The sequence below is a fragment of the Megascapheus bottae genome, chromosome 23 (genome assembly GCF_031878675.1).
Source record: "Megascapheus bottae isolate mThoBot1 chromosome 23, mThoBot2.hap1, whole genome shotgun sequence".
Taxonomy (NCBI): Eukaryota; Metazoa; Chordata; class Mammalia; order Rodentia; family Geomyidae; genus Megascapheus; species Megascapheus bottae.
The window spans coordinates 12,627,904-12,699,992 of record NC_143531.1 but is presented as its reverse complement, the minus strand read 5'-3'; the positions used below and the strand labels follow the sequence as shown (position 1 = coordinate 12,699,992).

Genomic DNA, 72,089 nt, shown 5'->3' with positions numbered 1-72,089 from the left:
AGAGTTAGGATTATTAGGTCCTACCATTTTTAAAAGCTTTTATTTGGGCCTGTGTCTTGACAGCTCTTGTGGTCCTTAGGTGGTATGCTGTTTAGGTGCCATTTCTTTCCCTATATTGCATTTATTTTGGTTTTCTATGTATAGAACATCTTTCAGAATTCTCTGTAGTGTTGGTTTTGTTGCGACATATTGTTGCAGCTTTTCCCTAGAATGGAATGTTTTTATTGTTCCCTCAGTTATGAATGAGAGCTTAGCTGGGTACAGTATTCTTGGTTGGTAGTTATTTGACTTAAGGGCATGACATATATGCTTCCAGTCACTTCTTGCTTGCATGGTCTCTGGTGAGAAGTCTGGGGTTATTCTGATTGGTTTTCCTTTATAGGTTACTGAACCCTTTTCCCTGGCTGCCTTTAGGATCCTTTTTTTGGTTTCTATTGATCCAGTTCGGATTATGATGTGGCGGTGGGATGTTCTTTTCTGGTCAGGTCTGTTTGGGGTTCTAAAAGCTTCTTGTATCTGGATGGGTCTGCCCTTCTGGATATTTGGGAAATTCTCTGAGATGATTGCCTGAAGTGTATTTCCAATACCATTGACCTCTTTCTCCACGCCCTCCTCAATACCAATTAGCCTTAAATTAGGTTTCCTAATTGTATCTTGGACCTCCTGAAGCGCTCTCTCATTTTTCCTAGATTTGGATTGACTCATTTTCTGTTCTTTCTCTATAATAACTAAATTATCTTCAGCCCCGGAAATTCTCTCCTCTGCATTGTCTAACCTGCTATCAAAGCTATCTACTTTATTTTTCATCTCCCTTGCTACTAATTGCTCATTTTTGATGCCTTTCATCTCTTCTTTTAGATTATGTATGGATTTCTTTAGCTCCTTGATTTCCATTTGAGTGGTTAGCTCAGTAGCTTTATTTTCTTTGAACATTTGCTGGAGTTCGGTCACCTTTTTATTTGTGGATTCTATGAATTCATCCATCTTTCTTTGAAAAACCTTTATAATGGCCTCCTTTATGGCTTCTTCTTTTTCACTTATCACCTTGTTTATGGTTTCCTCTTGTTCAGCTATGGCTTCCTCCCTCATCTCTTTCTTTATATTTTCACATTTTTCATTAATGATGTTTATCAATTGCATTTGTATCAGGAAGCCTACAGAGTGGGAGAAGATCTTCACCAACCAAACAACGGACAAAGGCCTCATATCTAAAATATATCAACAACTCAAAAAATTGAATCACTCCAAAACTAACCTCCAAAGTAACAACCATCCCATTAAAAAATGGGCCAAAGACTTAAAGAGAGTCTTTTCTGAAGAAGAAACAAAAATGGCCTATAGACACATGAAGAAATGCTCAACATCTCTGGTCATAAAAGAAATGCAAATCAAAACTCTAAAATTCCACCTCACTCCAGTTAGAATGGCCAGGATCAGGAAAACGAATAACAACAGATGCTGGAGGGGATGTGGCCAGGAGGGATCACTACTACACTGTTGGTGGGAGTGCAAACTCGTTCAACCACTATGGAAAGCAGTGTGGCAGTGCCTCAAAAGGCTAAACATAGAACTCCCTTATGACCCAGCAATTCCACTATTTGGCATTTACCCAACCATCCAGAAACAAGGACATACTAAATCCACTAGCACAACAATGTTCATTGCAGCACTATTCACCATAGCAAAGATATGGAACCAACCCAGATGTCCCTCAGTTGATGAGTGGATCAACAAGTTGTGGTATTTGTACACAATGGAATTCTATGCTGCTGTCAGAAAGAATGACATCTCCCCATTTGTTAGGAAATGGAAAGACTTAGAAAAAATCATATTAAGTGAAGTAAGCCAGACTCAAAGGAACTTAGGCTCAATGGTTTCCCTCATTCGTCATAATCAGTAGAAACCTTGGGCTCTACTAGCAGAGATCTGCAATAGAGCAAAATCTTGATACATAAGGCCATATAATGTGAAGCTAATTGAAAGGACCTCCAGGATATTGAAACAAAAGCCATATAATGAATAATTGTTGTCCTTAATGTACTATGTTGTTTCTCATCTCCTTTGCTATCCCTTGGTTATCTCATATTGGTATAGTATCTCACTTTGTTATCTGATATATTGAATTTATTTGTATTTGGATATTTGAAATTTGATAGGGAAGGGGGGAAACCAACACGGGAGGGGGGTGTGGGGGGGGAGGGAAATGGGTACCAAGACATGTGAAAGGGTATCAATGTATGTGAATTAATGCACCTTCTATCTGGCAAATATCATGTAACCCTTTTACTAATTACAATAAAAAAAAATAAATAAAATAATAATAACAAAAAAAAGAAAACACTGGTGACACCTACAGGTGAGAACTCCGGAGACTCCAGAGTGAGGACTCCAGTGCTGGCGTCCTGCCCCTTGCTGTTAGTGTAATGAGGGGACTCAAGTCAGTGACTGTGGCAGCCAGCAGGAGTCACTTCGGATCTTGTACCATTGTGCTCATTTTCCTGAACTGTGGTCTAGAAATAGGATCGTTTCCTATAATGTTGTACATAATGAAAAAGTAAGAAATCACTCTTTGCTCATGAAAAGCCTTGAATACTGAATACTTAATTTTATTTTATTCTTTTGCTTTAGCCAAGCCTGCTCAGAAAGCATTCTTCCTGTAGGAGCACTACCAAATCCCTTCTTTGCAAGGGGAATGCTGAGAGCACAAAAGAAGACCAAGGCCTCAATCTGTCCCAGACGCCAGAGACTCGAAATACTACTCAGTCATCCCCAGGCAAAGAGGGAGGCTGGCAGCCAGAACACTGTAGCACACGTTAAAAGCCTCTGTAGAAATGCCTTTATTGTAAACACATGGACAAAGAAAAGAGGACTCTGAGAAAATGTATTTGCAAAGAGAAATAAATGAGAATCTTGGTGTAACAAGAGCATTTCTAGCCCTGGTCAGCTTCGAAGCCATCAGAAAAAGTTGATATAAGCTGGGTGCTGGTGGCTCATGCCTATAATCTTAACTACTCAGGAGGCTGAAGATTGTGGTTCAAAGCCAGCTCAGGCAGAAAAGTCTGTGAGACTCTTATTTCTTATTAACCACCAGAAAACTGGAAGCGGGAGCTGTAGCTCAAAGTCATAGAGCATTAACCTTGAGCTAATAAGCTCAGGAACAGAGACCAGACTCTGAGTTCAAGATCCACAAATGACAAGAAAGAAAGAAGGAAAGGAAGAAAGGTAGAAAGGAAGGAAGGAAGGAAGGAAGGAAGGAAGGAAGGAAGGAAGGAAGGAAGGAAGGAAAGAAGGAAGGAAGGAAGGAAGGAAGGAAGGAAAAAAGAAAGAAAAAAAAGAAAGAGAAAGAAAATCATTTGTCAACATTGCTGTGAGGAAATCCAAGATACTTTGAGAGGCTCTAACCAATGAATCAGGCATAGCCCTAAAATCTAGAAAGGTTAGAAGAGTGACTCTTTCACTAAGTTCAAAAGAATGAAGAATTATTTATCCAAGAGAAGGGAAAATAATCTAAATATTAGGAATGTAAACAGACTGAGATGGGAAGGAAAAAAACACATCTTGCAAGCCTCCATTGGAAGAAAGGTTGAGTTCCTGGAGCTTAGAAAGGAGAAGAAACTGCAGGCTCAAAGCCTCTCCTACATCACATTCGGGGATTCATTCTAAGGGTGATCAGAAGCCATTGATGATACCACATGGAATCCCATGAACTATCTGTGGATGTGTGTGGCACTTTAGGCCTGCACAGACTGAAGCAAAAACTAAAACTAAAATGACCACCACCATAAGATAGGCAATTCAAGAGAGAGAGAAATCAAATGAACCAAGCAGAAGTATACCACCTAGTCAGGTGTCTCAGAGATTCCTCTAAGTACTGTGGTATGCATTCCTATTGTATTTAAACAATGTTCTTTGACACGCATGTTCATAGTATTAACAAGATATCAAGAAGTCCTGTAAATCTTTCACGAACTGATGAGCACACCTCATGAGAGCCCAAAGAAATTGAGTCAAAGCAATCTATAAGAGCTGCAATTTGGGGGAAAAAAAAGAAACAGATTCAAAGGATGGGGAGAATGAGGAAAGGAGTGACATTGATGAAGGTGAATTGTATTCACTTTTTTGAATGACAAATCCATTGTACAACTACTTCAAGATAATAGAAAGAGAAAAACGTAACTGGAAAAAAAAGAAAAGAAACCGAATCAGATTTGTCAAAGTTCCAAGGCTGCACAGCTATAAAGTGTTAAGAGTTTGATAAAATTGCGTGGCCTAAGAATTTATGCGATATTGTCTTATAGAATTTCACTGTCTACACTGTATAATTAAAGCACAATATAACCTACAACATCATACCAGAACTTGACACAGTATGTTTAGGTCTATAAAATTTTCCATTAGTAGTATTGTGCCTCCCAGGAATACATACAGGAGATGCCTTCAAGTATTCAGAGTTATTCACATAATGCACTGTTTGGCCTGTATAAAATCTTTCTGAGGTGTTCCTATTGCTCATAAAATTAAGTCATCAGTTGCTGTCTTGGTTTATGAGATAATTTTTCCATCCTGCCTCTACTTCCCACTAAGATTCCTAAGGTCTCCTGATGATATAGCACAGCAATTTCCTTGCCTGCCTTCTCCTGAAGACTAAAGATTGGCTGGTCACCATGAAAATTATTTCTTAAAGGCAATCTGTCAGAAATTTTCACTACTTCTATTAGGTTTCACTATTTTGTATGTGCGTGTGTGTGTTTATGTATGCATGTGTGTTTATGTATGTGTGTGAGGTGGTAGGGTTTGAACTAAGGGCCTTAAACTTCTTACACAGGTGCTTTACTGTTGAGTTTATATCCAAAATACTTCCTGCTAACATAAGTCCTTAGCAGGGCATTTATGGCTCATGCTTTTAATCCTAGCCACTAAGAAGTCTAAGATCTGAGGACTGCATCATGAAGCCAGCCTAGGCAAACAAATTTGTGAAACTTTTGTCTTCAGTGAACCAGTGAGAACCTCTAAGTAGAGATGTGGTACAGTTATAGAATGGACAACTGAGTTGTCCAAGAAAATAAATTAGCCGAAAGCTTCTATTCAATCAATGATAAGATTCTGTTTACCATGTGAGAAAGTCATCCTTATGACTAGCATAAAATGGGTGATGAATGAAATTTTCTAATCATCGGAGAATCAATATAATGTAACGTACAGAAGTTGGAAGTTAAACAGACCTGTCATGAATCCTGACATGCTTCTTGAGAAGCTAGGTGAACTTGAACATGTTCTTGTTATTAAGTACAATATAGATTCCTTGAATTAATTTAGAGTAATTATAAATTTTCCAAAATGTAGATTAGGTAGTTTATATTAAACTCACCATAGAACTTGGTAACCAGTAAATTCTACCTATTATTAATAAAACTATGAAGAAATTGAATTTAAAATTCTCCTTTGTACATCATATCAATGGGTCATAAACCAAGGGCCAGCACAGAAACTTCCAAAATGAAGATAAATGTATTATCTTAGAGCTGGGAGCATGGCCTAGTGGTAGAGTGTTCACCCAGAATGCATGCTAGGTACCATATACACAGAAAAAGCGGGACCTGGTGCTGTGGCTCAAGTGGCAGAGTGCTAGCCTTAAGCAAAAAGTATCCAAGGACAGTGCTCAGGTCCTGAGTTCATGCTCCAAGACTGGCAAAAAAAAAAAATGTATTACCTTAATCACTCTGCTGCTCATTCTCTAAAATATACCTTGGAATGTATGTTTTGGCTGAGATAACCAGGTACAAAAGGGTTAACTACATTACTGCTTGACATCTCTGAAAATAAAGGAATAAAATAATTTCTCATTTCAAGTAAGAATTTAAATACAACGGGATGTACTTTCTGATGATGATAAAATGGGAAAAGTAAGATTTATATTTTTTTAGTCAGCTCTGAGAAAATGATATAGAAATGTCTATCACTTTAAATGTAATATAAAAAGCATCTAATATCAAAAAACATTCCTTTTTAACATACCCATCCATGACAATGGTCAACTACAAAAATTTGAAAGGCATGCATGTATAATACATAATAGTACATAATAAGCGATCAGGTAAATGATAGCGTTGTGTATGATATTCTGGTGACATTATAGTTATGTCCAAATAGTACAAAATTTGTATAAAGTATTAATTATATGATTAAAACAATGTTCCTGGAAACATTTTTTCGGTAATAAGACATGCAAAATGCTTGTCTTTTTGAAAGCTTAGAAATATCACTTATAACTAGTAAATTTGGAGGTTCATTTTTAATTAATATAAGTATCCTATTTGAGCTCTCCATAGAGATTTTTATGTTTCCATTAATTCATTTGTAACCATTTGCATAACACTCAATATTGTAAGTTTAGAGATACATTCTGTCTGCCACAAATAAAGGAATGCAGTCAAGAATTCATTGTATATATCACAAAATTAAGAAAAGTTCAGGAAGGTGTAGATCAAGATGGGGTGAGGTGAGGATATTGGAGGAGGTGACAATGATCAAGAATAAATTGAAAACATGAGACGGGGTATCAAGTTTCAAGAAGTAATGTACCTACTACCTGACAAATGTAACTGTAAATGTAACCCCTCTATACATTATCCTGACAAAATACAATTAAAAAATAAACTTTATTCATAAACCACTTTGTTATGCACATCTCCTTTTTATAACTACTAAAAGACAATAAAAAACTTAAAATCATTCTTTTTCTTTGATAGAAAGAGCTAACAACTAAGTAATAGTATTGAACAATTGTGAGACAAGCTTCTATCCTTATTACAATTTAGCAGTTAGGTTTTAGGGTACTTAGGTATATTAATTATAAATAGTATTTTTTTAGAAAGACCAAGGTCCAGGTCCAATAAAATCAGCACCAGGGAAAATAAGAAAATGTTGTGATTTAGAGATTCCCAGTGGAAAATTTTGGAGTGACTACAAGTTAGGGAAAAACTCATAGTATTGAACATGAACTATCTATTGATTTACTGATATCATCTCCCAAAACTTTCATAACACATAACTGCAGGAGACTGTTTACTTCTTCAATGTAGGTAATAATGGTAAACAAAATTCTTTTGAGCACAGATCTAGGAAGGTCAACAAAGACAAATATCCAGCGTAAAAGGCAAATACCCAGCTGTACCAACAGCATAAAGTGGTAGTTTAGCTAGTCTGTTAGCTGTGTATTAGAATACTGTATTTCTGTAATAATTTCCAAACAGGAAGTTTTCAGAATGAATTAAGATTTCAAAGCTGAAGGACAAAAGGGCTTAGGGTCAATTTTTAATTTTTCTTTGTGTATTAGTCTATTGGGGAGAAAGCCATGTCATTAGAATGAGTAAGCTAGCTTTATCTCTGAAGAACAAAATTCCAGTGGTAAATTTAGGAGGCACAACAATGAATGGACAGAAGGCATCATGGCTATTTATTTCCAACATTTTATACCTAACAACACAAAAGTGAAATAACCTGCCTTGTCCTCACCTTGGACATTAAAGTGCATCGAGTTGCTAAGCAGGGGCCTTTCCTACATGGACAGCTTATTTTCCAAGGTAAAATCCACAAATCACAAGGATGATGTTAATAAGAAAAATAAAGGGAAAATCATATTTTGGGTTTGTACGAAGAAAAAAATTAGAAGGAAGGTGAGGAGGAGGAAGGAAGAGGAGAGGGGGGAGAGGATAAAGGAAGAGGAGGGAGGGGGAGAGTTCAGAGGAGGAATAGGAGGAGGACAAAAACTAGACAAGAGAAATGGTAAATGAGATTTGGTGGCTTAGAATTATCAAATGAGCTATAAAAAATATTTTCAAATAGAGAACCTCCTCTGTTCCTGTTCTTATCAGGTTTCTACACTGAGATCTCTGTAGAGTTTAGTGACTCTAAAAGCATTTCAATTCTCTTCCCTTGATTAGATGATCTCCTTTAAAAAAAATTAAAAATTAAAAAATTCTCCCTTTCTAGTTTTCACTGGTGAATGTGGAAAAGGAAGGTTTGTTGAAGCCACCCAGGCGGTTAGAAAATCTGTAAAAGGCCCAAGCAAACAAACTGTTAAAAGTGCAAGCAACCATACACCATACATCTCTCTTTACATGGGACTCCAGACGCATTTTCCTGAACTGTCTATGAGAGAGCTATGTAAAGCTCAGGGATTGAGGGAGTTGAAGTGCGAAGGCACAAGATTGTAATGCTTCCAGAGTGTGGAGCTCAGCAGCATTCTCCCAAAGCTCCCGGCCCTCCCCCCTCTCCGCTGTCCTCTAATGAGAACACATTAAGCCTTTTTCAATGGCCTGATGTGCTCTTACTAGGCGGAATCCTTGCATTGCAATGCACAATGCAGTCTGAGGACTTCTAACATTATAAAGAGAGAGAGAGGGAGAAATGCTTTTTAGACAGCTCATCCAACCCCTCCCCAGAGCTCAGCAGGGATTTAAGTATGTCTACTTCTCCAGAAAGTAAATGCATGCTTTTGCCCCCACTAAAAGGGACTTTTCCCTGTTTCTCACTCACAAAAGCGTCTGTCTGTATTCCCCTAGTTTTACCCTTACACTGTGGTCATGGTTGGAATTTGCCTTGTGGACCACACACGTATAGTTTATGATCTTGCTTCCTAATACCTTCACATTTTATTTCCTCACCCATATTGCCAATTATTTTTAAGCTATTTATGAAGATAAAGGAAATCTTTAACCCCGCTAGGAAGGCTGAAAGTCCAAATTAGTTTCCAAAATAATCCCACCACTTAATTTCTATTTCTACTGACTAGTCTCTTAACCCAGTAAGAATCAGGTATTACCTGAGAAAAAGAGAAAAAGAAAGTATCTCTTCAAAATTGCACTACTCTGCTTCTTTTGACTTCAGTTGAAGATTTCATATAAGTAATTAACATGAAAGTGCTTTCTCCTAAAGGATTCACAGATTATATGGTATAATCGGTGCTCTTGCTCTGCTCTCTCTCTCTCTCTCTCTCTCTCTCTCTCTCTCTCTCTCTCTCTCTCTCTCTCTCTCTCTCTCTCACACACACACACACACACACACACACACACACTGAATTTTCTCCCCATGGGAAACATGTTTTCAACAGACCTACATTCTGCTGTTGTTCAGCCCCAGGATAGTTTCTGTGTCTGTCACAGAACAGCACTGCAAATGATGGACAGCAGAAAGCCTCTGGATGAACTAGGGATTGGATGCCAGTAAGGAACTCAGCTAGTTCCAGGACTCATGCTATTGTTCAGGATTCCTCCCTGGCTAGCAGTGTTAGCAATGCTTAAGATACCTTGACCTGAACTGGGTAGCCTTAAAACTAGAAGGAAACTTCACTTCTTTGGTGACTGGAACTTCAATCCTTTACAGATGGTCCTTTGGTTGTTAGGAATTCAAAAATGACCTCAGCCTCCAGTCATTGGCAGACAACCAACCATCCATACCTGCCCTTTCCTTCCTTAGCTTCTTTTGGGGAGGAAAAATATGCCCTTCTACCCCCAGTCAAAAACGAACAGACACAAAGTGTCTGCCTGACAGCAATCTAGAGTCAGTTGGTATAAAGCAATCGGAGTATTGGGCAACTGAAGACAGAAATGCTCAATGAATGATTTGCTATGGTTTGCCTTCATTGCTTTTTTTTTTTGCCAATCATTTTTGGTCCCTGTCCCACCGGTCTAATTTTCTATTTAATATGATTTATTCAAGCCAACCAATATTATTGACTCACATCCATATACAAGGAAATTAAATGTGCTGACAACCAGCAAAGAGGGTAAGATCATAAGGTCAAGTTCACATTGGATTGTTGGGGTTTTTTTTTTTGGTTGATTGAGGGCTTGGTCACTGTCCTTGAGCTCTACCACTTTAAGCCACAACACCACTTCTGGTTTTTGAGTGGCTAGTTGGAAATTAGAATCTCATTGGGATTTTTCTGCCCCTGCTGGCTTCCAACCATTATCCTCAGATCTCACTCTCTTGAGTAGCTAGGTTTACAGGCTAGGTTGCTTTATATCCAGTGTGTGATAGAGCTTTGGTCCTAAACAGTCTTCCAGCCTTTTTCAAAGGCTCACACACCATCCTGGCTACATCCTTGGGTATTCCAGGATATTGTTAGGCTTCCACAGAGAGATGGCCAACATTTCTTTTGCAAACCAAAACGTAGCTGCTCAAAGAGCACAAAGATAAGCACAGGCCCTCAAGTTCATAACATGCACCCTTACCAAGAAAGGGAGTCGATACTTTGGGGATAGCCAGGGAAATGGGACCAGGCACATGAATCAATAAATGATACTTTAACTGGTCAAGCTCTGTCTTGAACTTTAGTATTAGGTACCTCATATTAGTGCCTGCAAACACCAAACAGATATTCACAAAGCAAAGCAGGCATTGGGAAAGAATGACGAAAGTGGTGACAATGATTGAAATGCATTGAGCTTATAAACCCCTTTGTACAGTTACTTAAAGATCATTTTTTTAAAAATTACAATAGAAAAAAAAAGCCAAGCTCTTGAGAATGGATATGCAATATATCCACTTTCTCCTTTTTGCATAGCGGGAACGTCCTGCTTCTACAGCATTATGTTTCTTTGCTTTCTACAACTGGCTGAGCTGCCCTATTACCAAATGGTTCTTTCTGGTAGTTTTCTGGATTTTTCTGCATCTATGTTATTTAATCGAACTGTTTTAGTGGTCTGAGAGGTTTTCAGATTATTAGCAGCCAGGCACTTTTGAATCTTGGTTGATAAGAAGAACTATTGTTTATTCTAATTTGCTGCCAACATAGAAGGGGGAAAGATTTTGGCTAGTTTAATGTGTGATTAGGTCTAGTTTTTAAGCCGGACTGCACTCAAGCATTTATGACAAGAGGCATTTGCCAAAAGCAGTTGTTCATAGAGTTTCTCAAGTTTTAAAGTTGTGTTTGAAAGTTTCTTTTTCTAATTTTGAAGTCTTTCTTTTGTTGGCTTGGGTTCAGTTTGAACATATTAGCAAATACAATAAAGATAAACATCTGTCTTAAGAGACAGGTCTGAAAAAGTAATCTGAGTGGTTGACATGTTTCAGTCTGACAAGGGAGAAAAAATCCAGATCTTGATTAAAGGCTTTAATTATTTCTTTTTAGTAAAGAAAGTCTCTATTGATAAAACAACATTCAAATTTACCTTTCCCCTGCTGTAGCTTTTGTTATATTTTCAAGGATAAGTCTTGATTTAGTCCTTACTCTGTGCTTTGTTTTTGTTTTGTTTTTCCTTCAATCTTTTATGCTTATTTGGGATGCCAGAAGAAAAATAAGATTTAACAATCTGTCTTCACAACTGTAGGGTTTTTTTTCCTTCCGCCTATTAGTAATCATGGGAACTTTTTATGGAACACCTAAAATTCGAATGCAGTCCCGAGTAATACAATAGGCCTTTGTATGTGTGAGTGAAACCTCCTACTTGCCTTTGTTGTCGGAATGTATTTCACCCTTCTGTCAAAGTGTGTCCACTCTAACCTCTCCTTTCCCATTCCTGGCATCTCTCCAGTCTCTAAAATGCCTGTGCGACTCTCCACTGACACCTCTAGCTGATACAGTCACAACACTTCTATGCATAATGAGCAGACATTCCCCAACCCAGCAGAAAGGTAATTAAAAAAATGTTTAGATTTTTGTTTTCATAGACGTTGCCGTATAAATGCAACTTCTGCTCAATTAAGCGCCAGTGTCAGGGCGTGGGGGAGGGGAGCCACATTCTCCTCCTCAGAATGAATTCTATCTCCCTGTCTCAGCAGTGCAGATACGGTTTTGTGATTTCTCTCCCCTCACCCCTCCCCACCCCCATGGAAAGGCATCTTTAAATAAAGATGTCTTCATCTGAATTGACCAGCGTTTATAAAAGCAAATCTGGTTGGGACTGGTCCTCTTTGGGCTCAAGAAACATTTCTTCCCCATTAAACAACATTTGCACATTTATAGGAGAAATAAAGAGAAAGATGCATGATACGTGAGAAGGAGCCCTCTCTCCACTATCCAGAAGAAAAAAAAAAGAAGAAGAACTAAAAGGATTATAAAAAGTTCAGATTAAAATGATATAAAATCTCGCATTTGGCTCCAACACTCGTGCTTTGGACCTCTGGAGCTAATCTGTATGCACTCTGTGACCTCCTCCCAGCGAACTCTGCTAAATATATTATTCCCACGGGGGCTTTCACTGCTGCTTGGTGTCAGAAATCAATATGTATGAGGCGCGTGGATGGGAATTTCTAATAGATCTGCCTGGTCCTGTGCTGCTTTTCAATATCTGCCTTGGACTATTAGTGCCGGCTCGGTGCCTGTGAAATAACCGAGATAATCTTTTAAGGTGCACTGTTAAGGTGGAACCCAAATGTTGCTGTTTCAATTAAAACAAAAATTATATTCATAAATCAGTCTGGTCTGTGTAACCTTGTTTGGGTGCTCTGGAAGGCTGATTCAAAAACAAGGTGGGATTTAAAGCTTTGGAGGAGTGGAATATTATTTCTTTTAAACTTCTATTTTAGAGCTTTGTGAGATGTTTGACGTTTTTTAAGGGAAAGAATGTATTTGGGTGGGGGAAGGGGCATCCGATTAGAAATACAATTTAGAAAGCTCAAGGTTCTCCAACCCCATAAAATGATTCTTTCATTTGATTACCTTCCATGCATCTGGAAAATAGATGGATAGCAAAGGAATTTTATCACCTTAGAGGACAGCATATTTACATACTTCTTTTGTCTACCATTTGTCCACACTAGAATTATTCATGGGTAATTTTGTTCAATAACTGCACAGATAACAATTGTGCATGGCATCAGTTGAACCTATGGTATGAATAGCTATTTGCAGGTCAAAGTGGGAAAGAAGAGGTGGGGTAGTGTCCCAGGTTATTCCTCCTCTTATTAATAAACTTGTTCCCACTACCCAGTCCTGTAGTGAGAATGCAGGGCCAGGAAGTATGGCAGAATGGCAGCTGTGAATCTGTCTTGTGGTCCTCATTGTTTTCTTCTTTGTTTTCAAGTTAGTGCTCAGAAGAAGCCATTCCAGTTCAACAGAGAGATGTGTAGGACCCAAACCCCGGCAAACATAGATAGGGATAATGATCAATCGTAGGATGAAGGAGGAATTGTCCATACACACACACACCTAGCTTTTCATGTAGCAGGGATAGGTTCAAGCTCCTGCAAGGAGTGGCAGGAAGAGAATCTTCCAACGAGGTTTTATTTGCCATTTTTAGCTCTACTGTCTGGCAAGAAAGGGTGTCAGCCTACTAACAGTTATATACTTAATATATTGTGTGTATGTATATACACACATATGTATATATACACTTTATATATATATATGTATATATTAGTTAGCATAGCACAGTCTTCTGTGTGAGGACTTAGCATACAGTTAGAACTTGATGCTAGAACATTGAAAGGAAACAGTGAAAAGCCACCCGATCATAAGCTGTTTTTAAAGGATAGCTCAGTCCACTGGTCTTTAAATAAATAGTACTATCAATGTAATTCTTAAGAGAGAAGAGTCAATATCTTTTTTTTAAATAACAATTTTAGCTGGGCACTGATAATTCATTTCTATAATCTAGCTACTCAGGAAGATGAAATCTGACAATCACAGTTCAAAAGCAGCTCAGGAAGGAAAGGCAAGTGGGAGATTCTTATCTACAACTAACCACCAGAAAAATGGAAGTAGAGCTGTGACTCAAAGTGATACAGTGCCTTGAGCAAGAAGAGCTCAGGGACAGTGGCCAGGGTCCAAATTCAAGCCCCACAACAGACAAAAAAACCCAAACAATCAAACATTTCTACTTCTCAAGTAATTTTTTAAAATACAGTTGGAACTGAACTTTCTTGAAACATTAAAGAACATTGTCTTTTGCCATATTGTGAAATGCTACTCAACCAGCAATTTCTATGTGATCAGTAACTATGCTTTAGACTTCTTAAAGAAAATGAAAGCAAAAAGTACAAGAAATCAAATGACTCTGGCTTCTTAGTAGAACTCCACACACTAATGTGATTCTATTATCACCAGAAGCCATGAACAAAATACAAAAAGTCAAAAAAAAGTGCTGTGCCATGACAATATCGTTCTTTACTCTCTCCATCAGCCTAAATTTCAATGTCAAAATCTAGCAGGAGAAATTTCTAGCAGTTTAATCTCTTAGAAGTCCCTCCCTACCCTAAATCTTTCCTTTTCTCCACCCTTCAATTAGAGATTTGTGGAAACAAACTATGAGTTTTCTGTATCTTTCACAGAGGTGCAATATTCTAAAGCCTTATCTTTTTAAGTTTCAGCATAAGAAGGGTAATTCTAATTGAGTTTCATAAATGAAGACTTTTATGTAAAGCAAAATTGTCAAGTGGTGGAGGAAAGAAACAACCAGCCTTAGAGAAATGATAAACTGTCTCCTTTCATGTATGCTGAGTGAGAGTAACTAGTCTGGGGAGATTCCAGGAGTAGTGTGGCTAGACTGTGGGGAAGATCTATGTTTACTTTGGTTTTTGTTTGTTTATTTTTGTTTTTCTTTTGCCAGTCCTGGGGCTTGAACTCAGAGCCTGAGCACTAACCTTGGGCTTTCTCAAAGCTAGCCCTCTACCACTTGAGCCACAGTATCACTTACAGCTTTTTCTGTATATGTGGTACAGAAGAATCCAACCCTGGGCTTCCTGCATGCTAGGCAGGCACTACCACTAGGCCTCGCTCCCAGACCCTACATTTTGTTTTTTGAGAAAACACTCCACTGCTGTTCAGAGTGGCTGTACTCGTTCATATTCTCACCTTTAGTGCAATAGAGTGCTTTTCACCACACACTTCTGCCAATATTTGTTGTTGTTCAAATTCACATCAGCCAGTCTCACTGGGGTAATGAGATCTCAGAGTTATTTCTATTTGCATTTCCTTTATGGCCAGGAGTGATAAGCATTTTCCCCTTGAATTTCTTTGCCATTCTTACCTCTTCTTCTGAGAAGTTTCTCCTTAAATTTTGGCCCATTTAGTGATTGGCTTATTAGCTTTGGACATCCTTATTCTTAATAGATTTAATTACTGCTACCATCAATCGAACACAATGAGAAATCCCTATTGAAATGTCTTTGTTGAATAGATTCCCCCAATAGCAGGCCAAAATATTCAAATTCTGATTTTACAATCAATCTCACTGACAAATTTTTCACTACCTTTTCAAATAATGTCCAATCAATTCTGCATAGTAAGCAAGTACAGCATCAAGAGTCTAAGCTCATATAAAAAATGATTCAGCTGGGCACTCATGGCTCATGCCTGTAATCCTAGCTGCTCAGTAGGCTGAGGTCTGGGATCTTGCTTTGAAACTAGTTCAAACAGAAAAATCTTGCAGAGACTCTTACCTTCAATAACCCATCCCAAAGCTAGAAGTAGCTCTGTGACTCAAAGTGGTAGAGCAAAAGCGCTCAGGGACAGCGTACAGACCCTAAATTCAAACCCCATGAGTAATAAAAAATTAAAAGAGTAGAGTCACATACTGAACTTTCTATTTATAGCAGGAAAAAAGTCTCATTCCACAATTTCTATGCTCTTCTAATAGATAGGGATTTCCTGAAAAGATACTTACAATGCAGTATTACTTATTTCTGGCTGCATTTGGGGTTTTTTCCTCTCTCCTTTTTTTTATTCATTTCTCCACATTATTTACATCAGTATATCAGCCTATGATAAAATGATATGTGACTAAATAGATCACAAATAATAAAAAAAGGAAATCTATAAGAATGTCAGGTAAATGGGTTACTTATTCTAGAAAATTATTAACTCCCTAAGGACATTAGGCTTCATCACCTCTTATAACTCCATGCATCTGTTGAAAGCTCTTGCAAGGCATTTCTAAGTTTCAGTCCATTGGATATGCTTGATAAGTATGAGGCTAATCAGGCTTAATATCTACATATGGTTTATAGTCAAACAGACAATGACCTATGAGTAAGAAATTATTGCCTGATAAGTTCAATGTATCTTCTAGTTCTATTGAGGTCTGATTTTCAATCTGCTTGACTATAGGCTTAGGACCTAAGAAGGCACAAAGCAGCTTTGCTCACACCACTTCCAACTCAAGTAATTTCAATATTCTTCTACAACCCATAGTCAATAATTGTCTAGCCTGCCAGAATCCAATGAAATTTAATGTCCAAGTTGTAACTAAATAATCCAGTAATATTTTAGCAGATTTCTTTACAAGGATCTCACTCTCCAACTCATGGTTCTTTGAAAATTATTCACATTTTTCAACTTCGGTCAAGCCTTTCCCTTTATCAAATATTTATTCTATTATAGACACTTTTTAGGGTGGGTAGCACTGGGATCTGTACTCAGGATTTTGCACTTGTGTGGCTGGGCCCCTACCACTAGAGCCAAGCCTCCAGCTTTACTATCTTTTTTCTACTGGTTACTTTAGAGATGAGGTGTAGTAGACTTTCCTCTAAAGACTTGCCTCAAACTTCCATCCTCCAGATTTCACTCTCTTGAGTGAACCACCCACGCCTGCCTACTTCAGAAACTTCTCCAAATAACCAAATGTACTTCAGTTGCCTTTATTACATTTGTCCATGTGAGTGTTGAACAATATTGAATTTTACCTGAGAGCAGTTGTTATCAAAACTCAATTTCAGATTAATTTTCAAAATAATAACAAAGCACCCAAAAGAAGAAAAGCCCATATGATAAAACTCACCACTTACTTATTGAACTAATAAAAATTGTTTTGATTTTCAGATACTTGAAAGTATTATACACAAGTTTTCACCAAACTGCCCCCACCCATAGGCAGGCATCAGAAAATCACTGAAAGTACCCAAGTGTACTTCCATGATCCTTCTCCACATTGGGCCCTGAGCAGCCATTCTTCATTCACTTAAATGGAATGGAGAGAGTTATATACCACCCATTGACAATCAGTCTTTCAAATATGGCAATTAGCATTTTCATTTAACATTTAATGTTATTTCAGCATTTCCCTCCATCAATTGGACTATAATTCATGTGATGACAGGGACACAAATGTATCTTCTTAGCCTATGCAAATCTTTAACACACAATGGATAACAAATAAATATTTGTTTAATATAATGAATTCACAAGCAGAGAAATGTTAGTGCCAGGATATTCTACCCTGCTGTCACACCAGTGGAATTAGAGTGGCTCAGGAGATTCTTCAATAGTTGTGTAAAACATCCTCTCATTCGAAGCACTTGTCTTCCATAGCCCAGGCTTCCTCAACATTCTTGACATTTGTTTCCTGAGAATTGCAGTCAAAATATGGCCATCGAAAACATTCATCGACTTTTTATGCCCCTCTTCCTGGTTTCTGGGTTAGTCTGTAATTTAAGATGCTTTTCCACATGCTTATGATATAATAGAAGAAAAAATATTACAACAATTTCTCTGCAATCCACACATGTCATTCAGCTTGGAAAATAACACTGTGATCAGATATTCTTTTAACCTTATAGCAAAGTCATAAGCCAATGTCATGATGAAGTTATCACTGAATATTTATATGGTCAGCAAGGTGAAAGGAAGTTTAGGGCCTTTAGTCACAAAAGCAGGTGCAAACCAAATTACAATTGTCACCTAATAAAATGTTGCTACTTAAAGTGTGGTATAAGCAGGGAAGGATTCCCAGGGTAAAAGCAAAACTACCTTACTGTTTAAAACATTGACTACTGAGAAGATGACACTTGTGGGATCAAGTGGGGGGAGAGAGAAGAGTAGACAAATGGAGAGAGGAAGGGTGGATGCATGCAGTCAAGTTTGGAAAAATGAAACCAGGAAATTTGAGGGGAGGGGTGGGGCTGGGAGAGATGGGGAAGAAAGATGAAGGGGTGACAATGCTAGATGCTATTTAATCATAACCTGACATGTTGAAATGAAACCCCTCTATTCAATCACTTAAAGATAACAAAAGTAAGTAAATTAAAAAAAATTTAAGTGTTGCTACTTAGCTTTGCCATTTCTATAAGAGACACAGAACGGTAGTAACTACATGTAAGTGAAGAAATGTAACTCTTTGTGAACTGAAAATGACACTTTAAAAAATAAATGAAGATAATGATGGTAGAGGTGATAATGCGTTATATACACAAATGAATATGTTGAATTGATATCCCCTTTAGAACTATTTGAAAATAAAGAAAAGAGAATGGTGGCTCATTCATATAATCTTAGCTACTCGGGAGGCTGACATCTGACGACCAAGACAGTTCAAAGCCAGTCTGGGCACTAAAGACCGTGAGATTCTTAGCTCCAATTAATCATCAGAAAACCAGAAGTGGCACTGTGGCTCAAGGAGGAGGTTGGTAGCCTGAGCTGAAGAGCTCAGAGACAGCGCCCAGGCCAGAGTTGAAGCTCCATGATCCACAAAAAATAAAGAAAAAGAAAATCTTTTCCTTTTAATCATCTTTCCTTTCTACCTCCATAAAAACTTGAGGAAAATTAATGGGCATATAAAGTATGTAACAGCTTGTTTTCCTCATAAAAGTAATAAACCTGATAACAGTTAAAACATCAAAACAGATAGCCTTCTAGCAAACTCTCCTTCATCAGGGAAGGTCCTTCTATCATATCTTCATGTGTCTAGTTAATCCTTTTTCCATTTTGGTTCAAAGAGCTTTATACACACTCCCTCATTAAACTTCACAAAAGGTTGTGTAAGCTGAGGAGAAGCCAAGAAAACCAGTGTAGGACCCAGGAGCCAGATGACAAGTGTCAACTGACAGAATGAATGTTTGAGCACAAGGTAACAAAATGGAGGTCATAAACCAAGATTTTGCCTGCTTCTTTCCTTCTCATCTCTGCTAATGAGATTGTGAGTTCTTCAAAACTATACTGGAAACAAAGTGAAATGAGAGAATTCATTCTCTAGGGAAAAATCTTTCGTGCATATAACACCAACAGGATACGTCAGGCAAAAATAATTTGAATAAACTAGCTATGTTGGACTAGCTTTAGACAAAAAAAATAAGATTAATAGTGACAAAAAATGTTATCCAAAGCAACTATTTTTCTGCATAAACTTACTAGGTACATGTTTAATCCTCTAGCTGATTCTGTTGGGTAAGTATAACTTTAGTAGATGTAGTTCCACTTTGTAATTATTCTTTATAGTTGATATTTTTGCTTCATTAGTTAAATATGATATTAGGGAATAACTTTTTGGATAATAGTATTTTCTGAAAGTAGTCTTAAAAAGAGTTAGTTAGAAATGCATGTACAAGTACCTCTGTATTTCACATAGGTAGGAAATCATAGTATAAAGAAGAATCCCAGGCTTGACTCTAATTATATAAAAAGATATTTCTAAACTTCATTTCAAAAGTTATGAACTTTATTACTAAAATATAAATGGGAGAGGGCAAAATTTCGCAATGGAGATGATGCATTTGTACCAACTCTTCTTTACGAAACCTTTTCAAAATCCTCTCTGGCGTTGTTTTTTCTGCTGCTCCCCCCAAGAGATTTTAATGCCCAATAACTACCCAAACTGGGTACTAATGACTCTCCTCCTTTTCCCACTTTTTCCTACACCTCTTGGAAAGTTCTGTTTACAATGTCTCTTTATCAGTTCTAGGCTCAGTCATATTGATACTACCCTTGTCTAGGTCACATTGTTTTGAGTCTGAATTATTCCCCATTTAAAGTCTTCTTAGGGCTAGGTGCTTGCATATCATGCACAAAGCCCTAGGTTCGATTCCTTGGTACCACGTACACAGAAAAAGCTGGACATGGTACTCAAGTGGCAGAGAGCTAGCCTTGAGCCAAAGTGCCCAAGAACAGTGTCCAGACCCTGAGTTCAAGCCCCAGCACCAGCAAAAAAAAAAAAAAAAAAAAAAAAAAGAAAGCTTCCTTTTCTCAATCTAGTTTTCATATGCTCCCACAAAGTTACCTACCAAAAGCCCAATTATGATATTGTCACATATCAACTCAAAACTTTTCACTACAACTTGATTGTCCTCAGGATTACATTAAAACATAGAATAAAAGGTCCTTCATAACTATTCCCAGTCTGACTCACAAATTCTGTCATTTTAAACTCTGCTGTTCCTTCTGTAGCAGCTGAGACATCTATACTGTTCTCACAGAGCCCATTTATTTTTCCACTCTTCCTATAACTAGACTACATTTCCCAGCACTGTTGGCTATCTGTGGGTCAAAATTTTGACTAGCGGAATAGGAGCAGGAATGATGAGTGGTTTAGAAATGGGTGAGAATTTCCTGTGATGTCTTCCTCTATCTGCCTGCCAGGTTAAACAGGACTTTGAGGATCTGGAAAGAGAGGTCAGGACTGAATGGAGATCTCCATGGTAGAGCTCTAGTTTAGCATGTGTGAGACTCTATCACTAAACCAGAAAGAAAAAAAAAGGAAGGAAGGAGAGATGGAAAAAGAAGTATAGTGGGGAAAAAAAGAAATATAGTGAAGTAAGATAAAATAAGGCCACATTCCTAAATTACTGTGAAGAAGCTTATGTTACCAAGACACTGGATACAGATTCAAATTTGTGACTTACCATTCATAGCAGTTAGCATCCTTTTAGTCTCTACATACACCTTTTCCCAGCTACAAGCACTCTGATGTTCACTCAGATAGAGATTGGGAAATGCTCTGTCCCTTTCATTCATCTCCTCCCCAATCATCTATCAGATTGCAGACTGAATTTCATTTCTCCTGGCCTTTTCCGAAGGCCATATTGGTGCTGTGTGATTTCAGAGGAGCATGTGCCTCTTCAAGTGGTGACCACAAATACTCAGCGTTGGAAATTCCACTACACTTAACAAACCTCAGAAAGTGGGCCTACATTCTGATCGCACCACCGTGATTTGGCATTTGGCATGGACCAGGCCCCTCATCTCCATTGTTTATTGGAATTATCCACAGGACTAATTTCACTCACTTTTGAACGAGCAAATTTCCTACATTTATACCTATAATCTCTTCCGTATAAAAACCTGACATTTTGAAAAGTAGTTTTCACATTTTTATTAACATTGTTATTGAATTTGTGTTGGTGCAGTGATTATAAGCTTTCAAAATGTCATAGCTTTATGACATTATGAAAATTTCAAATGACTCCCTCCAAACCTACCCTCTTAGATACACTGTTATTCTGTAGAATGCAACATCTTCCAGCCCCTATGTATTATGTTCTTTTTTAAAAAATTGTAATGTATAGAGGGGTCACAGTTACATTCGCCAGACAGAGGGTACATCACTTCTCATACATTGACATCCCCTCTCATGTATTAGCCCCTTTTAAATCCTCCAAACCCTTCTCAATCATCTTGTTTTCTCCCTTCCCTTTCCTATTTCAAATAAACAAATAAACATATATACAATATATCAGGTAACAAAGTCAGATACTGTAACAATATGAGATCAACCAAAGGACAACAAAAGAGAAGTAACATAGTACATTAAGAACAACAATCATATAATACAAAGCTCTTGTTGTGTGTTTGCAGAAAACTCTATCTTGTCTGATCTTTCTTAAACTCCTTCCATGGAGTTTCTTCTGGAAATTAAATAGGTGTCTGGCCCTTCTTACCAAACACCCAACACTGGGCATGCCATTTCATTTCATCTGCGTATAGAAAACCTGTCTAATCAATGTGTCTAATTGTGAACATAGCCTCTTCACCCAACTTGGTGAGTTTTCTCTGCAAGGTGTTTCAAACTCTATGTACTGTCACAGAAATGAAACATGGAGAAGTCAATCCACTCATCACCCTTCAGTGACAGAGCTTGGTGCCTGGTGTCTTTGTCACACAGGATAATGCCACTGTACTAGCCACCAGCCACATGGGGAATGTTGCAGAAACTGTCAATGCATGTCTCTTCCTTCTATATAGCTGTGCTATCTTTAACTCTCACCCTACTGGTTCTGATTGTTCTCAAATGCCGCCCTTCTTCATTGTGCTTTTGCTTTAGGACCTTCTTTTGTGTGTCAGGTTGAAGACTTCCAATCATCTGACCTCTTATGTCCAATGATATTGTAACATAAGAAAATGGACGAGTCTGGGGGAGGGGCCACAAAAATTTGCATACATGTCTTCGCTTTCTGGGTCTTTTCACTGGTTATTTTAACAAGAATAAAGAAATGAGCTATGTATATACAATGAAACAATTTAAACATGATAGAGAAGGAAATCCTGTCTTAGGTAAGAGAGGGCAGGGCCGCATGTTCAATAAAATGAGTTAGGTACCAAAGGTAAATTCAAGGGTGTCTCACTCGAATAAAATCTGCAAGAGTTAATGCTACAGAAGTTAAGGTAGTTTTCAAATTGTTATTGGATTACTTGAGCTTTTGTCATATTATGGTACAGCATGGTGACTGTTGCTCAGTAACAGCCAATTACATTCTTGAAAAGCATCCAGTGGATCTACTTTCAGGTAATGCATATGTTTGTTAGATTAGTCATTCCAAATGCATGCATACTTCAACACACTGTGCTGCTCACTGTCTTCATGCATACTTGTGTCTGAAAATTTTAAAGAGAGAGATTTGAACAGACACAGAGAGATGTCGACAGAGAGACCGACAGCCCGCTGGTATATTTTTACTTCTTTGTGAAGTTTTATACTTGACAATTATGTGAAAATATTACCGTAGTCCATAAAATTGTCTCTCAAACTAATTGCTTTGCAAAACTCATGGTGAGGTAAGAAGGCTCCATTGTATTATTGTGTCAAACTGCACAGGCTATGAAATTGTGGACTTTCTGTAGCAGGCAGGACAGGATCTGGTGAGCTACCTTGAAATAGGTAAGCTCTATGGAATGATGACTGGCCTTGCTGGTCAAGCTTCACTTGAACTCACACTATGCGTCACCAAGATTTCACTCTTCAATGTAATTTGTGCTGGGAAGCTAGAAATAGCCAGGTATTTTGTGTATTATCTAAAGGCGCACATAGAGAACATGTAGGTCAAAGCAGTCTGTTAATCAGCCACCAAATTTTAAGTGTTTAACTTCTATCTCAGAAAGAAATATAGGACTTGTTTGTATTTTTATTTTTTATTTTATTTTTTATTGTGGGGGTAATTATAGAGGGGTTACAATTACACTTGCCAAACAGTAGGTGCATTGTACTATGTTATAGTGGCGGCTGGGAATGTGGCTCAGTGGTAGAGTGCTTACTCTGCATGCATGAAGCCCTAGGTTTGATTCCTCTGTGCCATATAAAACAGAAAAAGCTGGAAGTGGTGCTGTGGCTCAAGTGGCAGAGTGCTAGCCATGAGCAATAAGTGTCCAAGGACAGTGCCCTGGCTCTGAGTTCAAGCCCCAGCACTGGCAAAAAAAAAAAAAAAAAAAAAAAAAAAAAGAACAAAGAAATACCAAACAAACAGTACATGCCTGCAAAGTGAATATCAGACAGTAAGTTTATGAAAAGACTTTAATCACACTAGCAGTAAATGTCCAAGTGTCTAAAATATTGTTTTCTCATAAAATTGATGAATAATAGAATAATGAAAACAAATAATGAATGAATATGGATTGAATAGAGTCTCTAACTATTTATAAAATTATCAAATCTCTAAAAAACATTTCCAACTTAGTTTATACCTTTAAGCTTTCCAGAAAGCTGCTTCTACTGGCATTCTCAAAACATTTCTCTTCCTGGGAAATCAAATAAAAGGTATGGCAAAATTGCCAAGAAGTGTAAAAAAAGTCATATGATTAAATTTCTATGACTGAAATAACTTATCTAGAATGCTTTGAAAATGAAAGCAATTGCTGGGGCCTCTGCTCATGCCTGCAATCCTAGCTACTCACAAAACTGAGTTGTAAGGATCGCAGTTTGAAACCAGTACCTGAAAGAAAAGTTTGCACAACTCTTAGCTTTGATTAAACATTTAAAAAGCCTAACTGACAGTGTGGCTCAAATGGTAGTGGGTCATCCCTGAGAAAAAGCCTGAGTTCTAGCTCAAGCATCAGAAGAAAAGAAGGAAAAGGGACAAAGGGAGGGAGAGAGGGAAGAAGGAAGGAAGGAAGGAAGGAAGGAAGGAAGGAAGGAAGGAAGGAAGGAAGGAAACAGTTTAAAAAGGCTTCACGTCTCAGTACTTCTTTATGTGAAAGGCTCACTGTATGCAAATCCATTATAAACGCTGAGATATTCAGTATTTATATGCAAAAACAAACTCAATTTGTTTAGCAGATTATCGAGAGGATCCTGTTCAAATATGTACTTTAAACTGGTTTACCAGATGTCTAGCAAAGGGAGAAAAATGTTCCTGATGCCTGTCTTCCTCCATTTTTGCTAGAATAGTTCTAATCAATTATTATTAACACTAACCACAATTTTCTCATTATTTTAACTTGGTATAATTTCTTGTTCAGTAGTTTTAAATTTTCAGATGTTTGTGTAATCCATTGTATGATCTAGGGCAGTCCCAAACCAACGATTTCTGGGTTCACTCAAGTCATTCACTGGCTATCCAAATCTGTGCATTTCTATGCTCTCCTCACGTACTTCTTCCTCTCTACTGACTTAGATTCCACATCGTTTCTTTTCCCCAATTATCTTTCCACCTACAATTCTTGCCACTCGAATATCCTATTTACATCACTTTACATACACTACTGTGTGTGAAAACAGACAGAGGAAAAATTTACTGTCATGCTTACAGATTTGGCTCTTCAATTAATGACCACAGATTTTAAGGGTCAGTCTAGTTTCCCAAACATCATACACTCCATTTCTCTTAACCTCCAACTTCCCTGCATTTTCCATTCCTTTCTCTGCCAGCTACCAACAGTTTCTCTACCTGCAACTCAGATGATGACTTTGTTTTCTGTAAGAAAACAGAAGTAATTGGGAAAATAATTTTCTTGTCTTCTCCTTCTGTCAAATCTGCATACAATTTGGTGATGGAAGCTTTCTCTGTGATTCATTTCTTCATATCTGCCTCATCAAGCAGCCACACTTGGTGAGTCCCCTTTTATTCAATCTATTTCCCTAAAGCCACCATTAAGGTTTTTAGCAAATTATGCACAAATTGGAATTGGGGTATGTATTGGGGATTTTCTGATAAACACGTTTCCTTTTAGTAAGTCATGAATCTATCCACTCATTTCTGTGAAAGTTGGCCATAAAGTATTACACAGAAGCAGCATCTATCTAATAAGAATATTCCAGTTTATGGGTCATGTTGCATAATGCATAGCATTAGCATTATCTAAAGACTCTTATCCTTGTATTTTTCTTCACAAGGCATTTTCAATTCATAGCCTTAGATTATGATTTAGGAAACTACTATGGAAGTGTGAAGCAGAAGCCTGGTTATAAATGCCCTTTTCCGTTTCCAAATTGGTTTCAAGATCTATACTTCTGAGTAATACTGAATGCTCAGTGAAAATGGTATCTGTTCTGAAGGACAGATATGCCAGTGTTTGAAACCTGGGTTCTTCTAATTCATCAATAATGAGGTACATAGAATAGATCAAATAATAGAGGAAATGTAAGAGCAGTCAGACGAGTGGAGAGAAGTTAAAGAAGGTTTATCATATTATCACATGGTGGCATGGAGGTAGGCTTCAAGTGGTAAAGCGCCATCCTTGTGCAAAAAAAGGCAGGCATGTAGGTTTGAGTCCCCATCCAATACCAGCAAAATGTCCTGTAAACATATGAAATTTTGTCAACTAAAAATTAAATAAAAAGGAGTGGCATTGATCAAGATGTATTATACTTCTAAACTAGTTGAATAGAAATCCCTTTGTACAACTACTTAATGATAGTTTTTTTTTTAATTTCTTAAGTGCTAAATTAAGTGCTAAAAGTTAAAACTTCTATATCTTGGTCTAGAAGAATTAAATAAAAACATAATATATTAAACAGATGAGATTGTAAGCAAAATTTCCAAAGATGAAGTAAATAGTTGCATTCCTCAAAGTACAATGTTTTATACAATGACACATTAGGTAGTGTATATTTGTGTGTGTGTGTGTGTGTGTGTGTGTGTGCCTATCTATATAGGCATTTTTAATCACAGAGCTATTTTTATGGGTCCCAAAAGCCTTTTGTCTTTATTTTACTTTACTTTTTAATTCTTGCCCTATATTTGTAGAGCAAGAGTTGCTAATTTCTTGTAAAAGGGCAAGAATGACTAAATTCTATTAAAGATTACTAAGTATAGCAATGAGGAAGCACTGTGTTACTCTGCAAAAATAAGTGAAATACTTTGGGTTTTGATTTCAATTTCAGTAGTTTATAGTGTTATGAACTTAGTTTCCTCTACATACCAGAATTTGTTCATTTTTTGAAATTAAAAAAAGTATAATGCCTCTCAACTTAGAATACAGTAAAGAACTAATAAGATAAATATGTGAGACTGATTGAAATGTGCAATGTCTAAGCTCTCAGTTCAATCCTCAGGATTGAGCTTTTTCCTGGAACACAGAAAAATTTATCCTTTCTGTATGGTGTACATTTTACTTAAGGATTGTACTAGCCACCGAGGCAGAAATACATGGATCATCAAATGGCTGTCATTCCTTTCAATCCCATTCCCCATACAACTGTTGCTGTTTTGTTGATAGTTCTGCTTTTCCAATGTCTTGTTAGAGCATTATAGTCTTAATCAGCAGCATACCTCTACTCTCCTCTCTTTGTTCTTTTCCTTATCTCCAATCTTGTTCTCTTTTAAATGAGCCTAGGTCATTTTTTTTTGAAGACAAAGCTTTAAAAAGTGTCCAAGTCTTTTAATATCCTATCTCAGACTTGTAAACTTCCCTGGACTCTTAATACCCAGGCTCTTAGGACTTCCCTTACCCACCCACGTGGTAATGCCCACCATCTGGCGTTCCACCAAGCCTGTTGCCTTGTTCCTTCTGTCCTGGCCACAGCACATTCTTCCACCACCCCACTGATAGTCAATTCATCTTCCCAGGCCTCCTTCCGGCATTACTCCAAGAAGCCCTCTTCTCCTACCCACTTCCCAGAAAACCAATTGCCTTTCCTGTGCTCACTCCGAGCATTCTATCTGCTTCTATCAAAGGTCTTCCAAGGCTTAATTCATTGGATCTTTTACATTGCTGCCTTCATTCCTACACTTCAAGTTCCTCGAAGGCGGCAACCATTGCAGCTCAATTCCTCCTGATCTATTCAATGTCGACATGACTCTGTTCGGAGGTGGTTATTTGAGGAGTGTCCCAAATTAAGATTGATTGAGAAAGTAAATAATTTGAGGAGTGTTCAAAATTAAGGTGTATTTCAAGGAATATGGGTGGGATTTAGGGAAAGTAAGAAAGGATAAGTCTGAACTTGGAAAAATAAAGGAGGAAATTCATACTGAAATGTAAGGGCCGGAAGTCATTACAGAACCCAGTGGAAGTTCCATAATTCTCCGTGGATTTGGAGCTGTTTGCTTTTGTAAAGGGATGCAGCCTAAAGCAAATCCCATGAGTCCAAACAAGGGCAGTAAATAATAATCCCTGCCTGACAGTATCCTCCATATTCTGAACTTAACTTTGAAGCCAAAGGAAACGTGTAGTCCATTGCAGTTAGATTGAGGAGGAGGGTGAAGTCCCAAGGCATACTGTAACAAAGAAAACCATATGGTATAGATCCTAAAGGAGTTTATAGGTCTTAAGTATTTGATTAAGTGGGGCTGAGAGAAAGAATTATGAAAGGGGTGAAATAAATCGAGATGCATTATATTCATAAACTGTTGTGTTCAAATGAAACCCCTCTCTGCAGATACTTAAGGATAATAACAAATGAACAAATTGAAAAAATAAATGATTTTTTAAAGATTAAAAACTGCTGTTAAGCTGGACATGATGGCTGGCATCTGTCATTCCAGGTACATAAGATACTGAGGTAAGAAGATGGAAAGTTTGAGGACAGTGTGAATTACATACTGGACTTAGATGGCATGAGTGACTTAATGAGATCTTGTCTCAAATAATATTTAAGAAAACTAAATCTGGGGCTCTAGAGCACTTGTCTAGCATATATGAGTCACCAGGCTCCATCTCGGATGCCAAAAGAAGTAAAAGTAAAATTTTCTTTTTAAAGGGATGTATGTTGAGTGAGAATTCACCTAGGGTTTGCTCATGAGCCTTCAGAGCCTCTATAAAACAGACAGTAAAGAGTTAAGCACAAATGCTCTGAAAAAGCATTTCTGCCAGCTTTAGGCAGGATTATGTTGTGCAGCCACTTAGCTGCTTCAGCAGAGAAATGCTTTAAAGGGAAAGAACAGAAAGCACTGGAAAGAAAGGTTTTTGTCATGATTCCTGGGAGGAAAATAAATGAATTCTGGGTGGTGTTATCCAGAAGGTGGTCCTTTCTGACAAAATGAAGATGACAGTGGAGGTTGGTTGCAAAACAAAAAATTAAGAAGGGCTGCACATAAATGTAAAAAAGCAAGCAGGTATAACAAGTGATTGCTAAGTGAATGCCAGGAACATGGGGATAAAGAGATGCAAGTTTCAGTGCTAGGGAGAAAACAGCAACAGTAGCATGACTAAGAAAGGGGAGAGAGAATGGAGAAATAAAGTCAGATAACCAGGATTTACCACAAGGCAGGCAGGCAGCTGTATCAGCAGGAAAATGAGCTATCTATAGAAGGAATCTGTGAATCTACCACAAAACTCATAACAACCCGGGAAAGGTTTGGAATATCAGGTCTGTCAGTGTGGAAAGATTGTCCAGAAAATGACAGCCTGTTCAGCCTACAGGGACAATGTCAGCTCTCAAGGAAAACAAGAAAATAAGAACAAGCCACAAGAAGAAACGGCTGTGGGCTGCATCTCATCCCACATCAAGCTAATGAATTCCTAACAATTAGAGATGCCTTTCATTAACTGTTACATGGACAAGTTAATTTATTTGCCAAACTGATGATCAGTTTTACAGTCTGTGCAAACAGAACTACTTTCAAATATATCGAAGAGTTGATTAAGCTTCTAATCCCAGGTTGTCAAAATATTCTACTGAGGTTATTGTTGATAAAATGTATGACTTCATACCAGCCAGCAAAGAAAAGTAAGAGAGATTCTGACATAAAGCTCAAAAAATGTGGACAAATGTGTTCAAAAGGAATTGCAATCATTATCTGACTTACATAACCGTAACCCCTCTGTACATCACCTTTTCAATAACTATATATATTCATTTAAAAATTATACCTGGTGAATGTATGTTAATATAATGGCTGGTACTCCTGTGTTCAAATCCTAAACTATTATTTCTATTGATGTCTACTGTTTATTTGATTTCTATACAGTTTAGCAAAGAAATATGAAAATGATATCATTTTAAAGACAAATGATTATACATATACAAAATATCATTAGAATACTAATCCACAACCCTGTGGGGATCGATTAAAATATCTGTTTGAGCTGGGTGTCAGTAATACACATCTATAAAAATCCTAAGCTACTAGGGAGACTGAGAATTAAAGTTTGAAGCCAGCCCCAGCAGAAAAGTCAGCGAGACTCATCTCCAATTAACCATCAGAAAACTGGAAGAGGAACTGTGGCTTAAGTGATAGAGGACTAGCCTTGAACAGAAAAGCCCAGGGACAGTGTCCCTGAGTTCAAGCTCCAGGAATAACACCCCCTAAATTTAAAATATTGGATAAGGGAATACATTACCTAGAGTGTTTTTTCAGACTTAAGTCTCCTCACCGTACACCTTGACAAAGACCTTTCAAAGAATTGATGCTTACATGTATCACAACTTCTAGGTGGCTTTTTCTTGGAACTGCCATGACACAACCATCATCCCAAATCTTCCATTCCTGGGACTTTTTAGCCGTGTGCTGAACTGTCTCCCCACCTTCTTCTGCTCCTTCCTGGCAGACTTCACTCTCAGTCCTACTCCTGTCCTGTTGTCTGCTTTGAGATAGACCTTGTGAACACAAAAGTAAACAGAGCCTCCATTTTATAGGAGGAAAAATTGGAAATACAGCTTAAAACTAAGGTCTGCCACAAAAGTGAGAGAAGAAATCATTTCTCAACCTAATGAGGACATGGACAAGATCCAGGGTTAATATTTAATGTATTTTGTTATCATAATGATTTAAAATTGAGGGTAGAGGCAGAGAAGGATTTGGAATCAAACATTTGAAAGTGTCAGAAGAAGCTGAATATTTGAGGAAATAATGCATGTATAATTCTTGTACTGCATATGCTAGATGGTTACATTAAAAGATTTGACTAAGTAACAAAGCCTAATGTTTCTGTTTTGATTTTGCCTAGGAGTGGTCAGGAAATCGGAAGCCTCAATGAGAAGATTGTCTATGATCCCGATCAACAGTGCTTGATGAGATTACAGAATTTACATGAGGATCTACTTCGATGAAGATAGAGGTACTCGATTATCTAAATGGATAATACACATCAATGAATGGAAATAGAAAATTTATAAGAATGTCAACCATCATTACCAAAACAAGACAACCTGAAATTAAGTGATGTTGATAGAAACACCTAATACAGACATGAATATTCAAAGGTATGTTTGGACATGTTCTCAGTGAAATCTTTTGAGGGATGTAGTATTTTTATGTGATTATGTGTTTGCACATGGAGATCCTGGAACTGGGTCTTGAGGTCAGGCCTCATTCTCTCCCTCAGCTTTATCTCTCCAGGCTGGTGCTCTACCACTTGAGCCACATACGTCCACTTCTGGTTTTTTGCTTGTTAATTGGAGGTAAGAGTTTCACTGAATTTTCCTGTTTTGGCAGGCTTTGAACTACTGTCCTCACATCTCAGCATCCTGAGTAGCTAGGATTACAGGGATGAGCCAGGATCAATACGCTTTCAATTTATATAAATTAGCACTAAGGATTTCATTTCTAGAAATTAATAGAAGCATGGATCTGCTGAATTTACTTCAAAAAAAGAAGCATAAAAGTAAATGATTTAAAATTTAGTGATGCTAAATATTGTAGATCAATAAAAATAGCAGTATCTATATTTGAACTATCCCATGTCAGATATTACAATATTCCTTTTACTCAACAAATCAGCAAGGCATTTTAACATGGAAATTTATCAATGTTACAAATACCATAAACGTAAAAGTCTTAATTTTTAAGATAAATAATCATTTCTTTAAAAAAAATCAACACTTATAGGTGTGTATGCATATATTTTACTCTGAAATGACAAGTAGTTCGTAAACTTATAAATATGGATTTAGCCACATTATTAAGTCTAATTAGCTACTACAAATAAATTGTACCATTTTGATAGAATGCATTCTTTGTCGCATAAAAATGAAAGCATAAAATACCTGCATACATGTTTCTATGGGTCAATTAAAACAATAAATAAGTTAAAAATTAAATGCATATCATATTTGGACAGTAGAATTTCTAGAACAAACTTTTCACATCAATATTTGTAATAAAGAGCTATGTTATTCCTCTCAAATTGTCTATAACACTTTCAAGAAAACTCTCCTTCTGGATTTTATAAATTATTCTTTCTTTATATTACTTGTTTAAGGAAATTTGTTTATATATATATATATAACTTGTCTATTTTAATATGAAAGGATGTAAGAAATTAGTTTGCTTCTGAATTGGATGATTAGAAGGAAGGTATTTTTATAAACACAAGATAAAACATATCTTCATAAAGCAAACAAGTATTTTTAGTTGCTTACACATGTGTGTGTGTTAAATACACACACATTGGATGACAAAAGCGTGTGAATTCAAATGCTTAAGAAGACTGTCTGGTTTGTCTAAAAATATATATTATAGGATCTTGTTGTTGTGTACTTCCTTCCTCCGTCTTTAAGAGACTTGAGGATCCACTTCTCTGTGTTGGAGAGAGGTAACCATGTTTCTCTGCTCTGCATCAGCACCCCTTTGTTCCCTACAGATAGAGTTGCTTTTCTGCTAGGAGGGTAGGACTGCAGATCCCTGTCTTTGGGAAGAGAGGGAAAGCACATTCCATTCACTTGTCCTGATTTATAAAGGTTTTTCAACTCTTGGAGCTCTGGTTCATGGACAGGTACAAGATCCATTAGGCCAGACATTTTTTTTCTGTCTCAGAAAAGAACGAACCTCTTTGCACTGAATAGACAAATTGAAATCTAGCATGACAGGAAGTGCCGGCCACTGAATTGCCACGAAGACTGAATGGAAGCCAGTTGAGATGAGGTTATGCTATCACATAATGAAGTTAATTCAATTAGGCTAATCTACACAGGAAGCAAGAGACAGTGAAATGTTACCTAAACCAACATTCACGGAACCACATTCATTTCTGTTCATACTCTACAAGCCAAGTGTTTTCTTACAGCAAATAGGAAGCTTTTCTTGCTTCTTTATGGCTCAGTAGAAGTTGACAGCTGTCAGTCAAATAAACCACATGTGCCTGAATGACTGAACATCAAGTAAGAGGAAACTGAACTGCTAGAGAAATTAATGCCTTGATTTTCTAAGGAGATTCTGACATCTGCCTTTTAAATTAAAATTGGTTTTAAAGATGGCTTTGCATTTTATACAGGCGAATTTGTCTCATTCAGGCATTCATATCAACTACATATTATTACCTAAAAATGCCTTTTGTGTATTGGATTTTCTTTTTCTTTTTCATCTATGAAAATCTTTACAGTCTTATCTTTGTGGGCATAGATTCTTCCTCAACTGTATTAACCCTGCTGATACACCTATTGAAAGCAATCCTTTTATTTATTTCTTTTTTGTACTGGTCCTGGGGCTAATTTAAGCCGTGAATTCACAGGGCCTCTGTGCTGTCTCTGAACTGTCTTTTTGCTTAAGACTAGCACTCTACCACTTAAACCACAGCTCTCCTTCAGTTCATTTGGTCATTAACTGGAGATATAAGTCTCCAGACTTGCCTGCCCGGGCCTGCTTGGAACAGCAATCCTCAGATCTTAGCCTCCTGGAAAGAAAGAATTACCGATGTGAGCCACCCAGGCCTGACTGATGGCATTCTTAATTGGTTTCTATGTGTTCCATCTGATGTTTTCTCAAAGTTTTCATTTCTGCAAAATCACCAATCACTTCTCAGAGCTTAGGTTTATGTACATCTTGTCTTGGTAAATTTGGCCCCATCTCTCTTTTCTTCCTAAATACTTCTCCTTAGATTTGGTGCCAGTTAGTTATGTGACACCACTGAGAGACTCAAGAATAGTCATCATAAATTTGAGAGTAGTTCTCTGTATTTCCAAATGAAAGCCAGAAACTCCTTACAAAGGATTCAGATTTTAATTTATTCAATGAAGAAAAAAATATCCTAAGGTGGCTGGCATTTCCAGCCATGGTTCAGATTCTTCAATTTTGCCATCTTTGTCTTATAGTTTAATAATTTAAGTATCATATTACACATGGTTTTACTATTTCATAAAATAACAGTGCAAAGTGAGAAAAACTTTACTGTTGCAGATATAATATATAAGGATTCTCTCACAGCACAAGGTAAATGAGTTCAAAATGGCAAACATTAAGTGTGCTGAAATAATAAAACATTTGACTTCAATCATACATGTAAGTTGATGAGGTAGTAGATACCATGAAATAATCTACATAATATGCATTTTAAAGTTGGTGTCCCAAGTCTAATTTGTAACCTAGAGTTTTTATGATTTTATTTTAGTCCTCTATAAAAGAAAATCCTTTTGTGTGTATATAAATCTATTGTTCATGTTCTACACAAAAATTTTGTATACATTTCTATGAAACAATGAGGCAACTAGAAAAAAATACATTTTTTTCCAGAGAGAGTCTACAAACTCACCAGTACTACAGAAATAGTGTTGTACTCATTTAGACCCAATTATAGGTGGAATGTTATTGTATGTGCCTGTGTGTGTTTATGCATATACATGACTAATTAATACAAATAGATTTTCCAACATAGCCAAATAGAATTATCACACAATTATACAGAAATTAATGAACCTATTAGAATTCCAACTAAGATCTCAGTTTCTCTGTCTCCTTTCTCCTGCTGCTTCCCTTGTCTATTTGTCACTTCAATAAAAGATGCTGCCAGAGCCATTTGTTATCTTCTTTCTTCTTCCTTTTGGTCCCTTCTTCCCCTTTTTCTCTTTTCTTTATCTGCGGTTCTTCTCTGTTCATTTTCCATTCCATCTTTTCTTCCTGTCATTCACTTTTTTTCTTTTGCCTTCAATTTCTATATGTATTCGATAATTCTGTGCTAGTTTTCCTTAAAGAGATCTTTTCCCATCCCAATAAATGTGATAAAAAGAGGTATATTCCACCATGATGGCAAACTAAGGCTAGCATTAACCAAAACCTTGCTTCGTCTCTTTGCTCAGATACCCAGCCAATCAGATCCAACAAGTATTACTACTAGGACTGTTCTTGTTCTGGTTCTTGTTGTTACTCAGATGGTCAGGCAAGTGTTCACGAGCCAGGAATTCTTAACATTAGGGTTGGGAGAAGACACACCATAAGCAGATGAGACCCCTTTTAGCTGGCCAACAAAGAGAACTGGAAAAATGAGGAGAGCCAAACAAAATAGCATGTTTCTTTACTTTAGCTTTTTCTGGGTCTTTCCAGTCATCTGAGATAATAAATTTTCATCACTGTTTAATCTACCATTCTACTTTTTACCTTCTCTAGAGAGCAATGTGAAAAATGTTTGTACCCTCAGAGAAACCATTTGCTCTTCTACAAATTTAAAGGCTAAGATAATAGCCTTTAAATGACCAAAAATGACTGTTCAAAAAGCAGTGGTATTGGAGTAACACAAACCATCTAGCCTCTCTGTATTAAAAGTTCTTGAAGATAAATTAACATTAACTTTCTCCTCCAATTCTCCTTGATATTTTGGAGTTTCCTATGGGTGGCATCTGCAGGGCTAACTAAATAATTCTTACAAAGCTACATGAAGCAGATGAAAACTATCGACGTTTCCCCAATCGAATGCAATTTCTCTTTGTCAAAAGCAAAGAGGACCAGGTTATATTTTATCTGAATCAAGAGCAGTTTTGCTTACCTATTACATTTTATTTTTACTACCAACAGGAGGAGTGTGTACATAATTATGAACTGGCAGATGTAAATGTGCAGCTCTGGCAGCCTGTGTGATAACTAGTGACTAGAATGAATCAATGTTGCTCATGCCATATACAATGCAGTTAGAAATAGCAAATCTGTTCCAAGCATTGCCCATAAGCTGCATAAAAGGCTAACCAAGTAAAAATATATCATCAGCCATGACTCAGATTATATCATTAAATTGTTAGCTAGCTCCCTTTCAATTAGCCATTTTATAAAAATCCCATAGATTTTATAAACTGGAAATTACCTCATCTCAGGCTCACAATTCTGTGACAATGTTGGTGTCAGAATATTTTTAAATAATTCAACTCATAAATTAACTCTCACTTGGTAAAATTAGTTGATGAGAAAATGTATTGGTGTAATGATTTCCTGAATAGTAGCATTGGAATTTATTGGTAAGCCTATTTATTGGTAAGCTATTGCTGGTGGCTCTACCACCTGAACTCCTAAAGTGAGAATACATTGTCATTTTATTGCTAAATACTTCCCATCGTGATAGATTGTTTTAATTCTTGACATTTTTTTAAAAGAATCAATATTTCTTTTTTTCTTAACAAATAAGGAAAATAAGCATTTCAGGTGCTATGGCAGTAATTGCTTGTTTTCTTGTTTGGACAGTATCGATCAGAATTATATCAGTCATTACATTTTCATAGGGTGAAATAGCTACCATTCATTTCCTTCAGATTAGTGATGGTTTTCCTTTAGTCTTTGGATATTTGGTGGTAAAGATTCATCTGGAATCTTTAGAAATGTAGAAATTCTCTCAGCTGGTAAGCTGGAAATGGAAAATGCCCAAGAAGGTCTGGTAAAACAATGCTTTCTCATCACTTGCAAAACAGAAATACTTCTCTCCTAATCATGTTTCTTGGAAGGCATTTCAGCTACTATTGAAAAGTGCTCACAATTAACTTGTGAGGAAGGAAGCCTAAAAGATCAAGAATGATAATTAATGAAAATATAAACCCTAATGTATTTTATAGCCAAAATCTAACCTTCCTTACAAGGATAGTTCAGGCAAACCCAAAAGCCTTATTTCTTTTTTTGTGACTGAAAGTCAACAAAGATTAATCTCAGTTTCATCCTGTTTATTTTTTGGTCAGAACAAGGAATTGAACCCAGGGCCTCTTGCTGATTAGACTGTTACTCTATCACCCAAGCCATGTTTCCAGGCTACTTTTGGTTGTTTATATTGGAATTTGACTTCATGGGGTCCTTTGCCCAGATTGGCCTTGAACTGTGCTCTTCCAGATCTCAGCCTCCTGAGTAAATAGGATTACAGGCAGGTGCCATCTGGTTAATCTCAATTTTCAACACTAAGTTCAGTAGAATCATATTTGTTTATTAGACCCTAGTGACCATTAAATTACACTATTAAGTACAATTAAGCCTTTAACTGCAGGTATTTACATTTGTAAGGAAAGCAGTCTATTATATTTAATTACTGCAATAGGATATTTTGTGCAAATAAATATTTATAAAATTTGCATGCAGTGGAGAGGGGATGAGTTGGGAGCAATACATGGATGGAAGTTAAGGATAGAGAGAGGGATAGATAGATAGATAGAAATGGATAGACAGAGAGATGTAGATATAGATATATCTCTGAGAAGTGCCCAACCAACTCAAACAAGAGTGGAAAATTTTCAGATATCCTTTACCTTAGTCAGTGTGGGATATAGGAACCGATGGGAAAAACATAATTAGGGATGTGACTGTTACAGATAAGCCCTGGTCCTTGAGTCCTAGTACATTTCACTTCTTGAATTTCATCCTGGATCATTATTTTTAACACCCTCTGTCTCTTCAGTCTATATATCTGCCTTGATTTCCAAGCTTATACATTGAATTGTACAAATGGTATTTTTCCTTGGAGGTCTTAAGAAAGCTTAAAATGTAATAGGTCCAAAAAATGAAATTTAGCCATCTGGCAACTTTTTCAGGTATTCATAATCAAGAACTCTTCAACAACTTACTCTTCAATAACTTACTTCAGATGGCTACAAATCCGATTGCATTTATTTTATACTGTATGAGGAACTAAACCGACTATCACAAGTTCCACCATTGCTATCCTAGTTCTACTTGAAGTACATAAATGGCATTCTCAGCCTGGCATGTGTTCTTCTATCCTTGGCCTCTTAGAGTCTGTTCTTAACACAGTGGCCAAAGTAGTTTTTATTTTTTCAATACACAGTAGATTATGTCTTCCATCACCCCAACAATCCAAAAAGTTCCCATTGTGTTTTGAGTCTTTAAAAGGACTTTGGACTATCTTGTCTCTCTTTTTAACTATATATTTTTTTTATTATCCTGTCTTCTTGCTGGTCCTTGAGAACTCTAGGCTCATTCCTGTCAGGATTCTTTACAACTTGCTGTTAACATTTGTGTGTTGGGTTATTTCCAAAGTAGCCACATGACTTAATTCCTTCAAATCTCAACCCCACCATCTTCTTCTCAGTATAAGTTTTTCCTAAATGCCCCAAACTCCTTATCTTTTTTCACTTCTCACTTCACAGTCATTCCTGATTTCATTTTACCTCCTCCATTATTTTCTTAACACGTACACTGGTACCATGTAACGTTGTTGTTGTTGGTGGTGGTGTGTGTGTGTGTGTGTGTGTGTGAGAGTGAGAGAGAGAGGGAGAGAGTCTCTTTGTGCAGCTGAGTGCTGGTGGTTCACACCTGTAATCCTCACGAAGCTGAGAGCTCAGGATTTCAGTTCAAAGTCAGCCCAGGTAGGAAAGTCTGCGAGACCCATTAAACACCAGAAACTGGAAGTGGAGCTGTGTCTCAAAGCTGTACAGCGCTAGCCTTGCGCAAAAGAGCTCAGGGACAGCGCTAGGATCTGAGTTCAAGCCCCACAATTGACAAAAAATAGAAAGAAGAAAGAAAGAGAACAGTGAGGGAGGAGAAGGGGAGGGGAGGGAAGGGAAGGGGAGGGAAGGAAAGGGGAGGGGAGGGGAGGGGAGGGAAGGGGAGGGAAGAGAAGGGAAGGGAAGAGAAGGGAGAAAAATCAACATGCTAACATTGCTATAACGAGATCCAAGGTACTTCAGAGGCTCTAACAGGTAAATCAGACATATCCCTAAAAGTTAGAAAGGTTAAAAGTGTGTCTCTTTCGCTAAGTTCAGAAGAATGAAGAGTTATCATCCAGGAGAAGGGATAAGGATCCAGGCATTAGGAATGGAAACAGACCGAGGCAGGCAGGAAACTGACAAACAAACATCTTCCAAGTCTGCATTGGAAGAAAGGCTGTGTCTGGAGCGCAGAGGCGACTACAGGGTCAAAGATCCCCCTAAAATACATTCGGGGATTTATTTATTCTAAGGGTGACTGGGAGCCAATGATGATACCCTTGGAATCCCACGAACTGCGTGTGCACACGTGCGTGGGCTCCTTAGATCAGACGACAGAAAGACTTGGGGGAGAGGAAAGGAGCAGCAGAGGAACTGAGAGGAACAGCAGCTTTGACTAAGGTGATGCTACCTACTCAAGTCTTGTAAACCATCTCCTTCTCTTCCTTGTCATTGTCGTCTTTGTCTTCTTTATGGTCAGGTTTTGTATCCCAGAAATGCGCAAGTTATACTCTCTTTCTTGAGCTGAAGTAAAAAGAGGTCCATTCAGCTGTTCCTTCATTCGGAACAGACATTTCCCATGGATTCCTGTTTGGAATATTTATGTCAGCCTTTTGATGAAATTCCAAGATGATCATAATGTATCAGGTGCCATGTTTAATTTATTTCCATCAGCTCAGTCAGTAGCTGGCAGGTTGAAAATACATGATAATACTTGTTAAATAAACGGGAAAGGGAATCGATCGCTCGTCTGCCAACACAAAATACTGGCAGTGTTTTTCATTGCCGCTCTGGATACACTGGATGTTATTTGGCCATGAAGGTTTTTTCTGCATCATGCACAAACAGATCAAATCACCTACCACTGGTTAGAAGTGTATTTAAATTGTAGACATATAGATACCTTAATAGTTCATAATTATACACTCAATGCCCCAATTATATTAACATTAAATAATGCATGTAAGAAGCAAATCATTTTTCAACACAGTTCCTAAAGGCACTGAAATTTGAGACTAGTAAATTCAAATATCATGTAACCCTTTTATTAATTACAATAAAAAAGAAGAAATTCAATTAAAAAACACTCTAAAGGACTAAAAATGTCTGTGTAGTTTCTCAAAATTCTGATTCCCAGAGAATATAAATATTGTAAGATGCCAAATCATCAAGTATAACCTCAACTGTATAATTATAAAAGGAACCTTCCAAATTAAAAAAAAAATCCTAACAGTCTACACCATTTATTCATCTGAACCATTTATTTTAGGACATAGCTTAAACACTACTGAGCAAAAATAAATATATGCACATTGGCTGAACTATAAACACATTAACTCAGCATTGTTATTAGGTTATAAGGCCAGTCATACAAGGAATAAGAATTTCCAAAGGAAATGTTTTAGGACCACGTAATACATGTCAGAGCCAGTCATTCTCCATTTATGATGGGAACTGTTGGGAGATGCGTTACTGCTGGAAGAAGAAGGAGAATGAATAGGAATAAAGTACAATATGCGAAGGTGTGAAAACAGAACAGAGAAGAGGGCTCAACTGTTTTGGAAAGGGGTGAGGGGAGGAAAAGAAATCTGCACTCAGAGGGTAGATCTGATCAAAGTACAATCACGTATTTTGGAAAATAACAATGAATTTATGTACAATTACGATACACTAATAGAAAAATTTAGCTAGCCACATTTAAACAAATGTCTTTTTCTAAACCTCCAAACTCTGAGGCTTTCCTGAAGGTCTACAATTTTAAATAGTTCATCTTACAGAAAAACTGTTGGCAAATCATAATTCAAACAAGTCAGAAGATTCTCCCATCATGTAACTACTAAAGCATAATTTAGTTGTGTGTCAAAAATATTTCACACCTAAGAGTGTGTTTTTGGAACGCAGTACGTCCACTGCTTCTGTGAAACAGAGCAATTTTTTGAAATAACAAACTAAACAAAACAGACTTAGGTAAAAAGATAATTTGTTTGGTAGTTTATATAACTTCAAATTAAGATGCTGACTTAAAAATTGCCAAAAAAAAGAAATTGGACAAAGAAGATCTCAAACCAAGAGTAGAGTCAAATATTAAAAGCAAGACTTTCAAATTCTAAAATTGTTGAGTAAGCATTCTACTTAGTGCATACACATATTGTATTGATTATATTTATTTCAAATAACATTTTTTTTTCTTAAAAAAGATAAACAGCAAGAAAATGAAGAGTGGTTTCTGCATAAAACACAGAATAAAAACTTTTACCAATAGACACACCTTAAGCAAACCATAGAGCATACATTAGAAACCATAAAAAATATGCAAGTCTTTCTATATGTTACAGAGATCTTCCATCTCTCCAAATTTTTGTTACTCAAACTCTCTTGAGGAATTACCTCTTTATCATTATCTTTCAGGTATTTAAATCCTTGCTATTTTTAAGTAAAGTACCATTTGCCAAATTCCAATATAATATATCTGTCATACTTGTTGTTGCTTACACCCAGATATAAGATACAATAATAACATAATATATAAGTATATATTAACATAACATAGACTTACCTAAGAAATTGTGGAATATTTTAGAGTTCCTGTAGTCCAAATTACTGAATTCTTCTTTATCATCCTGTATGATCCCATTCCGTTGCATTGACTTGGATTTTTATATTTCTAATATTATACTAACAGATTACATAAAAGGTGTTCTTAAAAAGCCTCCTGAGGTAGTATTCTATTCTATGAATACAACTCTGTCAATCATATAAAGTTCCATGTTTGCAGGGGTTTCCATGTTTTAAAACCATGCTCTACATTTTTCTTTGGTAGTTAATTGGAGATAAGAGTCTCATGGACTTTTCTGCCTGGGCTAGCTTTAAACTGTCATCCTTCTTAGCCTCCTGAGTAGCTAGGATTACAGGCATGAGCCACCATTAAAAAAATAGATTCTACGGCATCAGGAAACAAAACTTTGGCTTAATAAGTAGTGAGACAAGAGTTAAGCATATTCACCGCCAACCAATAAGCAGCATGGGTAGACCACAATATTTCATAATAAAAAAGTCACTAGAAAACTTCATCTCAGAATACTGCTGAGTAGCTAAAAAGAGCCATAAAGCACATTTCCTGTTTTCTCCCTGTATAATTTACCTCGGAGAAAGATGAGGGGAGGTGTAATGAGCTTCCTTCTCAATTTAAAGGCCTTTAAGTTTTCAAGAAAAAGATACATTGCTCAGAAATGAACAAAGAGCATGCGTTTTCTGTAATGCCAAAAAAAAATATCCTGAACATCATTGGCATATTTAATGAAAGTTTTATACACAATGTTCATCCCACTGAGATAAGTGCAAGTGTAGAAATAGAACATTTTTTATCAGATACAGAATTAAACTTTTAGGATCATATATATTCACTACTTAAAATACCACAAATAAAAATGTACCCATAGAAAAGTAGAGGTATTTTGAATACTAAAGTCCTTTATTCAACAACACAGAAATTTCACAAAAACAACTTTTCTGGGCAAAATTGAAGTGATTTTTTTAAGTTTTTTTTTTTTACAGTTTTGTACATGCCCCATAAGTGATTTTTTCTTTAATAAATACACTGTTTTCCAAAACTGTGTTTTAAATAATTGCACAAGCATACATACACCTTACACAAATATCTATTAGAAAATGTAATAGATAACCGCACAGTTCAAGATAGGAGAACAAAGTGACAGGAAGGAGTCCACGTGATGAACCAAGTTCTGAAATATTTCAACTAGTTTGCCATTGTGATACTAGAACCCCTCCTAACAGAGTAGCTGTGTTTCATTCACAAGGAATACAGATCTCAGTGTGAAATGCCAAACTGAATAAAAACAACATGTGAAACACTTAGCAGTTACATGACAACCAACTGTGTGGTATCACTGTGGCTCTAACCATGATCAAAGGCCTACTATAGCTTTTTGCTGAATATATTTGACCCCAAAGAGTATGTGGGTTTAACTGCTTTCATTTTTTTTTTCATTACTTGATTACTGATATTATCTGCTTAAAGGCTTTATATGCTTTGGCATTAATTACAGAACTTCCATGCCAGGGGTTCTGAGAGGAGGGGAATATTTCTTGTAGTGATTATTTAATGTTAATTCACAGTAAGCCCATTGTTTCTTACTCCCTGGACATATGTTCAGAAGAAGAAAGTTGGGAGACAAAACATAAAGCCACAAGGGAACATTTCTTATATATGCTTTCATTGGGAGAAGACAATTCTAGTTATTGTTCTGCAAGGATGGGTAAATTACTATGTTGTGAGCATACCTCTGCTTGTACCCAAACAAGATAGAGCCTGTCAAATGTCATTTTGGTCTGAAGGTCCAAGAGGAGTGAGAGATCTGTACATTTGCTCACTATATTGTGTACCAATGGCCCGACTATTTTGATTTCCCAAATACTGCCACGTTTCCTTTGGGAGGATAGAACCCAGTGTATGTTGGACCTCTTTTTTTTTTTACTTTATCTAATACATAATTTGTAAGTTATTTAAAGAGTACACACAGTCTATAACTGAATTGCTAAATCCTGAATTTTGTTGATACTGAATAGGAAACAGATAGTGAGGAATTTTTGTTGTTATACTTCATTGGTATTTTAGAATAATGAGAAATGTAAACCTTCAAGTCAGGACCCTAAAGTTGTTACTGTAAGCTTTACAAATTCTCACTATATGAACAAATGGGAAGAAAATCAGAGGGAATCCAGAAGTGTAATATTTTTTCCACCTTCACCAATGAGAATTTTATAGACACTCCACACAACATAAACAGTTGTAACCAAAAATATTAAAAGTAGGTGATATTAAACAATAACAGTAAATATATATATGAGAATGAAAGAAAAGCTATGCTGTTCCTTTTCAGTAATTAACAGATTTTTCTTTGATTAAAAAAATGAACTGACATGTAAAACATCACATTATACAATATACAGATTCACTAGTTATTTCTAAAAGCAACCCAAAACACATTGAACATGCAACACCACAACGCATTTCAGACTGTCAGAACATCGCTATGTGATCTTTAAAGTGTAATATGCCTAATATAGTCTGAATAAAAGTCTGTTTATGTAATAATCACTTTCCTTAAAAAAAAGGCCAGCCTCTCATTAAAGTGTGAAAACAAGTTTTTACTTAAGTGTACCTCATTAGTACAACTTGGCAAACAAAAGCAAAATAAAATAATAAAGGTGGGACAAGAAAGAACTCATACTAGCTCTCATTGTTCCTACAGCAGAAATATAAATTCTAACTAGAAGCCCTTAAAGAAATAGTCATCGAGTAGAAACTATTGCAAAATTAATAATATAGTACTCCCATAGCTTGTCATTATTTATACTGTCTAAACAGAATGACGTAGCACATAATGGGTTTTCTCCAAAAGGCTCTTTGATGGCAACTCTAGACTGCCCTTGACGTTCTAGGGAAGTGACGTCACACTTTTTATGTCCCAGTGGCGTTTGCATGAACAGTACCCACACTCCCCTCAAGGATTCTGCAGATATCTAAAGTGCTCCTCTTGCCTCCCAATAATTCTTTCCAGGCGTATCATTTCAATTCCCATTCCTAATTACAACTAGATTCTTTTTAATACTTGCTTGCAAGTCTATCAAAAACGTGACAACTTCAACTTCTCCCGGGCCATTTAACCAACTTCTTTGAATAGGCTTGTGGAATGTAGTAAGCCAGCATGACTTTAGTGAATACAAAACAAATATGCTGCAGTAACATGGCAATTTAGATATTGTATGCATTGGGTTTTATTATTTTTTTCTGCTAAACTCTGTTCCAGCCTGAAATCTGAAAAAAAAACCTTTATAGTTTAGTAAAAATAAAAACAATAAAATAATAAAATAATAAGAAAACAGAAAAGAAAAATAATAGTAAACTTCAAATATTTTCCCTATTGGGGTCGGTGCAGGCATCCCTAGGAATGCTGACTGTCAGAAGCAAAACAAACCCGATAGGCCATGGTAGCCAAGATTGTATGGATCACTATTTCCTTTGTATGTGGACAGATATAGGAGCCAGCCAGCCTTCTGTTATCAAACTCCATAGATGGTGGCTCCATCTCAGGAATTGTAAGTGGCAAGAATGGGAAAGAGTCAATGTATGTGAATTAATGCACCTTCTATCTGGCAAATATCATGTAACCCTTTTATTAATTACAATTAAAAAAAGAATGGAAAAGAGGATGGTGGAGATTTCCATTGAGAGATGAGGGGAAGGCCAACCAGGAGGCCACGAGAAAAGAAGGTAAAAACAGACCAGATGCCTCTCTTTTAGGAATATGTTTAATTTTGTTTTGTAACTTAAAAAAAAACATACCTAGCCACGCCTCAAAATCAGGTCTCCATGTATTCAAGCATTAAAACCAAAGTACTTATTTGATAATATACAATTAATACATTTGGATACTGTTTATTGAGGGTTTTTTATTTTTTCCACCAAAAAAACAGGCAAAAAGAAAATGAACGAATCAAAACAAAACAAATAAAGAAAAACACATCCTATGTTTGGGGAAAAAAAATCAGTCATGGATTTCTCTCCCCCCTAAGATTTTATGTTTAGTCTAGAAAACACTAGTATTTTTAATTTTTTTGGTTAACAAAAATTTTACACAACTGATTCTGCATTTTCCAACTATTCTGAGTACTGGGCTTACAGTGCAACCCAAGACAAGCCAACTACGCTAAGTACTGGAGATCTACACCCACTGTACAGTTTGCTTGTAAACAATGCAAGTGCATAACCACTACTCTAATACAGTGCTCAAAAGATTAATGGAAACTTTCATTACATCTTCCCCTCTTAGAACAATACAACGGAAGGTAATGGCTGGATGCATCATCTTTTAAGTCTTGTAAAACTCGGCCTCAAGTCTCTACAGAAAGATGCATGGCAAACAGTGCCAGTGTTCTTACAACTTCTAGAAACAACTGGTTTAAAATAAAGTTTAAAGCTAAAATTTATTGCTCCAGATTTAAATTGCAGAAGCAGACTGTTGTATACAAACTGTGAATCTCCATAAATGCTCAGACATGATTGTCCCCTGGTGTCTAAACACACAAAATACAAGCTGCTATCTGTACAGTTTATATTTGAAAAGGAAGTATAGATATGTACTTTGCAAAGATACATGATTTTACAGCAAGGGTTTACCCAAACTTTTTTTTACAGCCACTTTCAAAATAGACAACAACTTCACTAGTAGAGCTAAATTACATCAAAGAAAGATTCAGTGTATTGAAAGTAAATAGACTAGCCAATTTCCCAAGCTCCCATATGATTTTTATGTGTTCCCCCCCCTTTTCTTTTCCTCTGTTTTTTTCTCTGAAGAAATCCCTATACATAAAATGAAAATAATTTCTGGATTTTTTCTTCAATGCTGGACTAAGCAGTTTCTTAAAACAAGACATTAGATTTCCCTTCATTTCCAAATGCCTTGAAAATAAGATACACTACTGCTTTAAAAGAACCACCGGAATGCTTCGGCACTGGGAACAGGTGTTCTCTATGAAAAAAAACAAAAAAGAGCAAGAAAACAAGTTAAGCTTTCTTTCTATGCCAACACAAAATTAGATTTTTCTCCTTTACACTTCAGCAATATCTTTAGTCAGCAATATACAATGCAATAACTTGTCTATTTTAATATTTTTAAAACAGAGACATTCTTGAGCTTAGGATATGATGAAAATTTGAATATTAAATCTAACACTAACATGTAATGATTAAAATATACTGAACTAAAAAAATACAGGTTATGCAAAACAAATAGTGACCAGAACAAAGCACATAGCACCATCAAACCATGGAGCAAGAAAGGATTACTTTTTCCTAGTTTTACCTTTGTATATTAAACATTATTTTAATGACAAATTTTTATTTACTTTTTTCTGCATCAAAAAGCATATGATCAACTTTCAAGTAGTCTCTAATATTAGTAAGACAAGTGAGTATTATATGTAAAGTGACTAATTAAATTACTCTACCATAAACCACATCAGCAAAAACATAACCAAAACTTTAAACTGAAATTTGAAACATTGTTTTAATGTACAATCTCAAACCATATACATTTATGTGAAATTTAGGGCAAAGTCAAAATTAGGTGAAGTCATTTCTTGATTCTGGAGGATTTTTATTTCTAGTGTGGTAAGGATAAATATCACATCAATATTACCTGTATCACTTATCAATTACTGAAATGCTAAATGTATTTCTATTAATAATCTAATGAGCACTGTTTGGACAAAAATGTCATAATCTGAAGTGAGTTCATATTTTGATTAATAGGTATAAAAGCCAATCACACTAATAGTGAAGGCAGATAAAGAAAAGAAGCGAAGAGTATATTTTCTTATGGTGGCAAATAAGCGACTTATTATTTGAACAAATCAACAAGTCTGTGTAAATTGTAAGGTAATTGTTAAGAATGAATAAGTATAGGGCTGAAGGTATAGTTCTGAGATAGGGTGCTTTCCTAGCATGCACAATTCCCTGCAACACACACACACAAAAGCAAAAAAGTGTATGTGCATTCACACACACACACACACACACACACACACACACACACACACAGAGAAAACCAGGTTTGCTAGTATGGTGCCTGTAATCCTAGTACTTGGAAGACCAAAGCAGAAGGATGGAGTTGCAGACTGCTCTCACAACGAATAACAAATTTGCATCTTGTTAAGAAGAAATTATTAATTTGCTACAATTTGTTGCACACATATTGTGTACCAAATGTTTAACTTGTGAGATATTTTTTCAAACACAGAAGTTCTATTATTCTCAAAAATATAGTGCTGGATTTATTAATATTTTACTGCTATCCTGATGAACTCACCAGCTTTCTCCTTCCCACTATCCATGTATCCAACTCTCAGTGGATGATAAGTGAACTCCTCTATGGCTCTCCAAAATTAGCATTTAAATACCAAACATAAAATGTTCCTGTCTTGATTACACTTACTTAATCACTATTAGAGGAACCCTATGAAGTGAGAGAAAATGTACCCATTCTAATATTCATACTTCATAGGCACACAAACAGTAAATGGAAACCTGAAAGTTCATACCAGCTACTAACTTGCCGGCTGATGCCAACTAAGAATAAATTTTATATAAGTATGCATAGCTACACAAATGTAGTCATTTTTAACGAGATAAATTAGATCCAAATATATCCATGCAATTATAGATCTCTGGTTACAGATTCACATAAGAAAAAAAATAAGCATGTGCATATATTCACGTATATTCGCATTTATGTGTATTTGTGTCACTAAGTGATGCCAAGTCACTCTCTGATGCCAACTGGAAGCCGGAAATAAATATGTACTTATGTAATGTTGTCTCTTGGTAAACATATATGTTTATGCCGATAAACAGAAAAATGTATGGGATACATTTGTTTAATGAGATGAAGTCCTTATGCCTTAGATATGCTTCTAAATTGCTTTTTCAACTCATTTTTCTTCCTGAGCCTCTTCTTATTACTCAGTTTTAATTGTGATATTCTGAAAAAGTAAACTTATAAAAATGTCACCTAGTGTTAAGGGTCATAGTTGTGGATAAGGGGAAGGAAGACATTCACTTGACAATTTTACTCATATTAATCAAAGAAAGCTTCAAAAGACAAAAGTTTCTTTAATTTTATAGCACTCAGGTCTGTGCTCAAGGCTTCATCCTTGCCTAGCAAGGAGGAGTTTCTACCTAAAAAGGCAGAAACTGAACCTCTAGGAGACATACCTCTAGGCTTTTATCTGCTTTGGCTATTTCTCATGCAGTATCTCAGTTTTTATCTAGCCAGCATTGGACAATGATCTTCCTAAATATTTTGGGTTTCAGATATGGATTTCCATACTTGGCTTTTTTTGTTGTTGTCGAGATGAGATCTTACATTTTCCTACAATGACTTCTTACTCTAAGATGATCTCTCATTAAATATCTTCCCAGGGATATTAGCTGTGATTTACTGGGTGATGTGGTATGTGGAAATCAGTGCATATCCCCCCAAATTAGAATATCAGCAATATATTGCAGAAAAAGTGAGAAAATAATCAGTTATGTTTAAAAATCTCTTTTCTTTTTATTAACATCTTTGATATCAGGAAGCCTAAAATTGGTAACTTGGCAAATCACTGAAAATACGTAAGAAAATTTAGGAGAACCAGTGGGGAATTCTTTGGGATAGATTATCCGGAGAAACTTAGAATAAAGCTGCTCTAATAATTTTACTTTAGAGTAAACACAATAGCAAATCTCTTTAGGGTTCTAGAGGGTACATCTGTCCTTTTGTTCAGCCTTCATCAGGCTCATCAGTAATTTACTTTAGAGGCCTCGCCTAACTTCTTAGAAAACACGATGTTTTCCTAGGAGATTGGATTGAACTATATAGGTTTCTGATTATATAAGTTTAGGCACACATCTTTCTGACCATTGTCAGCTACTGAGGTGATTGTTATGAAGATTATATTAACTGGTTTGGGGGCTCAGCATGCCAACATGGTGGATTTAAAAAAAAAAAATCTCTGGATGAGACAGGGAATTCTTGCTAGTACAGGATTGTTATCCTGAATGAGAGGAAAGCCAGATCCCCCTAGAAGAGATAAGGAGAAAAATCCAGATTATCAGCTTCCCTTAAGACAGTCTTACTAATAAATAGGAGCCTGGCTCCCAGTAGCTTGGGAGAAACCTGAAGATCCCTGCCCACTCTACTAGCACTGCTCTGAAGTGTGGTGCTCCTGAGAACTCACCCTACTGAAGTCACATTCATAACGACCTTCAGAAAATAAAAGATGATGAACTGTGCTTCTCCTTTAAAGAATTTTTCTGGTGCTAGTCCTGGGCTTGAATTCAGGGTGTAAGCAGTCTTTGAGCTTCTATTACTCAAGGCTAGCACTATACACGTAAGCCACAGTGCCACTTCCCAACTTTTTTGGTAGTTTTCATGGTCCTTAGATCTCAACCTCCAGAGTAGCTAGGGTTACAAGTGTGAACCACCAGTGCTGGCTCCGTTGAATAACTTTATAAAGCCAGGAAACAGCCTCTAATAAAACAATGGTTTAATCCAAATATGTTTCTTATTTGCCTATACGAAACAAAGAAACTATTATCTCTGGAAGAAATATATTTTAGTTTCATTCTTGTTAGCAATGAGGAAATAATCACACCGCCAATAATAATTAAGAATCCCCCCTCAAATGACACTTTAAGAATTTTAAGAGTGTTCCCCTTTTCTGTATCTGCTAACCAATCAAGCAGTCTTGGGGGCTCTTCAAGTCAACCACACATCTGCAGATTTTTGTTGGAAATGTGTTATCTCTAATAAAAACTCAGCTCACAAAAGTTTCAAATGAAATATCTATACCTCTACATATGAGAATTTCTAGGTTTGCCATTTCTACCTAGAAACAAGTAAAATGTTACAGTATTCGTACCACTGTACTTAAGTCTAATCACTTCTATTGTTAAAGCAGAGGTTTCAAGGAGAAAAATTAATGATAATTCCTAAAGCAAAAGCTTACCTCAAATTGTATGAAATTTTAAATTGGGATGCTTGTGCCATTGGAAATGTCTCTAACCAAGCTTGGTACAGTGGCAAACACCTGTAATCCCAGCTCCTTAAGAAGCAGCAATTGGGAAAATTTCAATTCCACACCAGCCCAGAGAAAAGTTAGAGAGATCTCATCTTGAATTAGGTGGCCCATGCCACCCAACTGATCCCACACTGTAAGAAAAGGGGAAGTGAGAGGATTATGGTCCATGCAGGACTGGAGAAAAAAAGAGATCCCAACAACTAACCAAAGCAAAAAGCACTAGGTAGTGTGGTTCAGGGAGTAAAGCACCTGCATAGTAAGTGTGAGGTCCAGAGTTCAAAATCCAGTGTCATAAAAACAAAACAAGACTAAGTGACAACAACAAGGCCCTTCTGACTGCAAGTGAGACACCTGGCCAGCTCAGGTCACCACATTGGAAACTTATACTGTATGGGGATGACATTCCTCACAACAGAAATTGAAGGCCTTACAGAATCCCTTTAATTCCATATAAATAGGAAGTACGCAATACAAGAAAACATAGCCTACTATTTTCCTTTAGCTAATTAAGTATAGGGTTTTTAATGGATTCTTACCAATTTTTCAAATTGGGAATTTTTGAATGTGGGAGGCAGATGATAAACAATGTAAGATGCTTCCTAGTAAGAAAACTATTTTCCTGATACACATTAGAGCATCTTCATGTACATTAGTACCAAGAAGGGAAGAGAAGGAGAAAAGGAGGAGGAGGAATCAAAGGAAAGAGGAAGTAGAGGAGAAAGGAAGAAAAGAAAGAAGAGAGGCTAAAATATTGTCACGTAAGTAATTGGACCTTTTTTGTTTGTTTTTAGCAAACAGAATCCAGGGTTTCTTACTTGCAAGGCAGTACTTAACCACACAAGCTATGTCTCTGATTCAATTTATTGACAAAACCCTGTTGTTATTTGTGACATCTCCAGCCTAGAAATTGAGTTTCTTCCCTCCCTTCTACACTGCCATGGTGGGGGGGTGCGGCAAGGGGGCATGGGCATCATCTCTGGGACCCTATGATTTTAGAAGGCATGACCAGCTAACTTTAAAATTCATAAACACATAAGTTTTTAATTATATTGGAAAGATAATAGGTTCAACTGGACATAGAGTCAAGAAAACAACTATCAGAAAGTTTCTGTATAGGGCCAGGAGAGTGGCCTATTAGTAGACTGCTTGTCTAGCATTCATGAAGCTCTGGGTTCGATTCCTGTGTACCACATACACAGAAAAAGCCAGAAGTGGTGCTGTGGCTCAAGTGGTAGAGGTATAGCCTTAAGGTAGCCCAAGGACAGCACTTAGGCCCTGAGTTCAAGCCCCAGGACTGGCAAAAAAAAAAAAAAAAAGAATGTGTGTATGGGGAAAAAGAAAGTTGATAGGAAGTAAAATGACAAGACTAACAGCATGATTCATGATGTTCTAGAAGTAAACCTTCCCCACCCCCGCCCCCTACTCCCCAAATTACCCATTTGTGATCCTATTGATTAAACAATCACTTACTATATGCCAAGTCCCATGATGAATAATAGGCACGATGATATTTCCATTACATTTTCTAAAAGTATATAAAATCACATAATCTCAACAAGTGATCATATTTCTTGTGATAGCATGTATTTGGACACCCACAAAAAAACTCTAATGGTAAGTAAAAAAAGAAACTATTTCAGTCATCTACAACTGAAAACATGTTTTTCAAGGATATTATATCATATTTTTGTTCTTCAGAGAGCATGAAGTTAAAGTAAAATTGTTATTTAAAAAGCAAAAACTTCATTAATAAAACTAAACTATTTTAAGAGAAATTGAAATATGATACATATATACATATATATGTATATCTTCATGTTTATATTTTAATTGTGTGTATATGTAACTAAATATATTTGGTTATAGACTGAATATATATTCATGTATGAATACGTGTATGCATATATCCATATATGTATATATGTGTAGTGTGTGTGTGTGTGTGTGTGTGTGTGTGTATAGATGTTCAGTAATGAAACTTCTCTTTGAAATCTCCCTAGTAATTGCTGTTGAATGTTACCAACTACTTCTAGGTGGAGTTCTTGGTAAACAAGACAGAGTTGTCCAACAATTTTGAATGTTTTAGTAAATCATGGTCATAATCTAACTTGCATCAAGTATGTTGCTCTATTATTCAAAAGTAAGAAAAAGTTAATGCAGAAATGTGAGAAAAGGAAAGGTCTTTTAAAAACTATTAAAGAGGTGATATTTTACCTATCAAAGCACAGATTTGGACTCTCTTAATTTTAAATTTTTCTTCCTCCTCCTCCTCCTCCTCCCCCCTTCCTTCTCCTTCTCCTCTTCTTCCTCTTCTTCTTCTTCTTTCTTCATTCTTCTTCTTCTTCATCATCATCTCAGGGCCTAGGCATTATCCATGAGCTTTCTTTTTCTTCAGTGTGTGTGTGTGGTGTGTGTTTGTGTGTGTGTGTGTGTGTGTGTGTGTGTGTGTGTGTGTGTGTGTGTTTTGGTTTTATTTTTCCTCAAGGCTAATGCTGTACAACTTTACCACTTGAGCCACAGTTCCCCTACTGGCTTCTTTTTTCGGCAGGGGGTTTATTTATTGGAGATGAGTTTCAGTTTCCTGCTCTGGCTGGCTTTGAACCACAATCCTCAGCTCTCAGCCTGCAGAGTGGCTAGGAAAACAGTCATGAGCCACTGGTACCTGGTTCATGGGATGTTTCTTTTTTTTTTTTTAACTAATCCTTGGCCTTGAACTCAGGGCCTGAGCACTATCCTTAAGCTTTCTCAAGGCTAGCGCTGTCCCACTGAGGCACAGTACCACTTCCGGCTTTTTCTGTGTATGTGCAAGGAATCTCACCCAGGGCTTCATGCATGCTAGGCAAGCACTGTACCGCTAGGCCACACTCCAGCTCCATAGCTCCTAATTTTTATTAAAAAATATAATACAAAGTTACATCTAATATTCACTAGCAATTCAACTTCTGATGCTTCTTTTTATCACGGACCTGAGAATAGAAAAATATTTATTTTTCATATTATCTAAAAGAGAAAATAACAAAACTCACAGAAAATTTTGCTCCTAGTCTAAGTAGCTCAAAAAAGCATATTGGTTTCACATATTGAACTTCATTTTCCTCAGAATGTTTTCTGAAAAACATACAGCTTCTGAGCAGGCCCAGCTTAAGAAACAACTGCAGGGTTGGTATCATGAAGTACTAAAAGGAATTTAGCAAACAATAATTCCAAATATTTCAACAAGTTGGAAGTTATCTTTAAAACAATGAATTCAGGTAAAGCTATACTTCTAAGAACATGTGGCTTTTGGAAACATTTTCTGGGTTTTGTTTCCTTTTTTGTTGTTCCTGCCTTCTTTTTGCCTCCTTCCATTTCTTTCTCTTAACTACTACACAAAACACTCCAGTTCTCATTCATCCTGACTTTGAGATATTGGTCCTTTTCCTCAATCATTTTAAAAATAAGTGTGGTACACACATATGCCAATCCTGTGGCTTAACCTCACGGATTAGACACTGTCCCTAGACTTTTATGATCAAGGCTAGCATTCTACCACTTTGAGCCACAGCTTTACTTCCAGTTTTCGGGTGGTTCACTGGAGATAAGAGTCTCATAGAGGGGCCGGGAATTTGGCCTAGTGGTTAAAGTGCTTGCCTAGCATGCATGAAGACCCAGGTTCGATTCCTCGGTACCACATACATAGATAAAAGCCAGAAGTGGTGCTGAGGCTCAAGTGGTAGAGCTCTAGCCTTGAGAAAGTCCAAGGACAGTGCTCAGGCCCTGAGCTCAAGCCCAGGACTGGCAAAAAAAAAAAAAAAAAAAAAAAAAAAAGAGTCTCATAGACTTTCCAGCTCAGGCTTGCTTTGAACCATGATCCTTATATCTCAGCCTGCTGAATAGCTAGGATTACAGGCATGAGTCACTGGTGCCCAACTAATAACCTTTAATTTTTTTTTGGCCAGTCCTGGGGCTTGAACTTAGGGTCTGAGTGCTGTCCTTGGGTTTTCTTAAGGCTCCCACTTGAGCCACAGCACCACTTCCAGCTTTTCTATGTATGTGGTACTGAGGAATCAAACCCAGGTCTTCATGCATGCTAGGCAAGCACTCAACCAAACTCCCTGCCTCTAATTTTTTTACAGAATAAAATCTAAAGCCAATTTTAACAAGATTTGTAGAGGTCTCTGAAATCTTTCAAAATACATTTTGTGAATATAAACTGACCAATGACAGCCCATCACGTTCTAAAATACATTTTTAAGTATATAGATTTTAACTTAATCTCATGATATTCTCATGGACTATCTTTTTCTGTGAATATTGTTTGAGTATAGTCACAATTAACCAATTAGAAAAGCCAATAACTATAGCCTTTTTCAGGCACAGTGTTTATAATATGTAGTGTTGGCTACTATTCTTCTCATTGACATTCCTCTAGAATCTTTTTGATATGTTCAGTTATATATTATTCCAGAAATTATCCTTATACCCTTAAAAATGGTTCAAATGTTTTCAGTTAATTTATAAATGGTGGATGGCCCCCATCTCCCAAATCACTATCATTAATTTTAAGGATTATTTTTTTCATTTTAGCCTTCCTGTGTTTCTAACTGCAGCCTTAGGAATTATCCATTTTTGTTTTGTGCTGGTTCTTTGGCTTGAATGCAGAGCTTTGTGGCATAAGGATGGTGAACTATCACTTGAGCCATTGTTTCACTTCTGTTGTTTTGCTAGTTGGTGAGAGATAAGAATCTCATGGACTTCTCTGCTCAGGCTGGCTTTAAACTGCCATGTTCAGATCTCAAGTCTCTTGAGTAGCTAGGATTACAGGTCTGAGCCACCAGTACCTGGCTGAGAACTAAAGAGAACTTTTAGTATAAAATAACCTAGTTATTTTTCCTGATACTTATTTTTTTCATGATGTTAAACAAAAAGGAATCAATGTCCAGTAGTCCAGTTGACTTAAACCCAGATCCATAGTATCTTTTCACAAATCTTAAGGCCTTAAGATTTCTCAGTTAAATTGTACTGAAGATTGTCTTCAAATATGACAATTCTGTGTGTTAACCTGTTCCTTTCTGACTTCTCTTTAGTCTGAAGCAAACCTTAGCCTCCCTTGTTTCTTTTTCTCTTTTTTTCCTTCCATCCCTCCCTCCTTTCCTATATTTGCCTCTTCTAATATCACCATTTGTCTTAGTCAAGTGAAACAGAACTTGAACTGGGAATTGAAAATATGAATAAGGGGGTTAAGTACCTTAGTCAGATGAAGGATTAAGAACTACACTGGGAGAATTGCAATGATATTGAAAGTTTGGTTAATAATAAATTAGAAAAGTTGAATGTTTGTGCACCACTAATGTGCTGTCGTAAAAACAGAGCTCACCTCCCATCATACAAAAACATACATGAATGGAGTCACATGATACATATCCCAGCTACTTAGCTTCATAAAGTACTTAACTCTGTACATTGCAGCCTAACTGAGAAGATAAAATTTCTTTTGCTTTACATGAAGTTAAAAAAAAAAGACTACAGCCTGCTAAAGTTGGGTAAAGGATTCTATATTTTCCATCTTCTATCCCTCATCTTTATCTTTCTTATTCTTAGTACGATTAAAACCATCAACATGTCAGCACCAGTAGCTCATGTTTGGAATCCTAGCAACTGAGAAGGCTGAGATATGAGGATCATTGTTTGAAGCCAGCCCAGGAAGGAAAGGCTGTAAGAATTTTATCTCCCCTTAACTACTAAAAAGCCAGAAGTGAAGCTATGGTTAAAGGGTAAGAAGCAGCCTTGTGCAAGAAAGCTCAGCAAGAATGTCTATGCCCTGAGTTCAAGCCCTAGTACGTACGTACACACACACACACACGAAGCACACACACATCGATGTATCTCATCAAACCTATAAGAAATAACACTTTCCAAACAAATTTTCTCCTCAGCACAATTATATTTCTACCATTAATTCATTATCACAGATATTCAACCACTTACACATAGTTAACTTTAAATGGTTTTCCTTTTCAAAAAAATTAGTTCATCCCTTTTTTCCCTCTGTAACATTTTGGGGCCAAAAAAAAAAAAGTCTACTACAGGATTTGCTAGGCTTGCTTAATTTCACAGAAATATCCATCGCTCTTCCTGATCTACAAGCACACATCTCTTTCTGTCTGAATCTTGACTTGATCTCTAGCTTTTTGATGTTTCTATCAATCATCTAAGTGTGGTTTGGTGCTTGAGCCAGAAATGCATGTTCAGCAGTTTTTCCCATTACTTAACACTTTCCCTACTTTCTCAAAAATGCTCTACAAAATATGAAGATCAATGTATATGAAACAAAAATGGGATCCCATTTTCTCCCCATCTTGGAAGCATTCACTTTCATTTATACTTTGGTGTTATTCTAGCAAGTGTGTCATAGAAATTTGTAAAAAAATAATAGCCTCAGTTGCAATATTCCTTATCTCTAATGCATTTGTCACTCCAGTCCACTTAACCCTGTGCTCTGACTCTGGAATGATATACTGAATTTATTTGTATTTGGGTATTTGAAATTTGATAGGGAAGGGTGGAAAACCAAGACGGGGGTGGGGGTTGATGGTGGAAGGGTAATGGGTACCAAGACATGTGAAAGGGTATCAATATATGTGAATTAATGCACCTTCTATCTGGCAAATATCATGTAACCCTTTTATTGATTACAATAAAAAATATAAAAAAACAAATATAATGAGTCAACTCACAAAAAAATAAATAAATAAAATGATTGTTTCTCTTTTTGTACTTTCCATTCTCTGAAAAATTCCTGATGGAAAGCTAACATTCATATCCCATATTGATCAAGTCCCTGCTAGTTATTACATTCAGCATCCTGACTAGAATATTTCCTGTTCTTTTGATGTTAATCTTTTATTAATTAGTATCATTTTTCTCACACTTTCACTCCTTAACTTTTTATTTCATAAATTCTCTTCTTATTTTTTAATAAAAAGGATGGGCACTGATGACTCATGCCTTTAATTCTAGCTACTCAGGAGGCTGAAATCTGAGGATGTTCAAAAGCAGCCTTAGTAGAAAAATATCCAAGACTCTAATGACCAATTCAGTAGAAAGAAGCTGGAAGTGAAGTTGTTGCTCAAGTGGCAGAGTATCAACCTTGAGTGAAACAGTGAAGTGAAAATGCATGGCTTTGAGTTTAAGCCCTGGTACCAGCAAAGAAATTCTTTAAAAAGAAAGAGAAAGAAATCGCTGTAGTCACTCCATTTCCTATCACAAACATCAGAGTTACCTGTTTTATTTCCTACCAATACTAATGTATTGGAAAATTTCTAATTTTTAAATAATTATTAAACATGCTAGCTAAAAAGTAACTGTTTAATATTAGCATATAACAGTAACATCTAAAAAATGGTTCTTGAATGCACTGTCACATTTAAAAATTATGCCTTACAGTAGATAGATAAATGAAAATATTGGATAACATAAAACTGCATGTGTATGTGGTGTGTGACACACCACACACACACACACACACACACACACACACCTAGAAAAGAAATCAAATGACTGGTGGTGTGGTGGGAAGGAAAGAAGAACGGAATATTAAGTGAAGGAAATGGCTTGCAGCAGTGACTAGCAAGGAAAACTGCACAGCCTCCTCTGGCATTTTCAATGCAGGTGGGAGAACAAGGAAACTTAAGTTTATTTGGTTTGTGTCTGCATGTGAGCTTAAGCTGGATTTTGCCAAACTGGATATGAAGAACACACATATCACAAAATAATCTACCTGGCCTCTAATATGTGAAAACTATGAGAAATTTGTTGGTATGTGAATATGGTATGTGAGGGTTTTTTGTTTTCTTTAAAACAAACTAAAATTATATAGCATCTTTTAGTTTATAATGAACATCCAACTACATGTATAATTATAAAGTTGTAGGTGCATTCATATTATTACCACTATCATTTTTTTTCCAGTCATGGAGGCTTGAACTCAGGACCTGGTTGCTGTCCCTGACCTCTTTTGTTCAACTCTAGTGCTATACAGCTGAGCCACAGCTACACTTCCTGTTTTCTGCTGGTTAAGGAGATTTTACTGCCCAGGTTAGCTATGACTGCAGTTTTCAGATCTCAGCCTCCTGAGGTTCTAGGATTCATCAGGAGCCACCAGCATCCAGCTATTACTCCAACTATATTGAATGGGGAAACAATATTCAGAGAAACCTCTTACCTGTGGAGCCTTGTGGTCTAAATATAATGTTTAACAACATAAAAATGAGAGGGGGGAGAGGGAGAGAGGAAGGGAGGGGAGAGGAGGGGAAGGAAGAGGAGAGGTGGGGAGGGGAGAGGGAAAGGTATAGGAAAGGACGGGAAGGAGGGAAAGGATAAAAAGAAAGGAAAAAGAGAGGAGAGGCAGGGAAGGAGATGAGGAGGAGGCAAAAGGAAGGAAGGAAGGAAGGAAGGGAGGGAGGGAGGGAGGGAGGGAGGGAGGGAGGGAGGGAGGGAGGGAGGGAGGGAGCTAAGCCCAGAATCTTTTATTTCCTATATAATTTTACAGCAGCCAAAACAATATACCTTAAATAAGAGCTGGGGGGCGGGGAGAGAAAGATAATGTCTTTGCCCTTAACTACTACTTAGTAAGAAAAGTAATGTGAAATAATTGTGCTAACTAATAAGAAAAAGAAAAACCCTGCAAAGGTGTTCTTATATCTATCTATAGATCCTGATGCTCTTAAAATAAGAGTCAGCCCTGAAGATTCAGAGAGGAAAAAATATTTCTCATAATGATTTAGAATAGAAGTTAACAAGCCTGCTGGGATCCTTTTAGTCCCTGCAGTGCTAAGTCTTCAACATTATTAAATGGCTGTCGCATCTGAAGTATGGTGTGACATTACTCAATGAACAACAGAAAACATATGATGCTGAATGAAGGCAGGTTTTTCCCATTTCCCTGCAGAATAATTCAATTTTGATACAGGTATTTGCATATGATGGTACAAGATGGGACTCAAGGATAAAATCACCCAGGTAGCCCATCCAGAAATTTGGAAACACCCAAAGATATCAGCACAATGATAGATAAAGAAGTATAAGAAAAAGCAGGAACACTGAAACAGAAGGCAAAGAACAATATTTTTATGTACAATATCTCAAATATTTGCAGACTGCAAAAAATTTCTTGAAAATCATATTTTAAAGGAATAGTAGTGTGTTCGGTTTCACTAACATCACCTTACAGTCTAGCCAATGACTTAAAAAATAATGAAAAATTAAAGACTACATTCATGAATATTTGGTCTACTTATGAGTTTATAAAATAGAAATAATGATAAGAAAAAAACCAAGTAGTCCCTTCTCCAATTTACACATTTATATGGACAATTAAAATAAATCTTGAATTCACTTACTCTGTCTAAAGTAATAATTTTAACATGATATGGCTATATGACAAATATATGAATTTATCTTTGGCATTTTGTATACTGTAAGTAAAAATAAATTGTAACAACCTGAAGCATATTCTGTTATATAAAAATTATTGAATAGTATGACATTTTGTTCATCTTTTCCAAGACAATCCATGTATTTAGACAATCTAACCAATTCAAGTTGACTGCGAATTTCTAGGAGCACCAACTACTTTAAAATAAATGACTAAAACCACTTTAACCTGAATCCTGGGAAATATTCAACTAGTTGAGTGTTTAACTTTGTATGCAAGAAGACTTTCCCAACCATTCTTCCAGGACTACAATACTATGTTTCTACTTCCTACCCTTAGTAGACAATGGTTTAGATTTATAAAGGAAGAATGGATGGGAAACTCCTTCTTTCTGTGCCTACTAGTCTTACAGATTATCTCATTACATGGTTCTATACTGATCTGTAAGTCTGACTTTTCATAGTCACCCCTTCACTTAGAAAAATAGATGGCGCTTGTCCAGAAACAAGGACATACTAAATCCACTAGCACAATGATGTTCATTGCAGCACTATTTACCATAGCAAAGATATGGAACCAACCCAGATGCCCCTCAGTTGATGAGTGGATCAACACGATGTGGTATTTATACCCAATGGAATTCTATGCTGCAGTCAGAAAGAACAACATCGCCCCATTTGTAAGGAAATGGAAAGACAGAAAAAATCATATTAAGTGAAGTAAGCCAGACTCAAAGAAACATAGGCTCAATGGTTTCCCTCATTTGTCATAATCAGTAGAAACCTTGGGCTTTCCTAGCAGAGATTTACAATAGAACAAAACCTAGATACATAAGGCCATATAAAACGATGCTAAATGAAAGGACCTCCAGGATACAGAAACAAAAGCCATGTAATGATTGTTGTCCTTAATGTACCATGTTACCTCTCATCTCTTTTGCTGTCCCTTGGTTATCTCATATTGTTACAGCATTTTACCTTGTTGTCTGATACATTGTATATGTGCTTATTTGGTTATTTGAAATAGGATAGGGAAGGGGGGAAATAAGATGAGGGGTTGGGGTGGGGGGAGGGAAATGGGGACCAAGACATGAGAAAGGGCATCAATGTTTGTGAAGTAATGCACCTTCTATCTGGTGAATATAATGCAACTCTTCTATTCATTACAATAAAATATATAAAAAAGAAAAATAGATGGCAACATACAGCAGTACTTCAATATCCAATTTACTAAAATGTTAGAAATCAAGGAACTCTTATTACCTCAAAATTAAATACATATTCCCTCCTGAATTAAATACTTGCATCTGATTGTATCACAATCTAAAGTTTAATGTTATATAGCTTGCTTTTTTCAATGGTTCTCTGATTGGTTGCTTGGGTTTTGTTAGATGATGGTTGAATTTCAAGTAAATATTCATATAGTTTAGTCTCCAGATTATGATGGCTTTGTTTTACTATTCCCCACTCTCCTCTGTATGATCACTTAGATTGTACTTGGTGGAAAGGGGTTTCATTTGGAACTGCCTTAAAAATATTTACTTTTGGGGCTGGGAATTTGGCCTAGTGGTTAAAGTGCTTGCCTGGCATGCACGAAGACCCGGGTTCGATTCCTCGGTACCACATATATAGAAAAAAGCTGGAAGTGGTGCTAAGGCTCAAGTGGTAGAGCTCTAGCCTTGAGAAAGTCCAAGGACAGTGCTCAGGCCCTGTGCTCAAGCCCAGGACTGGCAAAAAAAAAAAATATTTACTTTTGAGCAGGGCAGTTGTGGCTCATGCCTGTAATCCTTGTTACTCAGGAGGCTGAGATGTAAGGATCAAGGTTCAAAGTCAGCCCAGGCAGAAAAGTGGATGACATTCTTATCTGCAATAAACTATTCAGAAAATGCCAGAAGTGGTGCTGTGGCCCAAGTGGTACAATGGCTAGTCTTCAGCACAGATAAGCTCAGAGACAGTGCCCAGGCCCTGAGTTCAAGCCCCAGAACTGACAAAAAAAAACCCCTACTTTTTTAAAACCAATTTTATTATTTTTAAATAGACAGATAAAGATGGATATATTCACCAAAGTACAATAATGCATAATCTTTAGTTCCTTTGGGTTAAACCTATTGATGGGAATTCAATGGACATTCAATACTTTGACCAAAATCACTGATCTGTGGCTTTGGTAAGGACTCAGTTTTCCTGAGCTCTTTATTTTTTTTCCTATCAGTTATAAAGACACTATCATTTTGTCTAATTTGTATTGAAAAGTTATCTTTCCCTTTATGTGTTTGCATTTTTATATTAAAACAAGAACTCGTATTTCTTAGTAACATCTTTTTAATCCTAAAAATGATATCCGAAAAGACAGTTTTTAAATTGCCAAAACCTGATAAACAGATGACTATTTCAAATTAAGGTATAAAATATTTATATTTTATTCATATTTTTTGAAGTCATTATACTTCAAAAACCTTACAACAGGTTCAAATATTCACCCATTTTTTCCAACTGTACAAATTCTGAATTTGATTGATACATCTATTTTCTGTGTGGTCTATAGCTGAATATCCTCAGTGGGTAGGTGCCATCATTTTACACAAATTAAAAAGAGTGCTTTGACCAGAATTTCAGAACTGTCTGTGTGGATCAGGGCTCTCATAAATTAGCAGCTACATAAATTATCTCTCTCCTCTCTTAAAATACTCTTTGCAATCAAGTCATCAAGTTTTTCTAAATAACACCTGGGTGGTTTTTACCAAAGCCTCAAGAAGATCAACCTAGCTTATAGAAGAATTACTATTGTCCTGTTCTTCAGCACACAATTTTTAAAGGGAGGAAATAAAATGAGTTCGGGGGAGGGATGGAGAAGGGAGTGAGGTGGCAACCTTTTCCCCTGATTTTCCTGTTTCTCAAATTCTTCCTTCTGCAGTTGTAGCAGTGAAGAGAGCAGGTGTGGGGGCAGGGAAATCTCCCAGCCTCCTGAGGCATCCCCTCCTAGTCATTCCATAAATCAACTAATGGAGGAAAATCCAGATCTGTGTGGTCTTTAATGCTGTCCCACTGAGATCAATCCTGTTACCTGAACAATGTTCAGGCACTGAGAACCTGGGGTTACCCAGGGGATAATTTTTATCCGTTGAGTCCTATCCAATTGGAATTTTGTAAAAAGTCATCAGAAACCTGACTGCTGTGGATATACAAATTTAAGGTTTGTCTTTGCTTGTAGCTTAGTAGTATAAGCACTGTCTATACAATCATGTTGGTTAACGTTATCTAGTAGCCCAGTATTCACCACTGGTATTTAAGTTATTCATATGAATTTTTTCACATCCCTGTTAAAAAGCAAAAATTAGTGGCTATTTGTTACTACAGAGACTATTAAGTCAATGGAGAAATATGTAAATATATAGTCCTGAAATCTAGAAAAACTAAATGATTTATGTGCAGGATCCTAAGTATTATTGAGGGGCAATCTAATATCAAGGTGTGAAAATTTTTCTGTGGCATTAATTACTGCTCTTAAAATTAAGTGAAACAGGAAAATATTACTCTAAGAGGAAGGCTAAGCCAGGCACCAGTGTCTTGTGCCTACAAGTAACCCTTGCTACTCAGGAGGCTGAGATCTAAGGACCTGGGGATCAAAGCCAGCTGAGACAGGAAAGTCCATAAGACTCATCTCCAATTAACAACAACAACAAAAAGTGATAGAGAGCTAGCCCTGAGCAAAACAACTCAGTGACAGTACCCAGGCCCTGAGTTAAAGCCCTAGGGCTTTAACAAAAAAAACAAGACAGAGGAAGAGGAAGAAGAAGAGGAAGAGGACAAGGAAAAAGATAATGGAGGAAGGAAAAAAAAGGAAGAGAAAAGAGAGAGGGAGGGAGGGAAGAAGGGAGGAAGGAGGCAGGCAAGCAGGCAGGCAAGAGTTGGGATTTAAAAGAAAGGTAAGCAAACTCAACACATCCATGTGAGTCTTTATAGAAAAATTTGATAATGCCTCCAGTCTCTGAGATGAGAGTCTTAGCAAAAGAAACAAGCAAGGGTATCATGATGCTGGAAGTGATAACTAGAAATAAAATTTAGGAAGGTGAGGTGCTAATAGGTATCGACATTCTTGCTATAAGGATTTGCTACAAAGTTTCCAATTGCAATCTATAGATTAGCAGCCATATTGACCTCCCAAGTGACATCCTCACTTAGCAGCAAATTCAGTGTCTGAAACACTGGATAGATGAATAGATGAAAAGAAAGCCAGGTCAGTAGTGGGACTTTTTTCTGACCCCCCAAACGATCATTCCAGCTCTCCTTCAGTTGCATACGCCCCTGTCAATCTGATGGGTGTCTGCTCACTTGCAACTATATATACATGTGGATGTACTTTGATTTGCTGCTTGCAATTCCTTTTTCATGACCTGCATAGATATAGACATTTTTTTACAAAGCCTTTTTCTTTCTGTGGCCAAATATTGTTCCACTGATAATATCTAAACAATCACCTCCATTCTGATAGGAGAGAGAGACTTTGGGGAAGAGAACATCTTGAGACTTGCCTAATTGGCTATCTACATCCCATCTTTGGAAGATCAGCAGAACTTTTATGTATGAGAATTTGCAAAAGCAAAGAAAAGGAATTCTATGATATTTTGTTATCTTCTAAAATGCCTAGGAAATTTAAACATCATAACAAGCTTGGGGGAAAACTATTAAAAGAGCCCCCCCCCAAAAAAAGTATATGAAGCTGACTTAAAACTGATACATGAACACAGGAAAAAAACAAAACCAAAACTTCTACTAGTTACTTTCTAAGTCAGAACCTTTCAGGGGTCCTTGTCCATTAAATGCTTGAACTTGGGGTGCTTATAGTGCCATTTACAGATGAGACCTAACAGTAACATAAAATCTATAGTTCTACACACTACATTTCAAAAGAAAAGATTAAAAAGCATGCACTTCTTATTGAGTGTTCATGAGAAATTTCAGTAGAGGTAAATCTAATTTTCCATGGCTTTCCAAGCCTAGAGAAGTCATACTATCTTAATCACTAAAAGAGAACTCAAAAGTTAATTTGAACTACTTAAGAAGATACAAGAACTATTGACTTTGCTTAAACAGAGGTGCCAAAGGAAATACAATAAATCACCCTGCAGAAAGTTAAACTTTTAACAAAGACACACTTTCTCATATAAAGAAGATTAAGTGCAATATTTTAATGAAACTGATTGTAGTCAATAATACTACCCACACACTTCTGATTTCTGGAGTTCAAAAGTGCTATCTGCCTCGATTTATGCTACTATAATATTGATAATTTTTATAATGCGATACTGTTGGGAGGGGGTTGTGTGCAGACAAAAATGTTTAACCCTGTCTTCATTCTTTCAAGGGTCTTTTCCCAGTTACTCATACTGGGAAGTAACTCGGAAACTTCATTAAAAAAAAAAATCTCCAAGCAGTGTCCTAACGTGGACAAGAATGTACAAACATTTGTTTTATGATAACTTATTGCAGCCATACTCGCTCTACAATCCATACTATATAATGTACCCAAATACTAAATCCATCACCTAGAGCCTCATGTACGCATGAGTATTGTGTACATTTTATCAGAGCTAACTATGGTTTACCTTTCCATGATTTTTAAAAATATACCATTAAACCATTTACTTATCATTTTCTATTTTCCTGTACTGTATTGATCCAGAAACTCTATAAAAATTTCACCAAACACAGCAATGTCTATATGTAACATAACTAACAGGCTAATTTAATAATCATTTCAGTGAGCATCTGTATCGTGTCTTTTAAGGACATAAATAGAAATAAATTGGCTGTGATCATTATTAGCTCTTTAACCAAAACCATCCTTGATACCTAGAGCAATTTTGTAACCACTAAACGGTTAGTTTGTCTAACTCATAATCCACGGGAAAGTACTGTACTACTCACTTCTGAAACTATGTAATGTCTAAATCCTCAGCACTTGCCCTTAAAATAGCTAATTGCATCCTTTTATGTGAAGTCACAACTTCTTAAAATTTGGAGGTGGTCATCATAAGCCTGCTAGATGATTTCTACCTTCTCAAAAACTACTAGACAGGGTTGGGGCGGGGGAATGAAATAAAACCAGAAACCTGGTCAGGCTGAAGAGACGAACTATCCTAGCTAGGGGTAGAAAACGGGTTATTTCAGTGTGTGTGTGTGTACACATTTGTGTGTGTGTATGTCGTATGTATATGTGCACTTATGTACGCACACACAGATACACACATCCTGTGTCTTCATTTTAGTAATCCTGTGCCACTGGTTAAGTCTAAGCTAGAAGCATCTACCTGGGATATGACAGATCCAGTTCTTTGGACTTGGGTATGGATTTCTTTTTTCTTTTTTCCTTTTTAATGAGGAGGAGGGAGCATTTGAAATGGGGGAGACCACCATTGAATGTCAGACTTGTGATTATCCAGAGCAATCGCAGAGCCTCAAAAAAAAAATGAAAAAAAGAGAGGGGGGGGTTCCCCTCTAGTCTAGCAGCAGGGCGGCGCCACACCCGGGGGTGGGTGGGGGGGTGGGCTGTGGGGTGGGAGGGTGCCGGGGTCCAGCAGCCCACGGCCAATCCACCCACGGGCCCACCGCCCCCCCCCCCCCCCCCCCCGCCTCCTACCCCACCTCCGGAGGGAGCCGGGTTACAACCTGAAGGCGGCCTCGGAGAAGGGGTACTGCACGTTGAAGCCCGACAAGCAGCCCTGCGGGGGGGGAGAGGAGAAAGGCGTGAGCAGGGCGGGGGGGAGGCTGGGGAACAAGAAATCATCGCCTCTGACCTCTAGCGAAGCGCCCGGTTTTTTCTTGAGCTCTTCACATTTCCTAAATTTGCAGATCTGGTGTCCGGTTTTGCGGTTGCGGCAACTGCTGCAGACGCCACAGTTGATGAGCCTCTTGCAAGGCACGCACACCCCGCAGCGTTTCCGCTTCTTCTTGGCGGGGTTGGCCCCGCCCGCGCCCCCGGAGGCCGCGGAGGCGGAGGCGGCGGACGCGGAGGAGTGGTTCTGCGGGCAGTCCGCCAGGTTGGCAATCTGGAAGGCGCTGTCCGTGACGGCCGCCGAGGCGGCGGCGGGGGAGTGCAGGGCGGTCATGACGATGACCCCCGGAGGTAACGAGATGCCCCCCAGCGCCGGGATGGCGGAGAAGGTGCCCACGCGCTCGGGGAGGTTCATGATCTCCGCTTCCGCCGCGCCGCACTTGAGCTTGTTCATGCATTCCCCCGCCAGAGGTCTGCAGTGCTCGGGGGACAAGGTGGAGAGGAAATTCGTGTTGGCCATTTGCAACGACGACGACGGCGGCGGCGGGGGCGGAGGCGGAGGGGGCGGGGGCGGCGGCGGCGGCGGGGGCGGCGGCTGCTCCGGGGGGCAGCCGGCTTTGGCCAGCCGCTGGGACGAGTCGGTGCGGTGGGGCACGCCGGTCCTGCCGCCCGCGCCGCCGCCCGCGCCGCCCCCCCGCGCCCCCGCCGGCGGGGAGGAGGGCGGCGGCGGAGGCGGAGGCGGCGGCGGCGGCGGCGGAGGAGGAGGAGGACGACGACTTCCTCCCGCCCCCGCCGCTGCCCCAGAGCATGGCGGTGGCGGCGGCCGCCGTGGCCGCGTTGTCGCAGTTCCAGGGGGCCATGCCGATGCGCGCGGCGGCCGCGGCGGCGGCGGCGCTGCCCGGGAAGATCGGCGTGGTGATGCGCGCGATCTTGGCGGCCTGCGGGAAGGCGCCCCCGTTGGTCTTGTAGAACGAGGTGGCGAACGAGCGGTAGCGCTCCATCTCCGAGTTGTAATCCACAAGGCTGTTCAGGGCGCCCTCGGGCAGGTGGCTCTCCTTAGCCAGACCCGGGGTCTCCGGGCTGGGCCCCGGCTCCACGCAGACATTGCTGTTCATGGTGCAGGGGGGAAAGAAGGGGTGCAGGGTGGAAGTGGTGGGGACCGCCGGGTCCGACACCTGGGTGGGAAAGGGAGGGGTGGCGGGGAGGGGGTCGGGGAGGGGGCGATGGTGGGGCTGGAGTGGGAGCCGGGTGTGCGAGGGGGGGCGGAGGGGGCGGAGAGCCCGGTGAAGGGTGTCTTTATTCCTCTCCAGGGCGCATCTCCACCGACGGTGAACTGCCGGGCAGCCGCGTCCTCCTGGGCATTATCCTCCAACTGTTACAACTAAAATAAAGAAAGTCATTCCAGCGAGCTGCGAGGACGGAGGGAGGGAGGGAGGGGGCGAGTTGTTGTGGGTTTGAGTTTTTTTTTTTAAAGAAATAAACACTGCCTCCCTTACCAGACCCCGCCGCCCCCCTCCCCGAGCGCCTACAGTCTTCAGTCGTTTGCATAACAATCAGCAAGACGAGATTCCCCTCCCTATGATTCCTAGCCTCCCCCCTTCCCACTTCCTACCCCAGCTCCCTCCCTCCCAACAGCCAAGCACAGCGCCTCCCCCTCCCCCTCCTCTGGTAACCCTCCTGAGAAAAATGTATTAATAGCCAGGATACCCGGGGAAAGAGGGAAGACGGGGTGACGGATGCCGAGGGAAAAGGGCAATTGGAGTGCTAAAGACATGCAAATCAGGGGTGGGAGAGCGATACTACCTATAAGCAGAGGGCATTTAAACATTATGAAATGTGTGAACAAGTGCTGTCGGGGCATGCAAATGCTGCAAAGTACAGAAAGGAAACACACACACACACCAGCAATGGCCCTATGAGGAAAATGAACAGGAAATTAGCAAATGAAGTACTGAGAAAGTCTACAATACATCCGAGTATAAACTGTAAGCAAACACAATACAACTGAGAGCTCAGAGACTGCCCACATACAATCTGAACTAAAGAGGCAGAGAGACAGGGGGGGGGGGGGAGGGAGGAACTACCAGCTGCCACTGTGTCCTTCTGTGTCTGCGGTCATTAGTTTGAATCCCAGCACAGCTGGCTCTGTTAGGGTCTTAATTCAATGGACCAAGGACAGGTCTCAATTGTACAAGCCATTTGGTGGTGGGGCTTGATGGGGTAAGAGGGTGTTAGTACTGTCCTACTTGTTTAAAAGAAAGGGAGGGGGAAGAGAAAAGAAAGATGCACTAGATAATTTTTTTTTTAATACAAGCAATGTCAAAGGCTTTGAACCTAATGGCTGCAGCCTCTGTCATCCCCAGTTATTCCCAATGGTGATTACTGTCTCTTTCCAAGATAAGAGGAAGACATGGATGGGACAGCCCCCCCCCCCCACACACACATGCACGAATTTCTCACCATCATTGGTATTTTTTAACATTGAATTAAAAGGGGGAAAAATCCCAGAAGATGGTGTTTAACCAAAGAAATGTCACAATGATCTTTTTTTTTTCTTTTGCTCTTTTTAAAGAGGAAAGTTTAATGCTAACTGGGTGTTTGCATTCATCTCTCTGCTTACAAGCAAGCCATTATTCTGCTTTAGGAAAAGGTCTTTTAGTTGTATATGACACAGAGGAAGATACACCACAGGCTATTAAGAAGTAAAGAAAAGGTATAAAGTGTGCATACACCTTAAAAAACCAGTTTCTTTGTTTCCAGATATATATATAATATATATATATATGTATAGGGGCAGAGTATCTTTCAGTGACACCTTTTAAAGCCCACAGATTGGTCCTGAATGTGGAGTTCTGGGAATTCATAATGTGGGCCCAATAGTTTTAGTCTCAAATATTCAGACTTTAAAATGGATATCAATTATAGTAATTACACTTATAATTAGATTAATGAACCATTTATGCCTAAGCTCCAAGTGCAAAACTTCCAAGACCTACAGATGAGGTGCCCTAAAAACAGAAGTTGAGGTACACAAGTCCCTATTAGGCAAAGTAAATCAAGATAAGGAACCTCACCCCAGGCTGGATTCAAAGCTAGCAGGCATCTTTCAATCACAGCAAGTAACTAATCATTCAGGAACACCTCTGTGGTTTCACATGAGGAAAAACTGCTCTTTTCTAAGGTCTGATGGCAATACAAAGGGTGCCCCCAAAAATGCTCCTAGCTAAGGATTCTTGATGCTTGGAAAGGATGGGGGGGCTGAGGGGAAAGAAGATACTGCAAAAATATGCATAGAGCTTCAGTTTTCTGCAAATCACATTGCAACTGCAAGACCATAATCAATGCTACTCGGTTAAAACTAGTTATGCCAACCATGCAATAGACATCATCATACTGAGAGGAGGGGGAAATTTCAACATTTTAGTCTTTTGACCTTGTTCCAAATGCAGGAATAATGCAATGTCCCCCTTTCAGAGTCTTAGAGTGGTGTTTCAAAACAGAAGCTTTCCTTGCTTTTCTGATGGCCACCACCTTTCCCCAGTTCCAACCTCAAGGTTTAATGCCACCAGAAACTGTAGAAAATGATTGTACCCAGTCTCCAGGTCATTATTGTTTAATTCTTGCCTCTCAGGAACATGAAAAAGGTACCTAAGCCACCTCTATTGTTTGGATTTTATTTAGCATTAAAATAAAACACACACACACACACACACACACACACACACACAAATAACTATAGTTCTATACCATACCTAAATTAGACATCCAGACTTCATGAACCTAGTTTGCCTTTAAACAATGTGACTGTACATACCTAATATTGTAAGTCTGCTCTACCAGAGACACAGAGATCAAAGGTCATATTTAACATTCAGGAGGAGGGGGCGGGTACAGATTAATTAATAAATTAATACAGCCACAGCTTTTATTGCTGAAGTCCAGCATTAATAATCTACTTTTACAATCCCAACGGACAGCAAACATTGGAGAGAGACAGAAATTGAGAGGGAGAGACTGAGAGAGATTGAGAAAGAGGTAGCCAGAGAAAGAGAAAGAACAATCACTTACCAGTCTCTTTTTATTTGGGGAGCCTTAGAATTTGCAGACGCTGCCAGTCTGCCTTTAATTAGTTGCACATCACCCCCTAACACAAAGAAACACAAATCCAGATGTGTCTTGGCAGCTCCCAATTACAACTTTAATACTTGTAAACAAACTGTTGGGGAGGGGGGGCGGTAAATAAATACGCGGATCAAAAAAAAAATACCTGTAAATGGCTTTTTTTTTTTCTTGTTGCGGAGAGGAGGAGGAGGAGGAGATGGTGTTAGTGGTGGGGGTGGAAGGAGGAGGAGGAGGTGGGGTGGGGGGAGGAGAGAGAGGAAAGAGCCGAGTGTGCGTGTATGTGTGAGAGCAGAGCGCGGGGCTGTAGCCGGTGGTCTGTCCTCTCCCTGCGCGTGGCTCTCCGTCCGTCTCCAGTCGCTGTGTGCGAGGGAGGGAGGGAGGGAGCCGGGGAGTCTCTCCTCGCTCTTTCTCACCCTCCCCCCTTCTCTCTGTTTGTGTGTGTGTGTGTGTGTGTGTGTGTGTGTGTGTGTGTGTGTGTGTGTGTGTGTTGCTGGGGGGGAGGGGATCGCAGAGAAAGGCGAGGGAGGAGGTGGAGAGGGGGAGGAGGAGGAGGTGTGGAGCTGGGGGCGGGCGCGCGGGGCGGAGGGGGGGACCGGTGGAGGTGGGGGGGACGATTGGCGCCGAGGTGAGGAGGACGCGGGGACGTGGACACCTACTGATGATTGGCTGCAAATTACACGGGGGACAAGAGGCGCACGCGGGCCAGCGCTCCTTTTCACAAATCCCCGGCTCCGCAGCCGAGCCACGTTTACCGGCTCGACTGCAGCCCGCCCGCCCCCCTCCGCCCGCCCGCCCGCCCCCCTCCCGCCCTCGTGCAGCCCCCCCACCCGCCCGCGCCCCGCTCGCCAGCTCTGCGCCCTGCGCCCTGCGCACAGGGCTGTTGATTATTTTCTTTTTCTCTCCCGGATAATTGTTTGGAAGGAGTGGAAAGAGGGCGTCTCTCCCTCTCCCTCCCCCTCCCTCCCTCCCTCCCTCCCTCCCTCCCTCTCTCCTCTCTCTCTCTCTCTCTCTCTCTCTCTCTCTCTCTCTCTCTCTCTCTCTCTCTCTCTCTCTCTCTCTCTCTCTCTCTCTCTCTCTCCCCCTCCCTCCTCCCTCCCTCCCTCCCTCCCTCCTCTTTTTCTCCCTGCCTCCCCCGTGGTGTGTGTGTGTGTGTGTGTGTAAATAAACTTGTCTGGGTTTTTCTGGCTAGACTGAGAAGAGCAATACAAGAAACAGAGAGGGGAAGGAAGAAAAAGAGGTGGCGTGTCTGTTGGAAGAATGCTCTGGGTAGGTCGCATCCTGTGGCATGCTTCTAAATCATGAGAGTGGATAAAAATCAAAAGAAGAACAGCCCTTCCCAGTGGAGCCTGAAGGAAGGGGAAAGGCTGGGGTGCCCTGCTGGTGACGTGTATTCATCCCAGAATGGAAAACGCTGGCGATGAGATGCCTGAGCCATGGGGCGGTCGGTCCCAGGGTCTGTTCTCTGTCCAGTTTCTCCTCTCTCTTCTCCTAGGGATAGTCTTCCTCCCTCTTCCCGTCCTCCTTTTCCTCCTCCTCCCCACTCTACACACATACACACACACACACACACACACACACACACACACACACACACACACACACCCCTTCTCCCTCATATATGGCAATTGCACCTTGTAGTTCCCCAAAATTAAATCAGTCTTTTTATTTTACTATCCAATCTTTAATTCCAAACTTTACTTAAACCCAACTTCTATCTCTAAAGCAATCTATTTTGTCTTAGTATGTCATTAACATTGTCATTAACACTTTACTTCCTGTCAACAGCAGAAACCGTTTAGTAACTCACAGATCAGTCTTTTTACTACGGATCAAATAGAAATAAAACTTACTCATAAATGCAGCTGTTAATTAACCTTTTCTCTTCTGCCTCTAAAAATAACAAAACCTGAGCTATTCTTGGGTACCTAGTATCCTACTATTGATTGTATCCTCTGGTGGAAATAGATGTGAAATATGATATAAAATTATGAATC

The 72,089-nt window shown here is 38.1% G+C and overlaps 1 protein-coding gene and 1 long non-coding RNA gene across 2 annotated transcripts; both read right to left on the bottom strand.

Moving 5' to 3' along the window:
• Positions 1–44,018: 44,018 nt before the first annotated feature.
• Positions 44,019–67,088, bottom strand: Cxxc4 (CXXC finger protein 4). The gene is given in 4 exon segments (XM_090356731.1): positions 44,019–45,691; positions 65,996–66,504; positions 66,571–66,665; positions 66,667–67,088. Coding segments are annotated over 4 exon segments (1,071 nt in total). The 3' UTR covers positions 44,019–45,646.
• A 13-nt stretch (positions 67,089–67,101) lies between these two features.
• On the bottom strand, positions 67,102–70,329 carry LOC150047330 (uncharacterized). The gene is made up of 3 exons (XR_016539423.1): positions 70,241–70,329; positions 70,042–70,117; positions 67,102–67,354 (listed from the first exon to the last, which is right to left on the bottom strand). It is a non-coding gene; the product is annotated as an uncharacterized LOC150047330 (long non-coding RNA).
• Between the last annotated feature and the right edge of the window lie 1,760 nt (positions 70,330–72,089).